The 68326-nt window shown below is 57.3% G+C and overlaps 3 protein-coding genes across 10 annotated transcripts in view; 1 reads left to right on the top strand and 2 right to left on the bottom strand.

The window, feature by feature from the left end:
- Window positions 1-9765: 9765 nt before the first annotated feature.
- LOC111152824 (ribosomal protein L13) lies at window positions 9766-11646 on the bottom strand. The gene is made up of 6 exons (XM_022511484.1): window positions 11591-11646; window positions 11301-11421; window positions 10971-11112; window positions 10594-10767; window positions 10431-10487; window positions 9766-9941 (listed from the first exon to the last, which is right to left on the bottom strand). Exons 2-6 carry the CDS (start codon window positions 11402-11404, stop codon window positions 9783-9785), a joined length of 636 nt encoding a protein of 211 aa, XP_022367192.1. The 5' UTR covers window positions 11405-11421; window positions 11591-11646; the 3' UTR covers window positions 9766-9782.
- Window positions 11647-16693: 5047 nt separating this feature from the next.
- On the bottom strand, window positions 16694-45758 carry LOC111152823 (SPG7, paraplegin matrix AAA peptidase subunit). 2 transcript variants are annotated; one of them, XM_022511482.1, is made up of 17 exons: window positions 45570-45758; window positions 44317-44419; window positions 43025-43114; window positions 36455-36696; window positions 34174-34313; window positions 32740-32842; window positions 31014-31139; window positions 30565-30727; window positions 30050-30223; window positions 24024-24148; window positions 23343-23445; window positions 22535-22645; window positions 20974-21089; window positions 19342-19498; window positions 18746-18912; window positions 18120-18197; window positions 16694-17014 (listed from the first exon to the last, which is right to left on the bottom strand). In XM_022511482.1, exons 1-17 carry the CDS (start codon window positions 45750-45752, stop codon window positions 16838-16840), a joined length of 2358 nt encoding a protein of 785 aa, XP_022367190.1. In that variant the 5' UTR covers window positions 45753-45758; the 3' UTR covers window positions 16694-16837. The 2 variants fall into 2 exon arrangements, with proteins under 2 accessions (XP_022367190.1, XP_022367191.1); XM_022511483.1 differs by lacking the exons at window positions 44317-44419; window positions 45570-45758 and adding an exon at window positions 42554-42596 and having other exon boundaries at window positions 43025-43065.
- Window positions 45759-59076: 13318 nt separating this feature from the next.
- The window catches only part of LOC111152974 (ankyrin repeat domain 11), a 185208-nt gene continuing 175958 nt past the window's right edge, over window positions 59077-68326 (top strand). For all 7 annotated transcript variants that reach the window (XM_022511753.1, XM_022511752.1, XM_022511749.1 and 4 more), the window contains exon 1: window positions 59077-59184. The gene's annotated coding sequence lies outside the window, so the exon portion shown is untranslated. The remainder of the gene's footprint in view (window positions 59185-68326) is intronic.

The raw sequence follows: 68326 nt of genomic DNA, 5'->3' as shown, positions 1-68326 counted from the left end.
CAGGGGTCAAGCAGCCAGAGGTCCCTCCGCTGCCTCTGCCAGGGAGTCCCTGTGCGTGGACAGCACCCCCGGTGGTGAGAGGCTGGGACTGCACCCCAGGCGCACCTGGAAGGCAAAGACCCTGAGCCCCTTTTGCAGAAACAGAAAATCCTTGCAGCCTGGCTGAGTCGGTTAGACTCCAGTGCACGGGCTTGCTTCCCAGGCATCTGGATAAAGAGGCAAGGGGCAATGAGACATACAGAGGGACATGAGGCCGCTCAATGCCCCCATACTCTGCCTCATCCAGCCTCCTCTGGGTCGCTCCTTCTCCGAAGCTGTGGAAACCAGCCGTTAGGGCTAGCTACTCTGTTGAGACCACCTGGAGCACCTCTGGGCCTCCTAGCCCTGCATTCTTCCAAGCCTCAGCTTCCCAGAACTGGGGAGTCAGAGTGTCCAGCCTACTGGCCATGCCTGTGGCTTGTGGACATGAGTCTTGGGCTTGCAGACCCCGGCCTCGCAGAGCCGGCTTCTCCAGGACTCCTGTCCTACTGGCGCCCTGGGAGAGACTCCTTGTCCTCTGTGAGCTTCCATGCGGGTAAGAGTGTAGCAGTAGGGGCAAGGGGCTGGGCGCGGCGGGCCACCCAGCCCCACATATGCCGGCCTCGCATCTCCAGCAAGACTCAGGGCGTCCGCTGCCTGGCTCCTTGATCAGCTAGGCCTCAGGGGCTTTCTGATGAGGGCTGGCCCCCCCGCCAAGCTCAGCTTCCGCTTACCTCTGCCATTGGTTTTCACAAACGCCTGCGAGACGTGGACAGCTGCGTCGCCTGCCCTCTGCCACACACGCTCCGTGCCGACCGCAGCAGTGTATGTCACACGGTGCCCACCACAGCCCCATGTCACACATGAGGAGAGGAACACCCCAAAGCACAGTCACCTGGCCCGGGACACTCAGCTCCCTGGGAGGGACGCAGTCACACTCACAGCACTGTGGTCAGTAATGGTGACATTTCCACGGATGGGGAGAGAGGAACGAGAATCCAGAGTTGGGGAGTTCAAGCATCTGAGGTCCAGAGATCGTAACAGACCCACTGGGTCTCCAACCACAGACTCCCAGGATGTGGCTGCCTCCCCAAGGTGACCCAGGGCCTTGGCTCCAGAAAACACCGATGGAAAGAAACCGCAGAAGAAAAAGCCAGATTGCCTGTAATGCTGGTCAGTGAGGCCTGGGCCAGTGTGGCCTCCCTGGGTCCTCAGAGTAGGCAGCCAGGTGGTAGGCCTCCCCGCTCACCTACCCGCCCCCAAGGGCCCCAGGGACAAGGGAGGTCCAGGAAGGTGGGGGAGGAGTCCCGCAGCCAGACGTGGAAATGAGACCCCGTTCATACATTTTGTTACTACTGCTGTCCAGCAAGTAAGAGCACGTGTTCCTTGTTGAAAACTGACGGAGTGTAGGAATGCGTAGAAAGGAAAATTCCAGCACCCAGGCATACACAGGACTAACATTTTGATGTGTGTCCCTCCAGGCTTCTCCCCAGGCAAATCTGTTTGTGTTACTTCTCAGATTCGCCTCCAGCGGCTGAGTCCTCGCCACGTGTGGTTGGTCAGACCCGTCCGGCCTGAGGGCCTCACCTGCCCCCGTCACGGCTAGGACCCCAGCGCCTCACAGGCTCCGTGCGGAGTGAGCTTGTTGGGCAAATGAGTTCTGCTGCGTAACTGGTTTCTTTCTTCTATTATTAACAACACCTCACAGCATTCTTCCGTGCCACAGACCGAACCTTTGTGTCTCCCTCCCAAATCCATGTGCTGAAACCCTAACCCCAACGCTCTGGAGGGAGGGGGTGGGCCTTTGGGAGGTGTTGGTGGGGGCTTATGAACGGAATTCATGCTCACAGAGTGCCCTTGCCCCTTCCATCCAAGGACGCGGCAAGTGGAGGCGGCGGAGTGTGCCGGCACCTTGACCCTGGGCTTCCAGCCTCCTGGACTGTGAGAGATTAGTGTCTGCTGGGTGACCAGCAGACCAAACAGACGGACGCTGTCCCTCAGTACAAGCAGGCCCACGGCAGGGCCCCAGGGAGCTTCAGTCCCCCAGGTCCCCCAGATCTGGCGGCCGCCTGCATGGCAAATACAGTTTAATTGGAACACAGTCAGGCCTGTCGGTTCCCATATTTTCTGTGGCCGATGCTGCTCCCAGACCAGAGCTCAGACGCTGTGACGAAGTCTGAAGTACTCACTCGCTCTTCCTTTAAGAAAAGGTTCGCCAAGCCCTGGTCGGGCCACATCAGTGTGAGGTCACCCAGCTCCCACTGCCTCACCCCTGCCGCTGGCTAACCCAGCTCCAGCCAGCCAGCCGTGGTCCCAGATGATCGAAACAACCATTCCTAATGGGTTTGACTCACTCCCATTTGGCTCTTGTGAGGCTTCCAAATCGTGAATTTTTTTTTTTTTAAAGATTTTATTTATTTATTTGACAGACAGAGATCACAAGTAGGCAGAGCAGCAGGCAGAGAGAAAGGAGGAAGCAGGCTCCCCGCTGAGCAGAGAGCCCGATGCGGGGCTCAATCCCAGGACCCTGAGATCATGACCTGAGCCGAAGGCAGAGGCTTAACCCACTGAGCCACCCAGGGGCCCTTCAAATTGTGAATTTTTAGAGCAACAAGGAAGCATCCTTGCTTTGGCTGACCAGCATTTCAAGCCCCAGTGGCCTCTTGCAGCCGGTTCCCACAGCCCTCCCTGAGCTCCGGGCCCTCGCCCCCACAGCTCTGGCCTCAAGCACATTCCAGAACCGCTCAGCGCTTCTGTCCCCCAACCTGGGAAGTGGAGACAAGAGCAGAGAGTCACCTCCCGGTGGTGTGTGTGGGACCGGGCGGTGGGAAGAGGCAGCCTGCCGCACCCCTCCACCGTGGTCCAGCTCCTCGTGGGGCAAAGCCGGGAGGTTGTTTGGGAAGGCCTGTGGACAATGTAGAAACTGTAGGAGAAGGGGTGTGGTGGGGGGAGCCAACAGGATTTTCAGAAAGGAAACGAGTCTCAGGCCTGACTGGTGCTTCTTTCTATAAGCTGGCGGCAAACCAACCCTCTTCCTTTATTTCTTTCCTCGCAAGAAATGCTGTTTTATCTCAGAACATCTGCAACCTTCTCGACTGGGTCGTTTTCCTACAGGATTTGCCATTTGCCTCACTTTAGAAATCTGACCGTCACTCCCAGGGCCACCCTGGCTGGAACGACCCATGCCTGTGGTCATGGCTGGGCCTCGGACCCGTGGCCACCTGTCATCACAGCGTCGGAGAGCTGGGACTGAGGCAGGGTGCTGGGACTTTCCTCCCTCACTCCACAGACCTGCCTGCGTCACACACAGGTCGCACACACACACACACACACACACACACACACACACACGACCACACGACATGGACGCACACACAGACCTCCCTGAACACAAACGCGGTCAGATACAAGGAGTGCTGATAGGACCCCTTCTCACTCCAAGGGATCTGTGTCCCCTACCTTGGAGCCTTCTCACATTCGGTCTCTGGCTGCCGTTCCCTCCAGCCCTTCGTTCCTTCCAGGCAGGTGATGTCATCTGTTTTATCAATGATAAGACCATGGCTCAGAGAGAGTGATGGCTTGGCTGAGGTCACACAGCAGGGACAGAGCTAGAATTTAACTTGAACCCTTCGACTCTGCTCAGAACACGGTACTCAAGCCTTCTTTGCCCATCCTGGCCCCCGAGTGTGACTCAGTAGCTTTGCTGTTCCCCCACCCCCGAAAAGTCACAGCCAACTGTTAGGACATGGAGCACTTGGCCACCTGAGCCCCTTTGCTATCAGCTGAGTCTGACAGAGCGGCCAGGACGTCTGCCTGGGGCCACAGTCCAGATGCCGTCCAGAACCAGCTGTCCCCCTCCTGGGTTTCCTAGACCCAGGAGACCTTCTGTGCTGCAGGCTGGCCCTGGGGACCCCAGCAGCCTGCCTTCTCAGGGCAGGTGATCTGGGGGGGCAGGAGGAGGTTGGGAGAGAGAGAGAAACCACAAGGAGCCACCTCAACTTCATATCTGTGTAATGTAACCTCAACCTGGTGTTCGCTTTTGTTCTCTTCAAGTAGAAGCCGCCGGGTCCAACGCACACCTAAGGGGCAGCGTGAAACCAGGGCCCGGCTGTCAGCTGGCAGGGACCGTGGGGCCGGAGCAGGAGCAGGAGACCATGAGGACACAGCTGCCCACAGGGTCCCGGTGGGGATGACAGCCGTGTGGGTCAGGGCGGCAGGCAGGGTCCACAGGGCTGGCGTCTCCAGCAGATGGACGTCCTGGTTTTCTTCCTGCCTGACTCATTGGGAGCTTTTGATGATATTCTCGGAGCAAGCCGCCTGGATGGCGCTTTTACACTGTCGCCATATCCTGTCCCTTTCATCACTGACCCAGTTTTGCCTCCTTCTCCCCAGCAAGCATCCCCCTTTCTGGGGAGATTTTCAGAAGGTGCCATTACGCTGCATTCCATCTGACCCCCCAGCATCTGGAATCGGGGGTCACTCTGCCACTGTGGAAACAGGTGTGAAAAGGAGGGGGCCCTGCGTGGAGCCAGGGTGAGCAACATGCTTTCCCTGCCCCTGTGCCACCCCCCACCCCCCGCCCAGCAACCGTGTGCCCCAGCCCTCGGCATTCTGGGGAAGCAGCCCTGAGGAGTTGGACGCGGTAGGGGGGGACCCACTCAGAGCCTTTCCCAGGAGCAGGGTCTGGAGAAGACTCTGGAAGGCCAAGTCCCCTCTTCTTATGCCGATGGCCCTTCCCCAGGCCCCGGCTCTCTGGACAGTCCTCCTGCAGCCCGGCCACAGCGGCTGGTCCTCGCTGGCAGCCCGGGGCCTGCTTTGGCTGCACTTCGGGTCAGCCCTTCCCCAAGCCCAGGCCCTCAGCTCCGCCGTGCTCTGGCTTCTCATTCAGCTGTGAGGAGTCACGCAGCTGCATCCCGAGGGCACCCCCAGGGCCTCACATGCAGTAGGTGCTGAGTATGTGCCCTGCACGTCGCCTGTCCCGTCCCGGGACCGTGTGGAGGAGACACGTCCGGGGAGAAAGAGGAGCTGCTGGCGCCTGCTGGCAGGGGCTCTGAGCCTGCCCCTTCTTTTCAGTTTTATTTGTTTGAGAGAGAGCGGAGCGACAGAGAGAAGCTGAGCTGGGAGCCCGATGTGGGCTTGATCCTGGGACCCTGGGAACAAACTGAGCCACCCAGGTGCCCCCTTATTTTCATTATTGATGTCCCCTCCCAGTGACCCGTGAGGAGACATGTGCCCGGGACACTGCAGTGAGGGGAGTGGGGGTCTGCCAGAGCCTGTGTCTGCAGACCCTCGAGACTGGAAACCCTGGGAAGGCAAGGGTGCGCACCATCGGTTTGGCTGTTTACAGCGGGCCCTGCAGCCTGGGACCATGCCTGGCACACAGTGCGTGCTGAAGAAATACTGAATTAATGTTCTCCCCTCATCTGTTGTCCTTACAGGACTCCGTCCACATCACTTTTTTTTTAAATGATTTTTATTTATTTATTTGACAGACAGAGATCACAAGTAGGCAGAGAGGCAGGCAGAGAGAGAGAGGGAGGAGCAGGCTCCCCACTGAGCAGAGAGCCCGATGCAGGGCTCGATCCCAGGACCCTGAGATCATGACCTGAGCCGAAGGCAGAGGCTTAACCCACTGAGCCACCCAGGCACCCCAGCATATCACTTTCTACTGTCCCTGGCCCACCCGCCCAGCACCCGCCCCATCTTCGGGCTCTGCTTGCTTTTGTGGCCCGGGACCGCCCGCTTACTGTGCTTCCTAGTGCTCAGTTGGCACTCAGTGCTTGTTGAAGGGAAGTGCGCGACGCCAGCGCCTGGCAGGCCCGGAGCCAGCCCGGGGTTAGCGAGCTCAGCTGAGGGCTGACTCTGGCCGAGGGAGCCACCAAGGACCGAACATTGGGAACTCCTACAATTGGTGGGAGTGACACCCCACACCCGCGGTAAGGATGCTGAGGCGCCTCACCAGGGATGGGACCCAGCTGGGGACAGGGGCCAGGCCCTGCAACGTGTGGAGCATGGCCACATGGGCCAGGGTACTGCAGTGACGGAGGCAGGGAGTAAGGGGCCCTAAGCTCCTACAGAAGACCAGAGTTCCACTTGCACAAGACCCAACAATGAAGTCCCAGGGAGCATTCTGATGCTGACGGGCCAAACAAGGATGCAGCGTCCACTATAGAGGCCAAGCTGTGGTCTTCCTACTACACCACACCGTCCCCTAAAAGACAGCACCCCAGGCCCTCAGGATATAAGCAAGACTCAGGGAGTCTCACTCGGTAGAGTATCTGACTCTTGATTGATCGCAAGGTCATGAATTTGAGCCCCAGTGGGTGAATTGGATTAAAAAAAAAAAAAAAAGATAGAAACAAGACTCAAAAGTAAAAGAATAAACTGGAAAAAACCTGTCCACATATGACAGAAGACATATTTCCTTAATATGCACAAAGCTGCTGCAATTCAAGAAAATGACAAATATTCACAATAGAAAAATGGAGGCGCCTGGGTGGCTCAGTCGGTTAAAGCTTCTGCCTTCGACTCAGGTCATGATCCCAGGGTCCTGGGATCGAGCCCCACATAGGGCTTTCTGCTCGGCGGGGAGCCTTCTTTCTCCTCTCTCTCTGCCTGCCTCTCTGCCTACTTGTAATCTTGTCTGTCAAATAAATAAATAAATAAAATTAAAAAAAAAAAAAAAAGTCTCCTCAAAAAACAAAAGGCCCAGAAGACTTATTTACTTATTTTAGAGAGAGACCAAGAGCACAAGAAGGGCAGGAGAGGGGGAGAATCCCAAGCCTGACGAGGGGCTCCATCTCATGCCCCTGAGATCATGACCTGAGCTGAAATGCTTCACGCAGGCGTCCCAAGGCCCAGGTGTTTGCACCAGAACATAACTTCACACAAACCACTGGGCAGGCGCACGAGTCATTCTAGGGGCTGGGAGGGCAGAGGTGGGAAAGGGATGCTTTTCTGTTGATGCTTTTTTCCTTTTAAACTAAGAGCACAACTTTTTTTTTATAACTCAAAGACACCATCACAGAAAACGTGGTGGGTACAACTACCTACAAACGCAAACCCAAGCATGTGGGACAGGAGAAGAGAAGAGCCCTCCGCACGCGTCCCCTTCTATTCTCTGGGTCCAGCTGAGCTGAGTCAAGGGGGGAAAAGACTACAGAACCGAAAACAACTGAAGTTTTCCTCCTAAATTACAAGTTTCAAGCAAGTGGAAATTAGTGTTAATTTTAATCCTTCTTTTTAAAAATAGCACAACTGTAGATATTTAACAAAGCAACTATATGGTACAGATTCAAAAGCAACTCGTCCTGGGAAGGGGGCACCATCCGTATACCTTCTCTCCAGATTGAAAAATACTGTACGGTAACTTTAAGATAATCAAAAAAGGAAAGACAGCTGGGGAAGATTACAGAAAAACCCCAATGTCACGTGAAAAAGAAGAAAAATAAACAATAAACTGAGAAAAAGTATTTGCAATTCCTATCAGAGCAAGTCGGATCTGAAAAGCGAAGAGGTGAACTGGCCTCTTGGGCCACGTGTGGGCGGCTCCTGCGCGAGCGCCCCTGTTGGCCACTGTGGGTATTGCTAGCAACACCTCAGCACCCACTTTGGGAATCTGACCCCCAAGTACACCTGCAACCCCCAGATGACTGCCTGAGCCCCCGCCCACTTCTCTGAGGGGCAATGGCCACACACAGAGCCCAGCCTGCCGATGGGATTCCACCCAGGGGCAGAAAGGGATAAAGGAAAATAGTGCCCGTCCTGGGGTTGGTTTTCCAATTAACCACACACACAGGTGAAGGCCAACCACAGCTGGGGTCCCCGCTCAGGGGCGTCTCAGTGGAGGCCTTGGTGGATGGACTCCAGTTCCTCACCCGGAGAGGACGGAGGCCTCGTTTTCTCGTTGCTCTGTGGCATCAGGGGCCACTCCCTTGAGGCGGGGTAGGGAGCCCCGTCTTGGGAGTTACGCCCACACTCGAGGGAAAATCCTCCGGGAGCTGGAATCCTAAGGCTGGCATTCCTACTGCTGTGGGCCAGGGGATGGGCTGTGGATGAAGGACCCCCTCATCCCTTGGAGCGGACAGACACACAGACCAAGAGGGAGCGGTCCTCCAGCCCCCGTAGAGAACCTGTGAGTTCACACTCTCTCCCCAGTTCCAAGGTCTGGGTTACAGCCCAGGGCTTCAGCGGGGCACCCGCAGGAATTCAGGGTCTGGACGCCAGCCAGCAGCCGCTCACGGGAGACTTCCTCAGCTCAGGGACAGGCTGGGCTGGCACTCTGCTTCCCAGGCTCAGAGGGGACGCCAGCTGAGCTCTCCATCTGGGCTCCTGCCCCACAGCAGACTCACGTAAGGGACCTAGGTCAGCTCCGGTGGACACAGACATCGAGGGACTTGCCACTGAGGGCACTGTGGGCCACAGCAGTCAGTCTTCACAGCCTCAGGTCAGGAGTACGGTGGACCCAGCGCTTGGGCTCTGGCACCTTCCAAAGCCCCACTGAGCCTCCTGTCGGCTTACGGGCCCAGCTACCCAAGGCTTCCCTCCTGCCTGGCTTCACCAGACAGCACGTCTCGCTGACCCGAGCACCCGCGGCTCTGAGCGGTGACGGGGAGAAGGTACTCAGGGAAGTGGCTTTGTCAAGATGACCCACTGCCACCCTGGACACACCCATGTGTTGAGAACCCACCAACAGGGCCCTAGAGCACAGGTCCCCTTCCCACCCTCCCCTTGCACCCGGAAAGGCCCTCCGCTCCGGTGGCACAATGCCAGAAGGGGAACAGGGCATGTAGGTGATGAAGGCGAAGTGATGTCTAAGGGTACACGGATGCTCCTTCCCCTCCTGCCCGAGGATGGAGCACAGGGGGCCCCCACGCTGCACGGACCCAGAGGCCTGGACTCCCTGACCCATCAAGACCACACCCAGGGCCTGGCTACACACCACTGCGCAGGCCGAGTCCAGCTCCTCGGCACAAGCCACAGGGAACCGAGGCCAAGTCACCCAGAGGCAGCCCCACCCCATTCCGTCTACGGGACTGCCAAGGACCAGGCTCCCAAACCGCATTTCGTGAGTGCAAAGTGACCAGCCTTCCAGGCCACGTTACGTGAAATCCCACTGCGATTTGGCTCTGGGCGCGGACACCAGTGGCCCAGCTGTGGGCACTCACGGTTGCTGGAGACCCACACCCGCGGAGCCGAGTATCCAAACCGAACAGCTCGCAGAGCGGCTCTTCCCAGCAGGCCCTGCCCGGGCCCCATCTCAGCACCCCACGTGGGCAGGAAGCAAGCTGTGGCTTCAGAGGAGCCTGGGTGCGCCACAAGGGATCTAGCTGAAGTCCTGCGTGCCCAGCCCCCAGCCTTCCTCCGGGGTGGGCCTGAAGCCACCCCGGCTCTGCCCAGCCGCCACGCAGGCACAGGAGCCTGAGGACGGGCTCGGGGCAGCCCAGCCCCAGCTGTGTGCCCCAGGTGCAGACAGGCCCAGGAAGACCTGGCCCCCGATCCCCAAACACTCCAGCGAGCGGGAACGGCTCTGTTTAACGGTTCCTCTCTGGGACACGCGCACGAGACAGGGGCGCGAGTGACCCGGTCAACAGTCCTAAAGCACAGAAGGTGCAATTCCGCCTTTGGGCTGCCACGCAAAGGTGCTATCGCTCCGGCAGGTCCCAGCCGGGAAGGACGCGTGTTACCAAGTTCCGGCCCCCGAGCCCTCCCAGAAGACCGCGGCCGCACGCAGACTGCAGGCGCCACGAGTTGCCAACGACACTTTATTTCTTCTTCTCAACATCCTGCTCTGCAGCTTCCTTGGCCCTTTTCGCCCGGATGCCGAAGAGCCGGGCATTGGCACGGGCCATGCGAAGGCTGGCAAACGCCTTGAAGTTCTTCTCCTCCTCCGTGATGACTCTGGCTTTCTCCTTCTTGTAGACCTGAACGGAACGCGGCGGGCGTCAAGGCCGTGTGTGGCATCTGAGGTCAGCAGAAACCCTGGAGGAGCTGGGTCTGCCTGCCCGCTGCTCAAAAGCCACACGGAAGCCACCAAGGAAGATTACAAGGAGCCTCCCTGGGGTCACCCCAAACACACGGCAGAAGCAACCACCTCGGGTATGTGCAGCTCTGGGCCCACTTCTCCTGCCAGAGGAACCTCAAGAGCCCAGTCGTCTGCAGGATCACATGTCCACGGAGTGACCTGAGGCCCGGCCTTCCCCAACACTGGGAGGTGTGTGTGTGACACGCAAGTCCCCAAAGGAGAGGGCAAGGCCCTCCGTCAAAGAGCCCAGCTGCTACGGATGCGGATGATCCTCCGGAGTTCGGGGGATCCTTTCCATATGCCATAAACCCACACGGGCCCAGCTGGCACCCTCGACCTGAGCCCCTCGGGCCAGTGTAGCGGCCGCCCCGCAGACACCCCCGCTTACGTTCCGGATGGGCATGACGGGGCCTGTCAGCTGCGTCGCCAGTTTGAGTTCTTCAGCCTGTTTGTAAGGAAACGAGAGTCCTGGGGCTCAGCGAGACGCCCAAGGGCTGCAAGCTCACAGCCCCCCTTCTCGCCCGTCCCGCCGCCCCCAACCCCGCACTCACCGAGCTGTCGCCCTTCCGCGGCGCGGCCGGCCGGCGCGGGAACAGCAGCAGCTTGGAGCGATACTCCTTCAGCCGCTGCACGTTGGCCTGCAGCGACTCCGTGGACTTGTTCCGCCGCCGCGGGTCCACCGAGATGCCGATGGTGCGCGCCACCCTCTTGTGGATGCCGGCCGCCTGCCGACCGGACGCGCGTGAAGCCCCCGCATGAAGCCCCCGCGGGCCCCGCGCCGCGCCCCCGCCGTCGCGCGCGCAGCCGTCAGACAGACAAGGGTTCGAGCGCGGTTTCATCACGGAGCGCAGCGATTCCGGAGACGGTCATCACGGGCTGCGCGCCCCCGCCCGCCCCCCGCCCCCGCCCCCCCCCGCCCCGCACTCACCCGCAGCTCCTCCAGGCTGAAGCCCCTGCCGGCGCGCACTCTGGTGTGGTACCGCACCGTGGGGCAGCGCACGATGGGCCGGATGGGCCCGGACGCGGGGCGCGGGGCGAGGCGGCGGGCCTTGGCCTGGCGGGCCTTGCGTCTGCGCACACAGAGCGGTCGGCTCGCCCACGGGGGGACTGGGAAGGCGCGGGCTGCCCCCCGCCCCGCCCCGCGGCCGGCCCCGCGCCCCCGCACCGGCCCCACCACCCCGCCCCGCGCCCCCGCACCGGCCCCACCACCCCGCCCCGCGCCCCCGCACCGGCCCCACCACCCCGCCCCGCGGCTCACCTGCGGATCTTCCGCGCCGGCTGGTTGAACCACGTGGCCACGCGCCGCTGCCAGTCCTTGTGGAAGTGCGGCTTCAGGATCATGCCGTTCCGGCTGGGCGCCATGGCTGCTGTCTACGGGCCTGGGGGCGCGGGGAACGAGTCAGGGCCCGGACCACGGCCCTCTCCTGTCTGCCGCGCGGGCCCGGAGCCCCTCTGCGGCGGCGCCCGGAGCAGCCCCACGCCGATGGCCGCGGATGGCAGCGGATGGGGCCCGAGGCCGCCAATGGCGCCGCGAGCGCGCGTACTCACCTCCTCCGAGGGAGAACAGCCGGCGGAAAAGAGCCGGCGCCGCAAAGCACCCCGGGATGGTGCCGGGCGCAGCCAATCAGAAGCGCCGAGGCGTCCCGGCCAGTCAGAGCCGGGGATCGCGGAAGTGACGTGCGCGCCCTCCCCGCCGCCCTTCGACCCCGGACGAGCGTGGCGCGTCCCGGCCCCGCCCGCGCGGCGGGTCCCCGCGGCACTGGGAGATGAACGCCCGGCCGGGCGGGACAGCGGCGCTTCGGGGGCCGAGTGCGGCGGGGAGGGCGCGCACGTCACGGGACTCGGTCCGCGCCCCTCACCCTCCGGCGCCGCCCCAGCGTCCCGGCCCCGGGGCTCGCCGCCCCGCCCGGACTCCCGAGGGGAGCGCGCGGGCCGGGCGGAGCGAGGAGCCGGCTCCCCGCCCAGCGGATGCCGACGCGGAGCGTCCCGAGGCCGTGGCCGGGGCGGAAGGCGGCCGCGCAGCCACCCCGGAGCCCCCCGGGCCGCTCCTCCCCTCGGGGCGGGCGCCTCGGGGTGGGAGCTCTGCGCACAGTCGGCGCGCCGGGTCGGGCGGCTGCGGCTGAGGGCGCGGGGCGGCCGCGCTCTGCCGCCCGCGCGAGGAGATGCCGAGGAGCCAGGCCGCCCGCCGTGACCCGTGCCCGCGCGTCGGCTCCTCTCCCGGCGCGTCGGAACCCGCGCGTCCCTCCCGGAGCCCTTCCTTCCCGCCCCGGTCCCCCGCCGAGCCTGCCCCCGGGACTACCGTCCGCCGGAGATCCCGGAGCGGAGCGCGGCAGGTGCAGGCCTCCGCGCCGCCGAGACACGCTCGGGTGTCGGCGAGATCGGGCTGCGAGGCACCGCGGGACCGCAGGGCTGGGCGGGGACACGGCTTGTGTCCTGCGCGGGCCCTTGCGGTCAGTTCGGCGCCCCGGGCCTGCGTGGACCGGTGCGGGGCGGCCCCGCCTCCGGAGGCCGCGCGCGCGCGGCGGGGACGGGGACGAGCTCAGCCCCGCTCTGGCTCAGGTGCCGGCGAATGCGGGGCCGGGGGGAGCCGCGCGCAGCGGCTGGGAAGTGGCAGCCGCCCGCGGAGCGCAGGTGAGGTCGAAAGTCTGCGTCTGCGGCCGCCTCGGGCTCGGCTGCGCTAGTGACAAGTCAGGAAGAAGTGACAAGCCAGGGAACGTGGCTGTGGAGGTGGCGTGGGTTCGAGGTCTGCGCTACTCTCCGAGGCGTAGGGCACCTTATTGGAACTTGCCTCTTCTGCGAAGTGGGAGGACTGATGGGCCCCAGGACCGGCTCTACTTCCGTGGGAGGTGGTAGGAACCCTGCCGGGGAGGAGGAGGGGACGGAGCGGGTGGTCCCTCACAAAACCTTGAGAGGGGTTCTCCGCGGTCTCCCGTCACTTTCTTCGTGTGGCCCTGGAGCTTGGACCCGCACTCTGTGACGGCATCGTCGCTGCGGCAGAGTGATGCTGGAGGAGACGTTCTTTGAAGGAACACTTGCCTTGGCCCATGCCGCGTTTCTTAGCATGTCATCTGTCCAGCGTCAGCCTGCACCTCCCAGGCCTTAGACCCCTTGCAGTGGATCATTGCTCTTACTAATCTCAGGCACATTACTATCCCGACCCCCAATTTCTCTTTCTGGATAGACCCCCACACTCATGCCGTTCCGTCTGCCCTGACCCACATCTCCACCTGAGCACCAGCCACTCACAGTGAAGATGTGGCCCTGGGTCGCTGGTTGGGGGACAGAGGTCTGAAAATAGAATCACTGCCCAGATGATGGTGGCAGTGAGAAAGTGAAGTTGGAGCTGAAGAGTCTTGGTCTGCAGTGCACACCATGCCCGACGCAGACTCCGGTGTCCCATTCTTTAATTATATCTGTTGTTTTGTTTTGTTTTTTTAATTTTGTTTATTTATTTGACAGAGATCACAAGTAGGCAGAGAGGCAGGCAGAGAGAGAGAGGAGGAAGCAGGCTCCCCGCTGAGCAGGGAGCCCGATGCGGGGCTCGATCCCAGGACCCTGGGATCATGACCTGAGCCGAAGGCAGAGGCTTTAACCCACTGAGCCACCCAGGGGCCCCCAGTGTCCCATTCTTGAATGCTCCACACGCTTACTGTCTTTTAAAAGGGTGCAGAATAGTGAGGGGAAACTGCTTCTGATGTGAAATCCTGTTGGGGACAGGCTCGGCGTTCTACATGGGAGACAGGAGAAGGAACATTGTCAACCACGGAGCAGGAGTCCTTCTGATACAAAGACTTAGCTGGCTCAAGTGTTTTAAAAATCAGTAGCTGTGGGGGCGCCCGGGCGGCTCAGTGGGTTAAGCCTCTGCCTTTGGCTCAGGTCATGATCTCAAGGTCTTGGGATCGAGCCCCGCATCGGGCTCTCTGCTCAGCGGGGAGCCTGCTTCCCTCTCTGCCTACTTGGGATCTCTCTGTCAAATAGATAAAATCTTAAACAAACAAACAACCAGTAGCTGTTGGGACAGACCATGTCCTGGGCACAGAAATCCACAGCCACAGGTCTGCTCCAGGCTTCTGTCCCAGACTTGGGCCTCCAAGGGCCACTGAGAGGCCCTCTCTTCCCCCAGGGAACTGCATTTAAGGTGGCTGGCGATTCCTGGATGGACACCTGCAAGGTGTGGGAGGATGCTGTGCACAGCCTCATAGAGTTTCCCTGCGAGACTCAGTCCGTTCCTCACAGCACAGCCTCCTCACTCAGTACTTGTCCCTGGCCGGTCCACCGGCTGGTGCCCTGGGTGTTCTTCAAGGAAATCCCAGCTACAACAGTCACCAGCAGTGTTGCGAGCCCTCTCAGACATACCGCCTCGATTTTTAAAATTAGTTTCATAGGGGCAAAGTGATTTTTTCGTGTTTGGGGGGTAAAAGTTCTATCCCAAAACACTTCGCAAAAATTAGCATGCTTTGTCCCATCAATGCAGGGTAATTATTGAATTGGGAAAAGCAATAACCCAATAACAGCTAGGCTAGGATAACATTTGCTGCTTAATCACAGAACTCGTTGACTACCCAGCATCTCAGCTTTCCAGAATCTTGGTCTACACAAAGATCAGCTGTAGGCTAATTCGAAGATTCCTATAACCTGAAGGAGCACTTGATGTCAATGAAAGGCGGCAGAAAGAATATTAGTGTTGTAATCATAAATGTTCTATTTAAAATATCTGCACGACAACAGGCATTAACTGGGCTCATTATGATCATTTTGCAATAGGGATGAACGGTGGCACGTTACACGGTACACCTGAAACTAAGTATCCCTTACACCAAAACAAAAAGTAAGCTTTGATTAAGCATAACAGAACATACGTGTTTGTTGGTGAGTGTGTATTACAGTAGAGAACTGTCTGTATTATTTAAGAGCACACGTTAATTTCTCTTGATACTTTTCAGTCTCCTGAAGATGATTGTGTTAAATATCCCTGTTGACGCCTGGGTGCTCAGTCGTTAAGCGTCTGCCTTCTGCCCAGATCACAATTCCAGGGTCCTGGGATTGAGCCCTGCATCGGGCTCCCTGTTCTGCAGGAAGCCTGCTTCTCCCTCTCACACTCCCCCGACCCTGCTTGTGTTTCCTCTCTCCTTTTCTGTCAAATAAATAAAATCTTAAAAAAAAAAAAAAAAAAAGGCATGTGTCTTCCAGCTGGCCCAGTCAGAACATGTGACTTTTGATGTCCAGGTCGCTGAGTTCAAGCCCCACGTTGCGTGTAGAGATTTCTACCAAACAAAAATGTTGTCTTTCTCAGTGCGTTCCAGAAGCTGTAGTCAGGCCGTGTTACATCAGCTGTGCTGGGGGGAGGGCAGAGGGTCAGGGCTGCCCTCCAGTGTTGGGTCTCACTGCTCCCGGGACGCACGTGCAGCTGGAGAAGGCTCCTTACGGGAGGTGAGCAGACTCGGCAGCCTGAGTCCGTGAGGAGGGAGTGGGGGAGGCCTGACCCTGGCGCTCTTGAGCACCCGTGTCTGGGCCTGGAGGTGGCGTCCCTGAGGACCAGTGGGAAGGTCAGCCAACAGCTGGCTTCTGGCAGTCAGCATCGGGGGACTCCCTCACACCCGTGAGTGCTGGGGGTGCAGGCTGCGCTGGTCTCCACCAGGGCAGGGGGCCGCTTTTCACGCTGTTCCAATTCCCAAGTGCCTTCCGGGTCACAGCTAAGGGTTTTCCAAAGGCCACTTCAATGGTCAAGTGCAGGGGATGCGCTTGGCCACAGCCACGTTAGGGTATGGAGGATGCCACCCTGGGCCGAGGAGACCAGAGCCTTCCTAACCACATGCCCATCTGGAGAAGGAGTTTGGGGAACTGGTGTCAAGGCAAGAGGGCCCGGTCAGAGCTGCCCTCCCTCAGGTGTGACTCGTACCCGCCCACATGCTGCTGTTTCCTCAGGGCCCCGATGTCGGGGTGATTCTGACAGGAAGTGCCTACCGCCCACGGCTCCCAGCGCCACTGCCGGGAAGGCAGAAGCAATGACAGCAGCAGGTGCGAACACCTGAGTGCGTGCTCACTCTGCTGGGGACAAGGACCAAGTGCACCCCACTTGTTGCCTCCCCATTTGTGAGGGGGTGTCCTAGGGCCTCTACCCCAAGATTCCTACAAAAGGGGCTCAACGAGTTATCATGTGGCTGAGATTATAAACTGAAACACATGACCTTTTGTCGGCTTATAGCTGGTCATGTGGTGCAAAGGCGGACTCTCCACCCACAGAACATACTAGAAAGTACCACAGCCGATTGCAGGGTGTCCTTCCCTGCACACCAGCACGCCGGTGGCCAGGCCAGCGAGCACAGCAGCAGGCGGCAGTGTTCTGAGGCGGCGGAGCCCAGTGCCTGACCCTGTGCGTGCGTGAGCACAAGGACGGGCCCGGTGAGGGAGCAGAGCAGCCGCCAGCTCCGAGGGGCCCTCGTCGCAGACCCTGTCAGCGTTCTGCTGAAGTCCGAGGAGCTGAAGACACAGGCCCTGCAGGAACCGCAGGCAGGAACAGGCTGCTGGGGGCCCCGGTGCTGGGCTGGGCCTGGGTCTAACGACAGCGTCACAAACCCGGAGCTTGAGATCCACGTGCGCACCTGTCCCCAGCACCTCCCATGGGGGAAATGACGGAGAAACAGAGCTAGATCGTCTGCAGAGACGTTTACTAGTCACGGGGAGGGACGTCAATAAATAGATCGCGGAGGCCATTCAGAGAGCAGTGAGGGCTGTGCAGAGGCGTCCGTCTCACCGGGTCTCAGGAAGGCGGGAAGGCCAGGTCCCCAGCGGCAGTCAAGGAGGTGGGGGCTGCTGAGGGGCCTCCTCCTCCCCTGGGTCTTGCTTCTCCGTCTCAGCCTCACTCCACCTCTGAGGCGCGATCATCTTCTTGGGCCCGTGAGGGGGTGGACCGATGAGGGCCTCGATATCCTCGTAGTTTATCACTTCCTTCTCTAGCAGGGCATTCGCCAGCTAAGGGAACAAACAGGGCAGTGTGTGAGTCCCAGACAAGGACACACAAGGGCCTTTTGAGAGCAGAGCACCCCGGAGGGAGGGCTGTCTGTGAGCAGGACACCCGGGCAGGCCACTTTCCCAGGGAAGCAGCGTCAGCAGGCAGCTCCGGCGAAGAATCCCTCCCTGTCTGCACCCTGGAGATGGTGTCCCAGCTGCCAGCCTCATTAATTTTTCCGCTTCCCTTCCAAATCTGTTTTCTGGGGCAACTTCAACTTCCTTTACCAAACACGGTGTGTGTATCTGCACGTGGGACAGCGAGTAGAGGCTGGACTGTGGGGGGCAGGTGCTGCTGTGGGCAGGCAGCCTCCACCTCTCCAGATGTGGTTGTGGAGAACACGTTGGAGGAGCTGGTGTGCCCCGCACCCGCACCCACACCCTGTCGCTGACGGCTCCGTCGCGGCCTTGAGGAACGACGCCCAGGGCCCTCAGACAGGCGCAGCCGCTTCCTCCGCCGGGCGGGTCTGGCGTGCTGCTCAGCCCTGGACCCCGCCGACGGGACAGAGGCAGGACATCCTGGGCCCCTGGGGCCTTGTCAGCAGCAGGTTCTGGCTCAGTCCCTGTACTGTTCACCCGCCCCCCGCACGCACCTGGGAGGCAGGTGCTGCTGGTCTGGGAGCAGCCGTCCAAGGACACAACATGCATGAGATCATGACCTGAGCCGAAATCGAGTCAGATGCTTAACCAACGGAGCCACTGCCAGGCGCACCTGAATACGCAGCCCCTGATCTCAGGGCTGAGAGTTCGAGCCTCCCGTTAGGCAGCAATTACTTAAAAAATAAAAAAATTAAAAGTTCCAGGAAGCACTTAAAAAGCTGGGAAGGAGTAAACAGGGCCGACTACACACTAACCGAGAACAGCACCTCGCCCTCTGCCTGCTGAGAAGGGTCGGGTGTCACGGGCTCACAGTGAGGGGCTAAGGAGGCAGCGCGAGAAATGGGAGAGTGCGGCTGGGCAGGGGCGGCTGCGCAGGGATCGGTACTCTGTGGCTCTGTGCGGGGAGGGTTCCCGTGAGGAGCAGGGAGTGAGGACGCTGCGGGGACAACCCCGGCGCCCAGAGCCTCACCGCCTGCAGCTTGTCCAGGTTGTCCTGCAGCACCTGCTCCGTGTGCCTGTAGGCCTTTGCCACCAGCAGCTTCGCTTCCTGCCAACGCAAGACGACAGCCATGTAACGCACGGGGTGGCCGACCTTGGTCCAGATGTCCCGCGTGGCCCATCCTGGCACTGGAGTTCACAAGAAGCCGCAGGGACAGGAACACAGCTTTTCTCTCGCCGTGGCCAGGAGAGCGTGGCTGCCCCCACCCCATCCCCTGGGACTGCTCCTGCAGAAGATGCTCATCCCCAGCCCTGTCCTCCAGGCCCGCAGCCACCTCCCACATGCACCAGGCCGCACGCTGCCCTGGCCCAGCCTCCCACAGAGCACACAGTGGGTCCACTGGGGCGTCTGTTCCTTCTCTCTCCCGGTCTCAGATCACCGACAGTTTTCAGCAGAAGCCACCCAAGTCCTCACCTGAGAACACTCGGCGAGCAAGCGGTCCAGGACTTCTGGACCGGTACGTCTTCCACGTGGGCCACACAACAGTGCGCTCTGCTCGGTGTGGCGGAGGGCGCAGCACCAGCCCCCGAGAGAGGCCCACCCCGAGCCCACCGCGGCGCGCCCCGACCGAAGCTGAGCTCGCCGCGCGGACTCACGTGGTCCATCATTTCTTGCAGGCCACGGCTGAACGGGCGCTGGCCAACGCCGGCGAGGCCCTCCTGCGCCTCCGGGAAGGACACAGGCCCGATGCTCGGCGCCATCCCAAACTGCCTCACCATGGAGTAGGCGATGCGCGTGACCTTCCTCAGGTCGTCCTGAGCCCCTGCAGCGGAGGGTCCGGACAGAGGTTCTCTCCAGGCACTGCCCAGTCAGGGCACACGGGGCCCCCTGGCACAGGCACAGGCCCCAGGAGAAGCGCGTATCTCGTCATGGCTCCTCAGAAGTCTTATACTTCTGAGTTCCTGCTGGGGTACACATGTGGGTGCACTTTCCTGGCAGTTCTCCAGCCCACGTCCTGCTCTGCGCTGGCCCGGCTGTCAACCCTGAGCCCCAGTGTCACAGCAACGAGTGAGGAACGGCTCTACCTCCTCTCTGGACGTCTCGGTGAAGCGGCAGCCTGCGAAGGCCGACTGAGCCTGTCCCACCGTTCCAGTCCCTCCCCCAGATTCACACCCCTCCCCCCGACACACGGAAGCGCTGCAGGTGTGAAAGCGCTTTGAGGACTCAGAACCCGCGCGGGCCAGCTTCTCACCGGAAGTGACCTTGTTGAAGGAGATGTTCTCGGACGCGCGGCCACCCAAGGCCATGCACATGCGCTCGAACAGCTGCTCCTTGGTGAAGAGGTGCTGGTCTCTCGGGAGCATCTGAGCGAAACCCAGCGCCGCGTTAGTCCGTGGTGCGATGGAGACCTGCGGAACGTCACGCAGCTGAGTGAGCGAGTGAGCGGGCAGGATCCGGACTTTAAAGACGAAGGTGTGGAAACGTAGGACAGATCTTTAATGGGAGGGTTTCAAAGCAGTTGAAGCAAATCTGTACTGGCCCCATTTTACAGCAAAGGAGGACCCTGTCCCCGAAGGAGGACGGCCCAACAGACGGATGGGCTGTGCCTTGCGTGCACCCCCGGACGTGCGCCCGAAGGAAAGCACACTGGCACGACGGGGCTGCCGTGGGTGCACGTCCTGCACCAGCCGTCGCAGGCACCGGCTTGGGAACGGACACCGAGGACGATGGAGACTAGCCCTGCTGCTCTGACTCCCAGCAGCCCGAGGGCAGGTGCACACACGGGGTGGGCCAGGGGGTCTCCCAGGGCCCGGGGCGTCCAAGGAGGAAATGGAAACCCGACACAGAAGCAAACTGCAGCGTCAACACCTGTAAGGGACGGCCCGACCGGGGGCTGGGCTTCATGACCTGCCCTGGAGGAGGAGCCGGCCTGCCTCCGGAGGGGTGTTTCTCATTGTGACAGACATACCCTTTAGACATCCCACAAAGTGAAAATTCTGAGAACAAGGAGTTTTAAATAACATTACTTCATTCGGGATTTTTCTGCATTAATTTTTATTTTCGTTTTTGAGATACTGCATTCAGACATTTGCCCTGAACCCTGCCTTCCTCACCCTTGGCCTGACCCGGGGCACCTTAGCGATGGCAGCATCCCCCATCTGTCACCAGACACTGGATCCCTCCCGCTGCTGACTGTGTAAGAGGAACTGGCCTGGTCGACAGGGCGTCATCAGACGCAACCAGACCGTCCACGTGGCTGCCGCGAACCCTTCTGCGAAGAAGCCCGGTAGCGATAATGTGCCGGGCTTGCGATGCCACGTCCCACTGCCGATGTTGGGAAGCTGTGGTGCCGCGGCTGCCTCCTGGCACCACGGGACCACAGCATGGGCGCGGCCCCCATCTGGGCTGCATCCCGCCAGTGCGGAGGGTGCCGAGCAACCCGCACGCAGATTCTGGGGAAGCTGTTTCTGCCGGTAGCAGCACATACAAATAAATTTTCATCAAGTTCACAAAATGCCTCCAAGAGTGGTGTTTTTTTTTAATGTGAACCAAACTCATTTATTTTTAAGGTGAGCAATCACTAGGTCAACACTTTTGGTAAACATGGCGATTCTTAATTCCAAGAGTAACTGTGTAGATGGCACAGCAAGACCCCAGCTGATCATGTGACTACAACGGTCACTTCCCAGACCAGAGCCCACTTTGGCTCTCCCGCCCTTTGCTTCTGGGGGTGACGGGTCCCACACCATCCATTCCTGCCCTGTGCCCACACCCAGCTCACAGTGCACTTTCTCTTCAAGCCACAATACGCAATGCTTCCACATCAGCTTTGTTCAAGGGCCCATTGGGCTCGCAGCCCCCAGCCCCGACGCAGACGCCCTACCTTCATGACGGCCTCGGTGTGCTCCAGCAGCCAGCCGACCAGGGCGTGGCCCGACTCGTGGAACGCGACCACCTTCTGTTCTTCCTTTGACAGGATCTGGCTCTTTTTGGCAGTCCCTGAAAGAGTGCGGGATCCGAGTCTGGGCACAGGGTCCCGGGCAGGTGTGCCAGGCACCCCCGTTGCCCTCATAGAGCTCCACCCCCTGCCATCAAAGCAGCGTCGTCCCGGATGTTCACCTCCTGCGCCTCTGCCCCGGGCCAGCAGCCAGACGTTGCTCATGGGGTCGGGGGAGATGCTAGAGGGTCCTGTTTGTTTCTACTTCTGTGAATGCCGGGTTGACATGTGCCCACCCTCAGGGGCCCACAGGGCACTGGGCCGCTGTGATTAGCGGGATCCCCACCGAGGTCCAGGCTTCGCAGCGGTTCTTCCCCCGCACCGGCTGGAAGCTGCTGCCCCTTGCTAGCTGGCTGCCTCCCATCTGCCTCGTCTCTGTAGTCCATGAACCCCAGAGCCCGTCACCTTAAGCACCCCGGGTTCTTCACACCTCCCCGCGTTCCCGATTTACACAGCCCGGGTCAGCTCTGGGTCTGTTTGTGTGCTCCTAGGGCCTTCCCCCTCCGCTTACGGCAAGGCTGGGTCTGAGCATCCGAACGGGAGGCAGAGCCCCCGATGGTGGCCACTGGAACCCACGTGCTGTAGCTTGGGCAGGCCACACCTGTGCGGTCAGTATGTCCTTCTGTCTCTCTCGCTTTGACACGGTTAGTGTGAGAGCCATTTCCACGGAAACTAAGTGTCTTGTGTGAGGGTGAAGCCAGGTCTGTAATGAGCAGCGGCCACGTGCGCACCTCTGTCCGCGCAGGCTCCTGAGCTGCGGCCTGGACACCTGGTGCATCTGTACCAGACTTCAGCTCAGCCAGAGTGACAGGGACAAGCCTGTTGTAGGGACAGCTCGTGCCGGAGCGCTCCCCACCCACGCGCAAGGCTGGTGCTTCTTATACTTCTCTGGTAATGAATGGACCGTTTCCCTCTTTAAAAAACTTTCAGTGTCTTGAACTGAACCCTCTCAAGGACAATACACATGGGGCCGTGGACACTTCAGGAGACTCTTGGTTTCAGTCCCGCTCTCCTGACAGAAGCCCAGGGACCCCACTTTGAGTAGCGACAGTTAAGGTCTCCCGGAAGGCCCCCCGCCCCACCCCGCTGCCAAGACCCCTCGTGTCGCTGCCCTGAGCAGAGACGGGCCAGGCAGCAGAGCACAGCTCTCGGGAGACCTGCGGCCCCGCAACACGGACGGGGCCCATGAGGTCCGCGCCGAGGCACCGTTGACAGCAGAGGGGCTGAGTGCCACTCACGCTTGGGTGTGTGAGACCCTGTGTCTCTGCTGGAAGAGGTTTCTGCTCTTTGGCGTATCCCTGGTATTTTAAACGAGAGAGCAACCGACTTAGGAACTTTCCCTACTGTTTTCTCGTCCAGCAGTTCTTGCTGATCCCTTCTGTCACGTGTCAGCCTGACCTGCGCCACACCCCCCTGCCCCCCGCCGCCCGGGTGCTTGCCCTCATACCAGCAATGACCCGCTCCACAGCGCACTCGAAGTTAAGGGTGTGGACAGATGCGTGCCCTTCCCGTGCGGCGTGCAACGCGGCCTCGTTACAGACGTTGGCAATGTCGGCGCCTGTCCACACAGCAGCGTGAGCAGAGGGCAGGGGAAGGGAGGGGAGCATGGGCAGGAGGCGGACAACAGGCAGGCGGTGCTTCCGTCCTCCGCTGAAGCCACGCGTGCCACTAGCAGACCAGGGCAGCTCTGCCCTGTGCTGTCCCCTTTCTGCCCCCGCCAGGCTCCTTCCTGCTCAAGTCCCACCAGCAGCTTCCCACCACCTGCTGTTTCATTCTCCCTGGGAATTCACACCCCAGTACCCATGAGATTCTAGTTAAGGGCCTTAAAGGAAAATCCAAAAGGAAGAAATTATAATAAAAGGGATCTTGTTGCTATGACCCTTTAAAACGAGAGTCCTAGAGAAAATATCCTGATTTGTGATGCGTCTCTGCTCAGTGAGAACAGACGGTGAGGCGGGCCATGGTGTGCTCGGGCAGCCACGAGGCCGTGAATGGCATCGCCTGCCAGGGAGCAGTAGGCACGCACAGCCCGAGCATGGAAAGGCCCTGAAGGGCCGGTGTGCAGAGGCCTGCGGGCAGAAGGGCCAGAGCGACCCAGGTGTAGGCACCGCTGGCGCAGGAAAAGCCGAGTGCCGTGCGGCACTTTTCTCCTCTGCCGACTCTGTGCATGACCTCACTCCCGCCCAGGCTGTGCCACCTGCGGGGCCCCGGGCAGGGGTGCGCACCCCCCGAACAGCAGGGAGCAGTGTCCATACCGCTGAACCCCGGCGTGAGCTCTGCCAGACGCCGCGAGTAGAAGCTGCTGGCCTGGGTCAGCTTCAGGCTCTTCAGGTGCTGCTCAAAAATCTCCCGCCTTTCCTGCAGAGAAAGGAGCCAAGCGCGGGCTCGCCCCTGCCCCGCAGACAGCAGCCACGGGCTGTGAGATCAGCGCTCTGGCCTACAGGCAGGAGACCGGCAGACCACAAGCAGCACTTCAAATGGAAGGTGGGGGGGGGGGGACGACGAAGCGCCTCACGCACGTGAGGGTCGTTCTGTAGAACATCTGGTTCCCACACACTCGGAACCTCCCAGACCCCCGAGTCACAACAGTGGGGAGCTGCCCCAGCGCAGCATCAGGGGGGCCCCGCTCGGTCCAAGCGTCAGACCCGGGACTGCCGGCTGCGGTGCGGAAATGCGCACCGGTGCACTCGCGCTCGGAACCCTCTCCCCACCCAGCACTGCTCGCTGGTCGCTGCTGCCCTGGGGCACCAAGGAGCTGGTGGGGACAGGACAAGGACTCAGAGGCTTCCCGAGGATTGTGCTACAAAACCCAGCCACAGTGTTGAGGGGTAAAGGGAAAAACTGGGGGTGCGCCGAATGAGCTGCAGAGCCACGGCAGAATTTAGGTAAGCCAAAGACAGTCGGACAGACAAGATCCAGCCCCCGGCCACACTGACCTGCAGTGTGGGAAGGTCGATGAAGATGTGTCGATCCAGCCGGCCAGGCCTCAGCAGAGCGTTGTCCAAAACGTCAGCCCGGTTGGTAGAGGCCAGGACAATGACATGGTCGGTGGTGCCCATTCCTGGAGGGACAGACAGCTGTTGGGGTACAGCTCCGCTTCCGGGACACAGGTGGGACGGACCTCCCACTGGGGCCCGTGAGAATGAGGAGATGTGGACCGACCCAGGATCAGGGTCCCCACGAGAGCAAGAATCTGCCTGTCTTCCCCAGGCTGCCAGCCCAGAGGCAGAGCCACAGATGGGGGCCTGCAAAGCCATCCAGACGGTGCCCTGGGGGGTCGTGTTTCCCCTCGGTAACCGCCCAGCAGACCCGGGGAACGAGGGGCACCGTGTCCACGCTCCTTTGGTGCAAAGCCATGGGCCAGAGCAGACATTTCTCAACACTGGTCTGTGGCCTGGGTTTGGAGGCTCCGGGTTTCTCAGAAGGTTTAAAAGCAAGGGCTGAGAGCACTACTGGTGGCCCAGGTCTTCATGAGAACGGACATGGGCCCTTGTCTGAGCAAGGCCGCACCGCAGAAACGCATCCAAGCAGAGGCCGGGTGATCTGGGCCTGAGCAGACGTCCAAGGGTCCTGCGTGTGGGCTCCACACACACGCTACAGCGCGAGGCTGGCCTTTCTGTTGTGCTCCACACACACGCTACAGCGCGAGGCTGGCCTTTCTGTTGTTGTAGATGATTATGCCCAGAGCACGTAAGACCGAGAGCACGTGAGATCCAGAACTTCGGACTGGCTTTAAAATCACCCGCCGGGTAAGAGACTGCAGCAGGGGGCGTGGATGGAAAGGGTCTGGCCTGCGACGTGGAGGTTCCCTGCACAGCTCTCCCTGTGCTTCTGTATGTGTGACAAGGTCCAGAATACAAAGTTTAAAAAATAAATACTTCAGGGGCACCTGACTGGCTCGGTGGATGGAATGTGAGACTCTTGATCTCAGGGTCTTGAGTTCAAAGCCCCACTTGGGTGTGGAGCCCACTTAATTAAACAAACAGACCTGCCCTGATCTTTTGCTAATGAAAAAAGTCCACAATAAGCAGACATACAAGTACAATCTGAAACTACCTGTGAAGCGCCGAGTGTAACTTAAAAGACATTTCAGAGAACTAGGCCCCGAGAGCGTGAGGCACCACCACCTCCCAGCAGACCGCCGCTAACTCCACCCCAGGACCCCACGACGGCATGAGGGGCCTGGCTGAGCGCACGGGCCAGGGGCTGGCCACCTCACAAGGATCTGACGCCTGAGTCACCGAGAAGCACCAGGACACACAAATCACAACCCACACCCTCGGAACGCTCCTGTGCGTGCGCATTCTTGCTGGAGTCCCCTAAGCTGGGACACCATGAGGGGTCCAGCCCACTCTTGTGTCGAGCAGAGAGTAGAGTGCATAACCCTAACGTCCCAAATAACCCAGAAGCAACAGCAGGCACCACCCAGCAGCTCCACTGGCCTGCCCTGTAGTTTCAGGACGTCGCTGTGACACAGGCAACAGGAGGCTGACTGGGCGGAGGGCCCCGGGACAGATAGGGCTTCGTTTCTCAGACAAGGAGGGAAGCCAGAGCTCTCCTCTGGGGACTTGCTGGGACTCCCTGCTCCGACTTCCGAAATGTCCTCCTTCCACAGGCCGAGGCCATGAATGTGGAATTCTGAGTCACAGATGCAAACACATGACCGGGAGAAGACTGGTGCGTGCTCGTCCCTGACGATCTCGCGTGAATGGCGCCGCCCAGCAGGGAGCCGTGATCCCGAGGCCCATCCAGACAGTTGTGTGTGGAGAGTTTCTGTCCTTCCCTTGCTTCACAGTAACCGTGACACCGAAACCCCGCGTTCCCAGACGCTCGCACTGGCGGACGTGTGGGCCGCTCGTCTTCGGCGCCCGCAAGCGCGGCACTGGTCCGCGTGCACACTGCTCGTGCTGGGTCGGATGGGGGCGGCGGCCTTGTCTCCCAGAGAGGCTGCCACACGGGACGCTCCCACGGGCAGTGTGTCTGCTCATATCTCCCTGGCTGCTTTATTTAAATCAGGGTCACGGAGGTTCCCGCGAGGACCTGGGTCTGACCTCTCCCCGCCCTCCCCAGCATCTGGTGCTGCTGCCACGCTTCCCCGGAGTCTCCTGTGAGGCGCGTGTTCCTAGGAAAAACTCAGCAAGATCTTTCGGGAGATGGGGACAAGCTTGTTCTAGAAATTCTAGGAGAGAGCAAAGCACACCCGCTCCCACAGCTACAGCCGAAGGAACAGACGTCAGGAGCCGGCCCGCCTTCCTCCCAGATCGTTGCAGGGGGAGGCGGCCGCCCACGGGAGGGGCGGACGCGTCGGGCTGGGGCCCCAGCTGCTGTCAGGTCCAGCCAAGCGCTGGCAGAGGCACAAAGGCCATTCAGTGGAGGATGCAACAGCCTCTTCAACAAATGCAGAACCGGACCCCCCCCCCAGGCAGAAAAAGGAGCCACGGCCAAACCCTCGCATCTGCACCAGCGTGACGTCAGACACATCGTGGATTAAGATGGAAAGGCCAGGTGGATGGGAGCGAGGGCCTCCTGCTGACCCCGAGGGAGGTCGGAGCTCATGCCCCACAGGCTCTCTCGAACGCAAAGGCTCAGGTGAGGGCACCCGTTGCAGAGCCCTCCTGCTGTTCAAGATGTAGCAAGGGGACTGTCCCCCTCTAAGGGACCTGGTGGGACCCCAGCACTCGGCACATGTGCCCTCGCCATGTGACCTGGCTGTCCCGTAGTGCAGCCTCATCCTGACACGGTGAGCTTTTCCCACGATGGGCACAGTGTCCGCTCCGTGCCCCGCACATCAATGAAGCGGTGCTGCCCTTCCCCGAGGACTAACAGAGACGCCTCAGACGCCGCTGAAGGGCTAAGACTGCCCGGCTGTGTCTGCACACAGAGACACCTGTTCACTGCCAGGCTGGCCCAACAAGGGCCTTCAGTCAGTGGGTCGGGGTTCTGGGCAGAAGCGCCCCATTCATGGTGGCACAGAGAGCCTGGGCTCGGGCAAAGATGCCATTTAGTAAACGCTTCCTGGGGAGCTCAGTCTTCAAGTGCCAACAGTCCGAGGAAGCAAGAGATCTGCTCGTCCCATGTGCTATGTGTTCAGGGCAGGAGCCTCCTTGAGTGCCTTCAGGTAACCTGGACTGTAGTCGCACACACAGAGGTGTAGGCGAGGTCACAAGCCAGGACGTCAAAGCTCCAGAGCCTGGAGGAACAAGGGCCAGCGGGAACCCCGCAGCACAGCACCTCCCAGTCCAGACGCGCGCCTGCAGGCCCGTGCGGAGCTGCCGTCTGCGGGAGCCCAAGGGCACACACGAGCTAGAGGAAGCGTGAAGACTTCCGACAGCCTGCTCTCGCCCGTCCCCTGGACAGCGTAGACGCTAGCCGTTCTTTCAAAGAGACAATCAGACGCCATCATTAACATCTGGTACTTCTGGGGCGACTAGGTGGCTCAGTCATTATGCATCTGCCTTCGGCTCAGGCCCTGATCCCGGGGTCCTGGGATCGAGCCCCGCGTCGGGCTCTCTGCTCAGCGGGGAGCCTGCTTCCTCCTCTCTGCCTCCCTCTCTGCCTACTTGTGATTTCTCTGTCAAATAAATAAATAAAATCTTAAAAAAAAAAAAATCCGGTACTTCTGAGAGCAGAGGCTCATCAAACACACGGTCCTGGGTCTCAGCAGACAGACAGACCTCAGGCTCAGGTGCCCGCAGGCGCAGGTATGAGACCTTGGGACCAGAACCCGAGGGGATCTTCCAGATCCCGGCAGGACTCCAGAACCATGTCCAGGACCACACTGAGTAGAGGTGGCTCAGCATGAAGGGGTCATGAAAACCCGTTCAATCGAAAAGCACCAAGTGTGGTCTCAGCCGTGGGAGACTGTGGGGCGTTAACTCCAAGACCACGAGCAGCACACAGCCTGCTCCCGGAAGGCGCTCTTGGAGGCCCCTCTGTGCTGGCATCCCGACAGCTGCATTCAGAACCGGGACCTCGCTCTGCTCACAGTCCCGAGGACGTGGAGTCCGTGGAAGCTTCCTTCCCCAGAAGCTGCTCTTGTGCACGGCCCCTGAGCAAACGGTGCCTGGCAGCTGGGTCTGAGGGGGCTCCAATGCACCCCGTTCTGCGGACCTGACCACACAGCCCCTTTGGCACACTGGCTACACAGGGCACTTGGCTTTTCTGCCCGTGGAGCTTGCCGAGTTCCCAACACGCGTGCGAGTGTCGGGCGGCCCCTGAGCGTGTGTGGAGAGGCCTCACCCTGCCACCGGCCAGCCTGGCACGGCAGCACCAGGGACAGCGCCCGCAGCGCGGTCTGGGGCAGCTCTGCAGGGCCTTTCCTAAGTTCGAAAGTATTTCAGCGTGAGAGGCTCAAAGAGAGTTTGTCTGCAGTTGCACACAGTCCAACACGACGTCCGCACGCTGGCCGGCACGCGCGCCGCCCCCAGGGTGGGCACTTCAAGAATGAAAACACACACATGTACTCGGTTCTCTTGGAGCCAGTGACGTGAGCACAGAGTGTCCCCCTCACCCGCAGTGCTGCAAACAGCGCGGGAATCCTGACGTTCTGGAGCCTGAGGGGGATACCCGTGGGCCCACGGTCACAGCCGCGATATTCCAAGAGCTGGAGCCGTCCGTCAGCAGAGGACTGGCCACGTGGGGGACCATTACTCAGCCTTAAGTGGAAGTCCCACCACATGCACTGCATGGAAAACATGACCCTGGGTGCTCACAGAGCTGCTGTGCCCTCAAGGGTCCTAGAAGACTCAGATCCGTGGAGACAGAGAGCAGGGCTGTGGCTGCTGGGGGCTGGGGAGTTAGTGTTTAATGGGGACAGAGTTCCAGTCGGTGAAGAGGAGAAGGTTCGAGAGCCAGACAGTGGTGGTGGGTGCACAGTGAGAACATACTTAACATCCCTGAAGGAAACACTCGTAAATGGTTAAAATGGTCAATGTTATTATATATATCACCACAGCAAAAATAAAGTGGGGCACATGGCCGGTCCTGTCAGTGAAGCATCTCACCCTTGCTCTCAGTTGTAAGTCTGAGCTCCATGTTGGGTGTAGACATTACTTAAAGATAAAATCTCTAGGGGCGCCTGGGTGGCTCAGTGGGTTAAGCCGCTGCCTTCGGCTCAGGTCATGATCCCAGAGTCCTGGGATCGAGCCCCGCATCGGGCTCTCTGCTCAGCGGGGAGCCTGCTTCCCTTCCTCTCTCTCTGCCTGCCTCTCTGCCTGCTTGTGATCTGTCAAATAAATAAATAAAATCTTTAAAAAAAAAAAAAGATAAAATCTCTAAAAACAGACAGGGGCACCTGGGTGGCTCAGTGGTTAAGTGTCCGCCTTCAGTTCAGGTCACGGTCCAGGGGTCCTGGGATCGAGCCCCGCATCGGGCTCTCTGCTCAGCGGGGAGCCTGCTTCCCTTCCTCTCCCTCTGCCTGCCTCTCTGCCTGCTTGTGCTCTCTGTCAAATATTTTAAAAAATAACAATAAAACAAAATGTTAAAAAGGAGCCATTCCACGTCACTCACAACCCTGAGATCAAGAGTCGCAGGCTCCCTGACCGAGGCAGCTGGGCGTCCCATGTCCCCTTTACCGCACTGAGCAGCACAGACACATGGCACAACCCGCTGGGTTCATCCAAGACTGGGAACAGGGTCATGACCTGCCCTGCCCTTGGGCTCCCAGGGTTTTCCCTTTCTTTCCCACTATCACCGTCAAACCTGAGTTTCTGGAGTGGAGCCGGGTGACAAACACTCTGACACCGGCCTCCTCTCGTGACTACCTGCCCGAGTGCTTGGCGCGCTCACACCCGGGGCAGGTGTGTGGTGGGGAAACAGACCAGTCGCTGCAGGAAAGTGAAATGCCTGTGAGCATGAGCGCGAGGTTCCGGAACAGGACACCAGCTGCGTGGTCCATCTAGAGAGTAGGTCTCGGGAAGAAAGCCTTCCACGCCCAGGAGCAGGCTGGGTGAGGGGCACCCACCGTCCATCTCCACCAGAAGTTGGTTGAGCGTCTGCTCTTCCTCCGTGTTGGAGAAACCGGACATGGTGGTAGACCGTTTCTTGCCCACGGCGTCAATCTCATCAATGTAGACGATGCAGGGCGCTCGAGCCCGGGCTTCCTTGAAGAGGCTCCGTACGCGGGCAGCGCCAAGGCCTGAGACGACACAAGGACCCAGAGTCAGACAGGTAATGGGAGATGAGCCCAACTCTCATGCAGGGGCCAGAGCTGCCCCTGAGGATGACGGGGTCTCCCAGAGCCCCCTGCTGGATGCTCACCCTCCTGGACTCCCCAGGCCACACACAGAAGCAGCTTCAACGAACATCACTGCCCAGTTCCCTCCATAAACATGTCCAGTAACCCAGGTTTCACGTGTCCTTCCCTGTCCCCCTGGGTCCCCGTCTACCCAGCCGCCTGAGGAAGGGCGCGTGATGGCAGAGAGCTCGCTGCACAGATGGTCGGGCAAACCTGTCCCCAGCCCCCCAGGCAATACCGACCTCCAATGACCTCCACGAACTCCGGGCCGGCCATCGCCAAAAAGGGCACCTGGGCCTCCGTCGCCACCGCCTTGGCCAGAAGGGTCTTCCCACAGCCGGGGGGCCCGAGCAACAGCGCACCTTTTGGGACTTTGGCACCCAGCTGAAGGAAGCGCTCTGGGCTCTGGAAAAGCAGACCACAGCACGCCGGTCATAGGTGTTTGAGAATTTCCAAACAGGACTCCCATGGAGCTCAGCTCCTGTACCATCTGGAATCAGCCATAGTTCACGTCGGGGGGGAAGCGGAGTGCTCTGGCTGTGGCCAGGCATCCTGGGGGGTCTGGGGTGCGGTCAGCCAGGGGTTCCCGGTCACCCACAGGGCCCCGGCCCTCCGATGGCCCCCAACTGTGCACCCGGCCTGTCCAGCTGGCTGAGCCCACGCGCCCGCACCCACCCCTGCTCAGCCGCACCTTCAGGTAATCCACAAACTCTCTGACTTCTAGCTTGGCTTCGTGCATCCCCGCCACATCTTTGAAGCTGACGCCTTTCCCCATCTTGCCGTCCACAATCGTGAAACGAGCCATTTTAAGCTGGTTCTGGGCACAAAGAACAAAGGGCAGGGTTCTGTGAAATGACAGGAGACGTGAGCCCCTCGGGCTGGGGCTGCCGGCATGAGGTGGCTGTGTGTCCCTGGGGCACCGGCTCCCGCAAGCCTGGCTCTCCTCACACCCTCTCTGCTCAGACAGAAGGGAGGTGAAGCCGTCTTCTGGGCATCCAAGGGAAAATGTTTACTATGCATTGTGAACAGTAAGAAAATTCTCTAGCATCTAGCAATTTGCCTTAAAAAAAAACAACCCATAAACCACCCCCATTCCAAACAAGGTAATTCAGTATCTGCTACAGATCGGCTGTAGTTTTCTATATGGCTTTTCCCACTATGGTGGAGTGCTCTGATTGTAAGAGAATGTGGTAACACACAGCTTGAGGAAGGTTCGGTAGAAACGTTAGCTGGTTAATCTCTGGAATGCAGTCCGGCAAGACAAAAGTCTCGGTGAGGGATGCAAACCTGAGCTAGTCGGCCTCCCAGGTATGCCAGGCGGACCAGCACACCCTCCAAAGAACGTGTGCCCCAGCTCCATCACAGTACTAGCTAGACACAGCAAGGGCGGTGAACAGCCCCAGGACGCCTAGGGGCTCGGTCCACAAAGCATCTGCCTTCAGCGCAGGTCACGATCCCGCAGTCCTGGGGTCGAGCCTCTCATCAGGTTCCCCTCTCAGCAGGGAACCTGCTTCTCCCTCTGCCTCTGCCTGCCGCCACTCCCCCTACCTGTGCTCGCTCTCTGTCAAACAATACAATATTTAAAAAGATTTTTTTTTTATAAATAAATAAACAGCCCCGAGTATGTAAGCCTGGTGAACCTGGCTGAGTGAAACCCAACAGCCCGACAGCGAGACACCATCAACTACAGACAGGAACATGCGCCTGGTCCCAGTGGAAACCTGCCTCAGTTCCCAGGTCGGTGACCAGAGGGTACCCTCTGCAGACCTGCTCCAAGCAGGCCTTGGGTGCCTCCCAGCGCCTCTGCTGATGGGACTACCTGGCCAGATGAGACCTGCCAGGGAGGGACAGTGCATGTTACCACAAAGGCCACCACACAATAGGAGGGCTTTGTTGTTTTGGCTTTTTTTACTTTGTATCCAACTTGGGGCCCGAACTCAAGCTTCCCATGCTCTACCGACTGAGCCAGCCAGGCACCCCGGGAAAATGCTTTTAAAGTGTACTGAGGTTTGGGGCACCTGGCTGGCTCAGTCGGTAGAGCATGTGATGCTTGACCTTGGGGTCTTGAGTTCGAGCCCTCCACTGGGTGTAGAAACTACTTAAAAAAAATAGATTAAAAAAAAAAAAGTAAAATAAGAACATAAAGACAACCTTTACCAATTTCTCAGTGTCTTAGCTAGTAGGAGAAACCAAAAACGAAGCCATGCCCAGCCCCAGAAAAACCGCTGAACAAAGTGTCCAGCACACCCATGGGGCTCGGCTGCTGGGCGAGTCAGAGAGGGAGGGGCCTGGGCGGCTCCAGGTTGGCCCCTGTGGCCGTGAACATGCGCTCACGGGAGTGTGCCAGGACCCTGCCCCCCAGCCCAAGCACAGATCCTAGGCCACAGGTGCGATGAGACGGGATCTCCATCACTTACGAAAGCACTGAGTCCTCCTTCCCTTCCAGTCATTCCAGCCAGACGGAACACGTACCACAGGATGGCCAGGCCCACCGCGGTCATCCCCAGGGCGTAGAGGGCACTAGCAGGGGAGAGGGACGGTTACGGGCAGGCAGTACACAGACCCGCTTCACGTCGGGCCGCGGACGCTTTGAAGAGGACGAGAGCAGCCCATACTCGGAGACCAGTGCACGGAGCAAACGGCTGTGGAAACGGGTTTCCTTGTCCAATTCTCGTCCTTTGTGACCTGCCCCTCAGCCGTCTCAGAACACATCACAGCCTGATACAGCGGCGCACCACGGCGTGAAGCCAAAACACGGACACGGCGCTGACCCTGTCCGCCAGGGCCTCCTGATAATGCCTAAAAGAACAGACTTTTCACACGTGATGTACTTTCCTTTTTTCCCACAGAGTGAGTGCACAAGCAGGGAGAGGGAGAAGCAGGCTCCCCGCTGAGCAGAGAGCCCGACAGAGGGCTCAGTCCCAGGATCCTGGGATCGTGACGTGAGGTGAAGGCAGACGCTTAACCGACTGAGCCACTCAGGTGCCCTATATTTTATTTTCAAAAGTGACCCATCCGGGCCACCTGGGAGGCTGAACCAGTCAAGCGTCCGCCTTCGGCTCAGGTCATGATCCTGGGGTCCTGGGGCTGAGCCCTGCATCAGGCTCCCTACTCAGCAGGGAGTCTACTTCTCCTTCTCCCACTCCCCCAGCTCATGTTCTCTCTCTCGAATAAGTAAGTAAAATCTAAAAAAAAAAAAAAAAAAAAAAGAAAGAAAATGTAGCCCACGAGTTTTGGCTGGTGAGGCAGAGTCCCAGAGCCACGGAGGAAGGCCGGGGCGCCAGGCATGCCCCGCCGCTCCCTACAGAACTGGCCATGAAGGCCTGCGCCCTCAGGGGAGAACGGCCATGGCTCAGGGGTGTCCGCCAGTCACTGGCACCCTGCGTCTTCTACAGACTGTGGTCACGTGGCCACGAGTGACCCTCTCTGCAGATGAGCTCCAGCCACCGGTGGTCCCTGTGTGCCGTTAAATCCCCCAGGACTATGGGAGCGAGTGTCCCCCAACCAAGGAGATGCAGGTTCTGCCGGCCCAACAGGGTCCCCGTTTCCACCTGGGCCTGGAAGCAAGAGTTTCTACGGGACATCCCTGCTTCTCCCCTTTCTGTTCCATCTTCCCGTTTGTACACAACAGCAACCCCGCCCCAGGCGGAAGCGACAACTAGAGCAGGTGCACGGCGCTCCAACAGCCCCTGGGGCCCCTCCTCAAGCGGGCTCACAGCTCACATACCCACTGGCCCTCCCCCACGGCGGCTGGCCTAGGGCAGGCAGGGCCCAGGAGACGTGCTGGTCCTTTCTCACATTACAAAGCCAAGTCAGCTTTAGTTCAGGAGCCCAAATAATGGCCAACATACTTTCCAAAGAATCCTGTCCGCTTGTAGGAAACCGGGATCCTGTCCTTGCCTTCGATATTCAGGGCATCCTCAGCGGCCCGGAGCTTCTCCTCAAACCTGTCGATGTTTGCCACCTGCATGCGGTACATCAGGGCCAGCCGCTGTGGGCAGAGAGCAGAGGGGTGTGGTGACACATGGGCCGCAGCCAGCCGTGAGACAGCCCCCACACGCCGGAGCCTCCCGGAGCTGAGCTTTCATCTGCCACCACAGACTCCGTCCACATCACAGTCACAATAGGCTTTTGGTACGTGCGCTCGCTCTAATTTCACCAACAGGAATGTTTGAAGACAATGGAGGGTGTGCTTTGTGCTTTAAACTCACTACCCAGCCTCAGCTGTGCGCGCAGAGCACCACGACACTCGACAGCCACGAGCTCCTTGCCAGCACGCAGGCAACTTGCTCAGGCAAGAGACAGGGGTCTGGTGCTTGACCTCGGGCGGAACTGGACTCAGCTATGTGGCTTTCTCCCTTCTCAGGAAGCCCCTCCTGGGGAGAGGAGCGGCTCAGGGAGACTGAGCAGGTGGCGCGCCCTCTGGGGTAGCAGCTTCCCTGAGAGAAGGCTCAGAGCAAGCCAGACGTCCACGCTGGGTCCCCAAATCCCTTCTCAGAGAGCTGACCTGAGCCACCCAGCAAGGGGCCATCCTGATGCTCTCCAGTGCCTTGGACGGCATCATGCCAGTCCTACATCATTCTTCTAAGGGTCCGGTTCAGATGCTTTCTAGAATGAACCTGTTCCAAGTGCAGCTTCTCAACACACTGTGGGATCTACACGGAGCAGCCCGCTTCTCCCCTGGCTCTGGAGAACCGCAGAAGGTTCCATGCGGAATGAGCGGCTGCCCGGGGTGCATGTCACCTGGGGTCAGCGGGCTGGAGGGGAGAGGCAGACAGGGGCACCCACCAGCCATGACACACTGATGCTCATCTGTGTTGGAATGCCCGGCGGCCTCAGGGTTCGATTGACCTAACAGACGTCAAACATCTGATCTGGACTTCACCCATGCCTCCGTCACGCAAACACCTGCCCAGCCAGGTGAACAGAATGGCAACACCTGGCAATGACCTTCTTTCTATGCCAGAAGCCAAGAGCGAAATGGGATTCCAGAGGCCAATTCGACTCCCGCGTCTCTGACCGCCTAGGCCTGGACCAACCACTCGCGTCTGCAGTCACCCAGTCACGCAGCACGCAGGGCCAGGGGAGCCTGTCACCCCAACTAAATGACAAGTGCTCATAAACTGGCAAGCAGCTATAACCACCATGGCAGGCCCTCAGCCCTCTCCAGACCCAGTCAGGGTCTACGGGTGCTGTTGTGATGGGCACAGCACTGTGTCCCGGACCACCTGGCCCCCTGGCCATCCTTACCAGACACCTGTCCTCCAGCACCTTACCTGGCCCACTGTCTCCACCACCCAAACTCCAACAACAAATGGAAAGGAGACTAAAGAAACGGGACAACTAAATACAATTCCTGGCCCCTGACAGGACCCTGGATTAAAAGTACTAATAAGGGGGGCACCTGCGTGGCTCAGTGGGTTAAGCAGCTGCCTTCTGCTCAGGCCATGGTTCCAGGGTCCTGGGATCAAGCCCCACATCGGGCTTCCTGCTCAGCAGAGAGCCTGCTTCTCCCTCTCCCTCTGCCTGCTGCTCTGCTTACTTGTGCTCTCTGTCTCTTTGTCAAATAAATGAATAAAATCTTAAAAAAACAAAAAGTACTAATAAGGGGCACCTGGGGTTCCCACTCTTGATCTCAGCTCAGGTCTTGATCTCAGGGTTGTGAGTTCATTCCCCGTGTTGGGCTCCGTGCTCATGGAGGCTACATAACAACATAATAATTAAACAGTAATAAACCAGCTCTTCATGCTGGTATGCAGACGACCGGAGAGCAGGTCAGGGACAGCGCTCTGGACAGTGCTCTCGCCCCACTACCTCTCCTGCGCCTGCCGGTGGTATGGTTCTGGGGTGAGGGACAGGGGTTCCATCCATGACATGGAGCCGGCTCCTGGGGCCCCTCCCCACCGATGCCCAGCCCTGCCCTGGGCCCAGGTCCCACCCTCTGCACCTGACGTGGGGAGGTGAGCAAGCCCCGGCCGACCCTGGCTCTCCGCCCCACTCATGGCGGGCGCCGGCTCCTGCCCCGGGCCCCCAGGGACCCCCTCGACATCTGCAGCTGCCCCACCCATGGGGGGAGGGGCCTCGGGGCCGCAGCCACAGGCCCCGCCCACTGTTCCAGCGCGGCCCACTCACCGGCCGCCCGAACACCACGGCTCCAGGGTGCAGGTAGACCTCCACCACGTCGCTCTCGGGCACCACCTGCACGCGCTGCACCTCGCCCTTGGCCAGCATCTCGTGCACAAAGTCGTTCCAGGAGATGTTGCCGCCGCTGGTGCTGAGTGCGTTCAGCAGGCTCATGATCACGGCAATGACGAACAAGGTGCGCAGCCGCTCCCGGTACATCTGGTCCTCCCGCTCCCTGCGCCTCCTCTCCTCTGCAAGCAGGGTGACCAGGGACAGCGTCAGACACGGGACAGACACCAACCACACGCCATTCACGGCCAGCGACACAGCACTCCCCGGGGTCCCGTCTACTCAGAGCACAAAGCCAGGTGTACAGTCAGAAGCTTCCTGGGCCCAGCATGGGCTGATCTCCACACGGAGCCCTCTGCCAGGGGCACATCTGGCCCCCGACCTCGTAGGATCACCCCCGATGCGTGCTGCACACGTGCAAGTTACTGCACCTTCTACCACGTCTGCCCTACCCCCCCAACAGCCACCTATCTGGGACATGTAAGGCGACCACTTAATTCAACAACACTTCCAGCGACCTACCCTTCATCCAAACCATCAGGTAAATAATCACATTAGGGTACACAGTGCATCGTGCCCAGTTCTTTGTGGGGGACAAAAAGACACAAAACTCAGCCCCTGGCCTTGGGGCACATGGACACCTGGGGAGGCTGACGAGGGAGGTGAGGAGCACACAGTGTAAGGAACCAGGAGAAGCAGCTCCCAGCACGGCTGTCGCCGGCAGCTCCAGGAGGAAGAGTAAGCAGACTGGAGGGCCAGGAGGACCGCAGAAGTCACCTCCCTCAGAGCACAGACAGTAGAGGGTCCTACGTAGACACCCAAGGCCAGGCCACGGTCTTCCTCCCAGACCAGCCGGTCAGCTGAGCCTGCTGGGGTGGAGGGCCGTCTGGGCACCTGGACGACGCTCTACATCTCCCCACAGGCCCATCTGCCAGTCCTCTGAAGTACTTGCACACCAAAGGCCTGAACTCTGGTGTGGCTCTCACCTCTGCCCCACGGCCCATTCTTCCGACACCCCACCCAGACTCCAATGGGCCCGTCACAAGCGACCTTGAGAAGCGCACGTGCTGTCTGGCAGCAGTCCTGCCCAGGGCCGCCCTGACCTGGCACAGCAAGACCATTTACTTCTCCTGCACAGACACAGCACCCACTCGGGGTAGGGGGGAGAACAGCGAGGGCCCTGCACACACCCGGGGATCAGACCATGCTGCCCGTGTGGTCACTTCTCCAGGGACAAGTGCACAGCTGGACCTCAGTGCCCACTCACTTCCCTCTGCTCTGCCTGCTGTCGAACTGTCCACAGACACACCGCCCTCCTCTCGACCCGGCCGTTCAGAGGAAACGAAAGGCATTTTAAATCAGCAGAAAAACAAAAATGGGGGGCGCCTGGGTGGGTCAGTGGGTTAAAGCCTCTACTTTTGGCTCAGGACATGATCCCGGGGTCCTGGGAAAGAGCCCCGCATTGGGCTCTCCGCTCAGCGTGGAGCCTGCTTCCCCCTCCCCCCGCGCCTGCTGCTCTGCCTACTTGTCATCTCTGTCAAATAAGTAAATAAAATCTTTAAAAAAAAAAAAAAAGAATGAATCTGACGGAGAAGCCTGGGTCAGCAATCATTCTGAAAACATGAAAGCACATTTCTGCTGTTACCTTACCTGAGAATGGTCGGTAATAGCAAATTTAATATCTAAAACTCAAAGTCACAACAGGCAAGGAAGTAAAGGTACCCCGTCTCGGAAAGCAGATCTTACGTTCTCAGGTGAGCAGGTACTTATTTAGAAACTATGCGTTTCGTTTAACTTGCTATTTAGCCCCCGTCTGTGCTCTTATGAACGATGCTGACAGTCAGCAAGCGTGGCGAGCTGGGATATGCCATCAGCAGAGGCTCTGTAACCGCGCAGGATCTTGATGCTGTGCGTACCGCGTGCTCCCGGCCGGTGCCTGTGGCACACAAGCTGCTGGCAGGACTTACAAACTTGGCCCAGGGCCCGTGGTGACACAGCCCTTCCTCACTGCTCTGCCTGCCACACGTCACACCCCTCCTGGAGAAGGGCTTGCAGTGACCATACAGCTCACACACACCTGTTTGCAGAGTGTGGAAGAGGTCTAGGAGGCAAAAGGTACAGCCTGGTCCCATTTATTTATTTATTTTTAAAAAGATTTCATTTCCTTTTTTTTTTTTTTTTTTTAAGATTTTATTTATTTATTTGACAGACAGATCACAAGTGGGCAGAGAGGCAGGCAGAGAGAGAGGAAGGGAAGCAGGCTCCCCTCTGAGCAGAGAGCCCGATGTAGGGCTCGATCCCAGGACCCTGAGATCATGACCTGAGCCAAAGGCAGAGGCTTTAACCCACTGAGCCACCCAGGAGCCCCTTCATTTCCTTTTTTAAGTCATCTCTATACACTACATGGGGCTCGAACCCACAACCCAAGGATCGAGAGTCACATGTTCCGGCGACAATCAGCTGGGTGCCCCAGATACGGCTTGGTTTTAAGTAACAGACAGCTTTGCACGTTTTCCTAAGTATTTCTAAACAATAAAAAGACAGCTTTGATTTAGGCTCCAATAAATACCTCTTCTTTCTTCACAAAAATCCAACCCTTTTCCAGTAAAAACCAGCCAGGTGTTCTGTCACACGTGGAACTGCCTCCGTCAGCCTGTCTCAGGGAGAAGGACCTCCTGGCCAGGCCTGGAGGCTGCATACCCCATTATCAGAGGACTCTAGGCTCCGGAGAGGGAGGTCCCAACCCAGAGTGGTCACTGCTCTGAAGGTCCAGGACGGAGCACGGAGGTCTGCAAGAATCGTCTGCTGTCTCAACAGAACTACCTGCTTCTGAGCCACAATCACCCTGAGTCCTCCTCCCTGGGCAGGAGAGGGATGTGGCATGCCCCACCCAGACAGGACCCGTCGGGTGACAAGGGTCTGCAAACACGTGTTCTGTCCATTCGCACCAACCCAGGCCCACAAGGTGCAGTGAGCCAAGCACACTGTCCAGGGGCACAAATGAGAAAGCCCTCGTGTCTTGGCTAGGGGTCTCAAAAGACACAGAAAACACCATGTTTCCTTAACTCACTAAATGTACTTCTTCTGAAACGCAGCCGAAGGACATCAACGTAAAACACACATTGCCGGGATGCCCCTCGGGCTCAGGCCGTGAAGCGTGCAACTCTGGATCCCGTGCTTGCAGCGGCTACTAAAAATAAAATCTCTTGAAAACAAACAAGCAAAAAGCCACGTATCTGCAGCACTGGCCAGGCAGGAAGCCCCGAGGGCCGGTCGGAGAAGGGCAGGAAGATGTGCGTGTGCAACAGCGCGCTCGCTCCATGACAGTAAGACGCGCGAGATCTGAGAGATACTAACTGGACGATGGCCTTCATCACCGTGTCCCTCAAGGATCCCCTCGTCCGCTGCCCCCACTGTGGCTGCACCCAACCGACGGCACCTGTGACAGCCGCCCTCGGGCCCTGCGGCGCACGTCGACTTCGGCTCCTGACACCAACGACAGGCTCGGAGAGAACCAAGGACCAAGCCCAGGAAACACTGCTGCCTCCTGGCCACCCGCCTGTCCACATGCTGGACAGACCCGCTGGAGACTCTGGTGCCACGGTCCCACTTCGGGGGCGGTGTCCCTCACTGCCAGGGCGCCCTACAGCAGCCACCCACCCACCGGCCACTGACCGCCACGGCTGAGTTTCAGGGCTGCCCCAGGCTTTCAGCCTGGAAACCCTTGTGGAAGAACTTACTCCCGCGTACCCTGAACGCGGGCGCTGTGGTGAGATGCTCAGGGGGGATCGCAGTGACAATCCAGTTCTTCCCAACACTAGCACGTGCCGGGCCCGCCCCAGACAGACATGGCGCTTCCAGAGAAGGCTCATGGAGTCTCCTCACTTCTCAGGGACCAGCACCACTAACGCCACAGTGGTCTGGAAATCCCAGCAACTGCTTTTTCAGCTACACTTTGTATCATGTGTCACCGCAGGGTCACAGGTAATCACAGGTGGTTACACAAGAGCAAGCAAGTTGTGACCGTCTCGTGATAAATGATGGCACAAGGCAGGCAGAGGAGATGCAGATGTGCTCCTGACGCAGGCCGCTGCAGGGGGAGCGTGGGACACAAGTGGGGAGACCCCCATGCGATGCTGGCTTCTGCTCTGGTGTCCCTTGTGCTGCAGCACTGGTTCCTGGCACTGTGACGTGGGCCACCCGTGGGGAGCTACAGTCCCGCATCTACAGTCTGCCCAGCAGCCGCAGCCATTTCTCGGGACATCACGGCTGTCCGCCGGACCGCACATGTGCGGGGGACCCAGACCCCAGCGCTCCACCCGCCTCCTCCTCCTCCTCCCTTGTCACCGCTGCTTTTGTTCCAGGCCTTTCCCATTCTGAGACAGGAAATATTCCCCGTGCTTGCTCCTAACTCTCCTAGAGTTTCGCTCTGTAGATTTAATGACTTAGTCCATGCCGAATTTATTCTGGTACGTGCGATACAGTCTCTCTCCAAGGAACAGCAGCTGATCCAAAGCACTTCGTACACGAGCCTCCCTTCTGCTACTGCGAGAAATGCCACTGCGGTCACATACGAATTCTTAGGCCGGACTCTGCCTCCAGATTCCCCCTCTGGTTCCCTCAAACTTCCATTACTAGACCGACACATTCATTTTTGGGGAGAACCGAATTTTAATGTCTGCCACCATCAGCCCCACTGGTATGTTTTCCAAAACCCTGTAGATTTTCTGATGACCCAAACCCTCATCTTCCACCCCTAAAAACCTTTTAACTCAGAAGCTTCTGAGAAGAGCCAAGTACCCCAGGAGCTTGCAGCCAAAGAAAGGAGTGATTGCCAGAGGGGGCGCCCCATGAAGCCAGAAACCAGGAATACCCACACTGAACCCACCCGACGGCCACAGGTTTCCACGAGTTAAGGCTGTTCCTAAAGAGCTCAAAGTTGGGGGGCACCGGGACGGCTCAGTTGCTGGAGCATGCAACTCGCAGGGTCATGAGTTCAAACCTCACATCGGACATACAGATTAGTTTAAAAATAATAATAAAAAATAGGGGCACCTGGGTGGCTCAGTTAGTGAAGCGTCTGCCTTCAGCTCAGGTCATGATCCCAGGGTCCTGGGATGGAGCCCCATGTTGTCAGGCTGCCTGCTGGGTGGGGAGCCTGCTTCTCCCTCTCCTGCTACCCCTCCTCCCTCCAAACTCCGTCCCCTCACTCTGGCTTGTGCTCTGTCTCTCTCTCTCTCTCTCAAATAAATAAATAAATAAATAGTAAATAAATAAAAATGAAGTAAGCAGAGCGCCTGGGTGGCTCAGTCGGTTAAGCATCTGCCTTCGGCTCGGGTCATGTGGGATCGAGCACCACATCGGGCTCCCAGCTCAGTGGGGAGCCAGCGTCTCCCTCTCCCCCTGCTGTGAGCGCGCGCGCTCTCTCTCTCTCTCTGTCAAATAAATAAATAAATAAAAATCTTAAAATAAAACAAGTACACCAAACAAAAGTACGAAGTACGCACCTAAGTACGAAGAAGTTCCTTGACAAGACAACCATTTCTCTCCCTGTGTCCCCTTTGGAGACTCCGACCAGAATGGGGGACAATAATGGGGTCGTTATGAGGCGAGAAGTAATGGGGAAGACAAACAAGTCACTCAGTACAGTGCTAAGCGCACTCCAGCCGTCGCCACGGGCTAGCCCTTTCCACTGTCGGGAGCGCCAAGCTGCCAGCTTTTACCTTAGAGCCCATTCAGTTTAAACTGACCTTTTATTCCCTCACCCCTTTGCCCAATCAGAGTCCTAATTCTACAGGGAAGGAGACTCCAGATTTGCAAGGTAGGCTGTTGTGAACTGGGGTACACCGTGGTCACGCACATGGTTCAGTGATGTCTCCCCCTACTTCCTCAAGGCCATGCACTGTACCAGCCTCTCTTCTGGGGGCTGCTTCTCAGGTCTTCCACATCATCTGGAATGTGTGTAGGGTCCAACCAAGGTGTCCCGCTGCCTTCCTCCCCACCCAACAACACTTGAGTTCAAGGCAGACAGAGACTCACCCTTTCCGCGCAGAGGACGGTAATTCTGCCTGCCTTCTGACGTCTGGAAAGGACAGGGGACACAGGTGCTGACGGAAACACCTCTAATGGACAAGCAGGAAAAGATCCAGTAACCACATTCAAGACCAGGGGCAGGTGTGCTCAGAGTCAGGGAGACACGGGGGCCTGGGTGCACCCTACATTTGTCATTAACCTTTCTTTTTTTTTTAGACTTATTTATTTTATTTGAGAGAGTGGGGACACAGAGGAAGAGAGAATCTCAAGCAGACTCCCCGCTGAGTGTGGGGTTTGATCTCACGACCCTGAGAACATGACCTGAGCTGCAACCAAGCGCTGGATGCTCAACCCACTGTGCCACCGCCCGCCCCGGGCCCATCCTACTTTTAAGACAGGTTTCCTGTTGCTGAGACCAGAACACACGTGGGATGACAACCAAGGTAGCCATTATTTAAGAAAGTCAGACAGATGTACCTTCATCATCTTCAGGGGTCCTCCCCTTAGATCTATCCTTGTCCTTAGTCTTCTGCTTTGGCGTGGAGGTGTTAAAATAGCGAGTGGCACCTACAGGGGACAGGGGACATGTTTAACGAGGTCTCTACCCCTACAGGGGGCACTCAGGAGAAGAGCACCTTCACCAGGAACCAGAACAGCAGCCACCTGAAGCCTACAGGCGTAAGATCCGGAAGGCCAGAATCCTCCTCAGTACAGCAGCTGCTACTCGGAGAGTAACAAATCACTCGAACTTACAGAGTGTCTCTGCAATTCAGATTAGCAATGCGAAGGGATAAAACTTACTCATGAATGTATCCTGGGGAAGCCTCATGAGTTTGTTGGAGAACAACCCTTCAATAATCACATTCACTCTAAACAAATTTAAATAAATGAGCAATACAGAGGCTCGACACAGGCGTCAACAGCAACCCAGTGGCCACCATCACCAAAACACGACACTCCTCCCACGAGAGGCTCGGTCTTGCCCACTGTCTAACTGAACTAATGTTTAAAAGGAGAGGAAGGAGAGTCTCACCAACCGTGACAGCTGTACCTTTCCTCACGAGGTTAAGAGAACCAGAAATGGGACTACCTTGATGGCCCCTGGACACAGGACCAGGCTGTCTAGAGAGTGAGGTGTGTGCCCTGGGCACATGCATACCCTTAAGTGGGGAAAAACACATAGGAGGCAAGCATGTGACTGACCACATGTGGGCACCAAGCCATGGAACGTCCTTTAGGAGTTGGGGGATTTCACTTTTCCCCATTCCAACTGGATATACGGTGTGGGGGGGGGGGGTAAGATCAACCTCGTCTACCCTAAAGGGCCTAGATCCTTGGACCTAAGATCTCTCTTGAAGATGTCATGGTGTCTCACTAAATGATAAAACTATTGTTAAAAATAAATTACTTGTGGCTGTTTGTAGTTCCCTTCTGGGTATAAAACATACAGAGTCACTCTGAAGATCCGGACTGGCGTTCTTGCAGCTGCCTGGAGAATATGGAAGACCTTGGAAGCCCAATTACTGCCATACACCAGAATTTCTTAAGAGTGGGGAGACGGCTCAGATAAGTACACTCGGCCGTTCAGACCTCGGTCAGTCAGTCTGACTGCAAACTGCACTTCACAGCATCTCAGGGCTCCCGAGAAACAGAAGCCAAAGTCCCCTGAGTGATTTCCTTTCTCTGTCAGCGTCAAACCAGCTGCTCCACTGATTCATTTACAACTGTCACAGCATGTACCCGTCACCTGTGTTTCAGAAGGTACACACCTAAGAGTCTCCAGAGTCTGACTGGATTCTGGAGGAGATGCTGTTCCAACAACAATCCACTGAACCCTCCGAAGGCTGGGGTTAGCCGGTGCAGCTGCAAAGTCTGAAAAGAAACAAAAAATCCAGAGGATGGGCTGTAATCTACAGCAGAATTATAATTCAAACTGGTCCTCGAGTTATGGTAAAACACAACAACAATAACAAATTAGGACCTAAAACGTGAGTTGAGCTCCTAAGAGAGAACTGAAGGGAATCACCAGCCAAAATGGCAGCAGGACAGGGGGTCTTTGTTTTCTGCATGAACAGCTGACCTGAGCAGAGCCCGGAGCGCACCTTCAGGAGAGTGCTCGGTTAACGCAGGTCCGGGACACCTGAAGCTGCAAGGCGCAGGTCAGATACATGACAGTGCTCTGCTCACACAAAACCGTCAGCCCCTGGGACCAACAGCCAAGGACCACGTGGAACTCCTCATGAGGTCGGACCCACCTGAGCCAACTATGAAACAGTTTTCCGTGACACTCTCACTGGGCTCAGTTTTTAAAACTTTTTGCCGGGGAGCCCCTGGGTGGCTCAGTCACTGAAGCATCTGCTTTGGGCTGGGGTCTTGATCCCGGGGTCCTGGGATGGAGCCCTGCCTCTGGCTCCCTGCTCGGCCACAGGTCGCCTTCTCCCTCTGCCTCTGCGATCTCGCTCCCTCGCTCTCCATAATTAGAGAAAGCACTAACGGGGAGCAGAGAGAGAGGGAGAAGCAGACTCCCCACGGGTCGAGGGCCTCCGGGATGATGACCTGAGCCGAAGGCAGATGCTTCATGGACTGAGCCACCCAAGCGCCCCTTAAAATAAGTATTTTTTAAGATTTTGTTTTCAAGTACTGTCTATAGCCCACGTGGGTGGGGCTCGAACTCACCACCCAAGGATCCAGTCGGAGTCTCCACCGACTGGGCCAGGCACCCCTGGATTCGATTTTCAGACGCCAGGACAACGAACAACAGGCAAAAAATATCAATACACCAAAGGGGCTGGGAAGATGCAGGCCGGGCCTGTGCGGAGTCTCTTCCGGGCTGCGGGCGGCCTCCCCCCACCCGAAGGCGCCGCTCTCGTTCGGGGTCGGTCCCGGCTGGGGGCCGGGGGTCAGGGGAGGAATCGGGGCGGAATCGGGGCGGGGGGGACGGGAGGGCAGGGGGTAGGCGGAGGGGGGCCGGCCGGAGGTCAGGGGCTGGAAGGCGCAAGCCCGGCCCGGCGTCCGCAGGTACCTGCTTGGCGTGGCCTCGGGCCCCCACGAGTCGGGTCGGAGGCCTGTGGACGAAGTGCCAGCACCTCCTCCCGGTCCCGGCGGCGAGGCCCAGGCTCCAGCGCAAGCAGCGGCCCCGCACTGGCGCGGACCCCGCTGCCCGGCCCCGGCAGAGGGCTCGCAGCAGCAGCAGCGCGGACGCCATGTTGGCCCTGGAGCGGCGCCTGCGCGGTGGGCGAGCCCTGGAGCGGCGCCTGCGCGGTGGCGGCTGTTCGGGGCGGGTTCCCCGCGCCCCGCGGCGCCCCGCAGCTGCCCTGGCCGCCCTGGCGTTCCCTAGCGGTGGCTTAGGTGCCGCCGGGTGCGGAGCGCCGCGAGTACGGCCCGGGAGGTAGGGTGTCGGGACTCCGCGCCGGGCTGCGTGCCGCGGCCACGCCGTCCCCGGGCGCCGCTGCTGGGGGGGACCGCCGGGTCCCGGGGTTACGGGCGAAGCGAGGGAGCCCGAGGGAACCGCGCCCAGAGAGCGGCTCTCGGACCCCGACTTCGGACCCGGCCTCGAACCCCGACTCGCTCCTGGGACCCGGACTCGGACCCCGACCCGCAGCCGGGACCCTGTCTCTGAGCTGTAGGGCCTTGCACTTGGTTCGCGGTTCAGCGGAGGGAGGCGGCCGGGCGCCCTCGCGCAGGCAGACCCTCGTCCTGCGGGGTGTCTCCTCTCTGCCGGGGGCGCAGCGGCGTTAGAAGTCGTCCCAGCGCCGGTCATCGGATCAGGGCCCGGAGACGGATTGTCCCTGCCCGCAGGCAGCCCCCTGCCCCGGCCGCCTCTGCTCCCAGCGCCTGAGTGGTCAGCTTGGAGGCCACTGACTGCTGAGCTTTCCGTCTGGAGACAAATGGAGGACTAGGGGGACGGCTTATGGCTTACGGAAACGTGCGCCTTCGTGCCTTCCACACAGTCCTACAGCGGATCTATTTTTTTTTTTTAAGAATTTGTTCATTTATTAGAGCACGAGCAGGTGGAGGGCCAGAGGGGGAGGGAGAAGCAGGCTTCCTGCAGAGCAGGGAGGACGTCCTGGGACTGACTCCAGGACCCCAAAATCATGACCTGAGCCCCCCCCCCCCCCCCCCCCCCCCCCCCCCCCCCCCCGCAAGAGATAATGTTAACTGGTGCTTGGTCCATTCCAGACACTCCCTTTGTTTCAAGATTTTATTTGGGGGGGGGGGGGGCGGGGAGGGAGAAGCAGACTCCGGTTGGCGCAGGGAGCCTGACAGGCTGGATCCCAGGACCCTGAGATCTGACCGGAGCCGAAGGAAGGCCCACGGTGAGCAGACTGAGCCCCCGGTGTCCCCATACCAGACACAATTCCTTTTTTTTTTTAAGATTTCATTTATTCGACAGACAGAGATCACAAGTAGGCAGGGGGGGGGGGGGGGGGGGAAGCAGGCTCCCCGCCAAGCACAGAGCCCTGTGGGGAGCTCGATCCCAGGACCCCAGGATCATGACCTGAGCCAAAGGCGGAGGCTTAACCCACTGAGCCACCCAGGCGCCCCTAGACACTCTTCTATTCTCAACTCTGGTCCACAACTTTACAGATGAGGAAACAGAGTCAAAAATGAACCGGTCTGACTTGGCTGCTGAGAAGCGACACCACAGAGTCTCAGAGCTGGTCTGACTGGTTTCTGGGCCTGCACTCCCCACCATTACTCCTTAGGTGTGAGAACAGTAGTGTGGCTTGTGTAGGCTTCCCTCCCTCCCTGCTGGAGAGTGTGGGGACATCTTTCACCTTGAGTGTTCCGATGGTGGGTGCTCCGATCTCCAGCACCGGGTGCTTCTTCAGGGCTCTCTCAGAGAGCAGCCCCTGGGCCCAGGGCTGTGTGAGGGGCTGCCCAGAGTTAACACAGCTGAGCTCACGGCCCCTCTTTGCCTCTCCTGTCCTTTCACCAGCAGGCCTTCCTCTCAGCTGCCCCACCCACTCACTGCCTCCAGAGGGTTGGGTCCTGCCTGTGCTCTGCCTGGACCAGTCCCGGGACTGCAACTCCGGAGGCAGTGCTTCCTCGTACCTTAACGAGGCTTGTGCAATGTGCCCTGATGGGAAGTGACCGAGCCCCACGCCCTCACCCCTGTTCCCTAATCACCCAGTCCAGAGGGTTTGTGACTCAAAGCCTGCAAGAAATTTGAAGGTGTTCGGGAGGAGGGTAAGGTACACTCCGACGGACACTGCCTGACGTGAAGTTGTTACTGTGGTCCCACTTCTTTGCCTGGCCACTCCGTGGGAAGCAGTGCAGGGGGACGGCAAGAGGCCAGCCTCCTGCGGAACAACACTGGCTTCCGTCCTCAGCCTATGACCTTGAGCAAGTTGCTGCCTTCTCCAAGCCTCAATTTTCACATCATTAAAATGGGGATAATAATTATCTGCAAAGTGAAGCTAATAGCAGCCCTGGGTTTCCCACGGGGTTGTCGTAAGGATAAAATACAGTCGAAGTACAGGAAAACAGCCCATGACCGGAAGTCCCTTATACCCAGGAGTGTATTCCTGGGATGTGGAGGCGAAGGAGACTGTGGGAGAACACAGTGTGGATGTGTTGATTCAAATGCACGTCAACAGCTGCTCAGGAGGCTGGGTGTGTCCACGACCCCAGGTGACTCTGTGCCCGAGGGCTTCAGTCCTGCCCGGGCACTGGGGCTCTTGTTTAAGCCTCCAGGTGCCCATGCCCTGGACCCTGGAAAGATAAGGCCTCCGAAAGCGGGCTCACTGGAGCTTCCTGGGCTCTCAGGCCTTCCCTCACAGGCTAACTTTGTTCTTTCTGTACTTCCTAACACCGTTGACAAGTTTGTCCTTCCCCGGCCCTCTGAACTTGGCACGCACCCGGACGGCTCAGCGTGGATCCCCTTAGACACCTGAGGCAACCCCCGTGTGAACTCCAGGTGTGAGTCCGGCACGTCCTAGGTCTGTCTGCATTCACACCCTGACAGCAGGTGTGTGGGGGCTGTGGGAAGGAGGGGAGCAGAGAGGACAGCCGCCCACTCCCACCGCGGGAACTCCTCCCTGTTCCTTGGCTCATGGGGGTCCCGGGTGCTGGAGTTCCTGGTGTAGGCACGCTGCTCCTGCTAAGTTCTCCTTGTCTGTGGATTTGAGACAGGAGTTAACCTTTCGGGCCGTTTTTGGTTTTCATATTTAGGCTTCCTACTAATATAATTAATAATTATTTGCTTCTTCCCAAAGTAGCAGGTTGGCAGCAACTGAACTTTCGAACTTTTTTTCTTTCTTGGAGCGTGGCTGCTTCCACACTTCGCCTGGCCTCTGAGGCCCTTGGGTGGTTGGTCACTGTAACTGCTGCTCAGCTCATCCAGAGGCTAGGGCACAGAGCCTGGAATGGCTTGTTCCGCAGCATCCTATGGCTGATGTTAGGGTATCTTCTGTAAGATACTCCCCCTTGTAGAACGTCTGAATAAACTCATTTCTTTGAGTTTTGGTAAATTTTGTTTCTGAACTAGAGACCTTCCTCCAGCAATGGTTTCTTCTTCGCTGATTGATTAGCTGGGCTTTAGTCATATGCATGGGATTTGGTAGTCATAGATTTTGCTTTTGGAAGGATAAAAAGTCCATTTCTACTAGCAAATGACCAGTACAGAGATGTGTGTGTATGTGACTCTCTGTAACCTCCCTGTTTCTCAAGACCGCTGGGTGTGAGATTTTGGACTGATGTCCGGGGGGCACCCCAGAAGTGCGGGGTTGCTTCCTCTCCACCTTAACTCTCCTCCATTAACTCCCAGAGCTCTGGAGAGCACATACCAGGTTATTCATCTAATCTGTTCTGTTGACCGTACGCACTACCGGTTCATAGGGCACAAAGACCCCAACACTTGGCAAGTTAAAACAATGTTCCTTGTGTCACACAGTTTTCTGAGGATCGGGAAGCCAGGTGTGGTTGACCAGGTGGCTCAGGCTCAGTCTTCCACAAGGGTGCGGTCCGGTTGATGGCCAGGGCGGCAGCTGTCTGAAGCTCTCCTGGTGCTAGAGGTGCTAGAGGCTGGGTTTCCAAGCTAATGCCTTGGCCTGGCTGTTGGCAGAAGGCCTCAGCTCCTCACCACCGGGCATCTCTGTGGGGCTGCTCACATGACATGGCCCCATTTGTCAGGGAGAGCCTGAGAGTGTGGGGGCACTCTCCCGGGGGCAGGGGGCATCAAGGGTCTCCTTGGAGGCTGCTGACCACAGTTGGGCCAAGCTGGGGTTTGCCTGTCCAGGTTCAGTAGCTACCGGGGAGTCGTCACAGGTGAGAGCTCTGGGGTCCCTCCTTAACCCCTCAGTGTGGGTCCAGAAGCCTTGCCTGGCTTCAGCTACCAGAAAAGAGGGACCATGTCTGGATGTCACAGTTTATAGCCTATTCCTGGAAGTTACGAGCTTGCCATCTCCCTGGCCTCAGGGGTTACTTGTTAGGTGAATGGTAAGGTATGTGGAGATGGAAGGTGCTCACTTTTTGTGTCCGGTCCAGCAGACAACTTTCAGCTGAACATGCGGCAGAGCCGACAGGAACTGCTGCTTGCTCACCTCTGGGATCTGGACAGTGATCAGACCCACCATCTCCACTCTGGATCTCCGCTCTGTAACCCATCATCAGCATGTAACCCATGGCAGCCATCATCAGCAGAGCAGGTCCATTTCTTGGGGTTGGATGGGGCACGCAGTCCCCACGAAGTCCTCTGAGCCCTTCCGTGAAGGCGCTGAGTATTCAGCAGCCCGCTGGGCCTAGATCCTAGAGGTCTATGGCTATTACAGGCTTTCAGCGAATCAATGGTGGACGTACCTCTGTAGAAACTGTGTGAACCATGTTGAATTTGGACAGCCACAGCAGAATAGGAATGAGACACAGTGGCAAGCAACGTTCCCAGACATCTCTGCGTTTCCTGCCAGCCTGCAAAAGAACACCTTGCATTCGTTCACTCAGAACTTCAGCTCCCTGTTCTGAGAGACTGCTAGCTCATTCCTGGGTGTTTTGTAATGAAGAACAAAGAAAGAAAGGACAAAAAGAGGTCAAAAGAAAGGAGGAGAGATTCAGAAGGATGGGGAAAGACCCCCAGAGCTGTTACTGGTCCCAAAGTAAAGATGATGGAAAGAGGGGAGGAAAGGTAAAAGGACTAGTGGGGGGGTGCCTGGGTGGCTCAGGGGGTTAAAGCCTCTGCCTTCGGCTCAGGTCATGATCCCAGCGTCCTGGGATCAAGCCCTGCGTCCTGGGAGCCTGCTTCCCCCTCTCTCTCTGTCTGCCTTTCTGCCTACTTGTGATCTCTGTCTGTGAAATAAATAAATAACATCTTTAAAAAAAAAAAAGGAGCAAGTGGGGATAGTTTCTGAGGGTGTTTTCGGGGGGATTGGTGAAAGGCCCTCAAACAGTTGCAGAAAATGAAAGAACTGGAGAAGAAAGTAGATTTTTATGGGATAAAACGGCACTTTCCTTAACAGACACTTACTCTGTGGCCATGCCCTAGGTGCTGGGGACACAGCAGTGAGCAGACATTTGTCCTCAATGAGCTTCCATTCCAATGAGAAACAAGAGAACCAAAGCAGCAGGGCACGTGGTGTGGTATGTGAGGGGCTCGAAATAGCTACAGAGGCAAGGGGAGCCCAGGCTGGGGTGGGGCGGGCAAGAGTGTGCGGGCTGGACCCCACCTCCTGCCTCTGTGCTCCAGGTGGAGGAGCCTGTGGAGGATTTTGAGCTCAAGACTGATTGGTCTGTGTTCTAAGTATCCTTTTTGCTAGAGGTGGGGCGGGGGAGGGTGGGCCCTGCAACCGCCCGACGGTGGGCTTGGCTTGGTGGGACTGGCTGAGGGAACTGGTTACCCAGAGGCATGGGGCAGCCTGGGCTGGCTTCAGGTTTACCTTGGTGGCCAGCTGATCCCGGGATGGGCAACACATGACTGCCCCTGGTCAGATGATGGCTGAGACTGGGACAGGCCCCGCCAGGAGCAGGTGTGAGAGGAACAGTTTCGGGAGCTGGTCCTTCTCACTGTAATTGACAGGTTGATTTGACAGAGGACAAGGTGACCGCTTCTACAAAGGGTTTGAACCAGAGCTCCCTTAAGCACCCCCTCCCCCGAGACAATGCACTAGATACACAGACACTAACCAGCAGGTCGAGGCCAGGCGCCAGGACCTCCCTGGGGTGCACTTAGCCGTTTCCCCGCAGAGGGTCCTGTGTTGCTGGAAGTCACGGCCAGCCCTGGCTGATCAGCCGAGTGGGAGATTATCTGGAGAGAGAAGGGGGCTTTGGCCTTATACTGGCCTGAAATCCAAGCACGCAGTTTGGGTTTGACCACATCTCTGCCCTGCTGTTTTGTGTTTATTTTGTTTGACAGTTTATTTGTGACTTGGGCCCTAAGTCACTCCGACATGAGGTTACAGTTTCATAAACAGAATAAACAAAATGAAACAGAGCCCATAGACGATGTTTACAATCCATCTCTGGGCAGAGGAGAGGGACTGAAGTGTTAGTCTGGGAGGTCTGGGGGACGTAGGCATGGGAAGCCAGCCTCTCTGGACCATGTGGGTGCTCTGCCCAAGGTCACTGGAAGGTGACTCGCAACATTCAGCATGAAACCCGGGAGCAGCCCCATAGCATTCCTTTATTTAACTCAGATGACATCTATCCTTTTGTTTTCTGAATACCTTTAAAGTTGGAAAGCTAAGCAATTTACTAACTCCTATAATACTGAACATCTCTGTTCTGTCCCCAGTACTGCGTAACCGTGTTCTGAAAGGTTTGTGTGCCCATAAAACACGGTGTCTGCCTGGAGGTGGCGAGGCAGGGAGCTGGAGTGCACATTCCCAGCCTGCCCACTCCAGGAAAGTGCTGAGTCACTGACATCGGGGATCCTGGGGTTCTTGCGGCCTGGACCTGGGCCAGGGCATCCCCCACAGCAAACCCATCTCCGAAGGTCTCTGCTTTGCAACCAGGCAGGTGCGTAAATGGCCATTCCGGTGGCCATCCATGAGCTCTCACGCTGCTCAGGCCTGGTGCACGTGTGTGTCGGGCCACTGCTTCTACCACTTCCCCACACTCTGTGCAGTCCTACAAAAACGGGACCACTTCTCTCTCTCTTGCTAACTGGTCGAACACCTTCCAACCAGTCTAGGGACATCTAACTCAACCTTCCAGCCCTCAGGGCCCTGTATCACCCTCTTGAGAACAGTTACCTTTGTCAACAGCCTACAGTTGTAGCCTCCAAACTGCCAGACCTTTGCTGACCCCTACAAAGGGTCTTGGGGGACCCTGGGGTTCCTGGACCACACTTGGTGAAACCATGGTCTCAATCATGGCAATTCTAGTGTCACTAGATAGGACACTGTCATAGAGTCAAAGATATGTGAGTTTGGGGCACCTGGGTGGCTCAGTTGGTTAAGCATCCGAGTCTTGGTTTTGATTTGGACTCAGGTTGTGATCCTGAGTGCTGGGATTGAGCCCCGAGGGCGTAAGGCTCCCAACTCAGCGGGGGTCTGCTTCCAGATTCTCTTTTTCTCTCTCTGTCCCTCCTCCTGCTGGTACACTCCCTCTCTTTTCGAAATAAATAAATAGGTCTTAAAAAAGAAAAAAGCTATGTGAGTTCTATTAATCTAAAAAGGGAACATAAGGGCACCCGGCTGGCTCATGTGGAAGAGCGTGTGACTCTTGATGTTGGGGTTGTAAGTTTGAGCCCCACCTTGGGTGTAGAAATTACTTAAACAAACGAAACAACAACAACCAAAAAACCCCACACTTAAAAAAAAAATGGGAATTCAGATCAGATTCGAGATTATTCCTGTGCACGCCTCTTTGGCTTGATGTCTTGCAGTCTGGGGTGCCTGGGTGGCTCAGGTGTTAAGTGTCTGCTTTAGCTCAGGTCATGGTCTCAGGGTCCTGGGATCGAGCCCCGCATTGGGCTCCAGACCTGCATTGGGCTCCCTGCTCAGCGGGAAGCCTGCTTCCCCCTCTCCCACTCCCCCTGCTTGTGTTCCCTCTCTCGCTGTGTCTCTCTCTGTCAAATAAATAAATAAGTAAAATCTAAAAAAAAAAAAAAAAAAAAAAAAGACATCTTGAAGTCTCTGGGGACAATTTGGGGAATTCATTATTCAATCTTCACAGGATTCAGTATTCAAAAGGTTCTGAATTGACCGTCCTGGGTAATAAGCACTGTGGGTATTCCCAGGGCCAGCCCGGGCCAAAAGCCTGCTGTCCCAGGAGAGCTCGGCTGTGTCCCCAGTGGCTCCTTGACGGAGACTGCGTAGGGCAGAGCCTCTGTGGCGGTAAATCTGTGACTCCTTCCCAGATCCAGGAGAGGGACTGCAGGTGGGTATCTCTCACAGTCAGACCATGGCCACCCACCGAAGCTTCTAGAATGTCAGGCCGGCTACACAACCGCAGGACGGCCTTTTCCACCTGGTCTGGGCCAGAAGCGTGTGCGAGAGTCGTGTTGTGCCCCTGCTGTGACACCGTCCGGCACCCGGCAGGCACCCTAGCATCTGTTGAGAACACAGTCCTTCTCCCAGCTGAGTAAGCTCCTTGCTTTCCGCAAGCTGACATTCATTACATAAAACACATTATGCAATATTATGACACCCTCACTAGGGAAGAAGTCCTTGGAAGACTTATTTTTTTACTCTCAACTCTCCTAGCTGGATTTGTGAGAAATTGATTGAAGAAAAGAATAGTTCATATATTTAGATTTTAAAATTACATAGAACTGATAGGCTAGGGGTGCCTGGGTGGCTCAGCTGGGTGAGCGAGGGACTCTTGGTTTCTGCTCTGCTCAGGTCGTGAACTCATGGGTGGTGGGATCTGCCCAGGTGGGCTCTGCACTTAGTAGGGAGTCCTCCTGGGGATTCTCTCCCCCTGCCCCTCCCCCCACTCGCATGAGTGCACGCATGATTTATTAAAAAAATAGATAAAATTTTTAAGAAACAAAATAAAACAACCTGGTAGGCTACAGAAAAAAAGTACAGAGTTTAAAAATTATGGGGTGGTTTTGGTGGTCCTGGGGTGAGGGGTCCCAGGAACATCTGAATTATATGCTTTACACCAGTGCCTCCTCCCCTTGAGGGTGAGAAGGGCAAACCTCACAGAGCTCTGGTTACTGGACAGCCACACATGTAATAATCTACTGTGAAGCCAGCTTGGGTTCCAAATTCTAATGCAAAGGATGCTGGTGACCTGGGGTTGACCACAGGGCTGAGGGCGGGCTGGCTTGGCCCAAACCCGGAGGCGGTTCTTACCCCATGGTCATGGGGAAACAGGCAGAAGGGAGGTGTCTGAATGTGGGCCTGCTCTGGCCACTTCTGCCACTTGTAGAGAAAAGGAAGTAGGAGGCAAGCAAGGTGGCTGATCCACCTCCCTTTCAGCAGTGACCTCCCACCCATGTCCCATCACTCTCTCAGGCCACAACAGTGCGGGGGGGGGGTGTCCAGGGGAGCATGGAGAGTCCCTTTGAGGACCTTGGCTTAGGAGCAAAACAAAGTAGCACACATCGAGTGTCTGGGAGGGCACCCAGCAGCAGCCGGAACTGGAGTTTTCTGCAGCCACAAACGGCTTGTGTTTAATCAACAATTAGCTCCTCTTGGTTCTGGGGGAACACAGACATGCTGCAACATAACTGCTTTTGGCAGGAACTTGGTTTCCTGAATCAGAAACTCCCAGTGGGTCTAGGTAACTGCGTTAAGGAAAACAGGCTTCCCCGGAAAGCCCTGGAGAACTACCATGTGGGGATCAGGATGAGGCACTGGGAGACTTGAGCTGTTTTCTTCGGCCATGTGTTTGCCATATTGCTTCTCTTGGAACGTCCCATAAAAATTTCTAGTTTCCCGTAAGGTGTGGCACCATGAGCTGTCTGGCACCTTCCTTCAGGCCCCCCAGGTTCCTAGATGCTGTTTGATGCCTGCCCCTGCTCTCCCACTCTGCTGTCTTCACCACCACCCCAGCCCTCTTCCTGTCTCTTTCCTCTGCAAAGACTGCAGCCGCTCTCCGCCAGGCCTCTCATCATGGGCTCACCCTCATGCTGTTTGAGAACAGGATTTTGGGGGCACCTGGGGGACTCCATCGGTGGGGCATCTGCCTTCGGCTCAGGTCATGATCAGGGTCCTAGGATCAAGCCCGGTGTAGGACCCCCTGCTCAGCGGAGAATCTGCTCCCCTCCCCCTGCTCCTGTGCTCTCTCACTCACTCTGTCTCTCAAATAAAGACATAAAGTCTTCTATTATTTTTATTTTTTAATTTTTTAAAGGATTTTATTTATTCATTTGACAGATAGACATCACAAGTAGGCGGAGAGAAACAGAGGAGGAAGCAGGCTCCCCGCTGGGCAGAGAGCCCGATGCGGGGGCTCAATCCCGGGACCCCAGGATTATGACCCGAGCTGAAGGCAAAGGCTTTAACCCACTGAGCCACCCAGGCGCCCCTAAAATCTTCTATTAAAAGACAGAGAGAGAGAGAGAGAGAGGAAGCACAAGCAGGAGGCTCTGCAGGCAGAAGGAGAAGCATTCAGGTGTCCCAGATACATACAATCTTTTTTTTTTTTTTTAAGATTTTATTTATTTATTTGACAGAGATCACAAGTAGGCAGAGAGGCAGGCAGAGAGAGAGGAAGGGAAGCAGGCTCCCTGCTGAGCAGAGCGTCCGATGTGGGGCTCGATCCCAGGACCCTGGGATCATGACCTGAGCCGAAGGCAGAGGCTTTAACCCACTGAGCCACCCAGGCGCCCCAGATACATACAATCTTAAAAACAAAACAAAACAAAACAAAACTCTGCTCCTGAGCCTGATTAAAGCCCTTTACTGGCAGGTGCCGCTTGCAGGATGAATTTATCATGTGCCCTCGAGGCCTCGCCTGCCCCTAGCTACCTCTTAGCTCTCTGTTGTTGTCCCCCTCTTCCCCATCTGCCTGTCATCCACATGGAGGCCCAAGTATCTAGCACTTAACTGTACAAAACTAAACTCCCAGCTTCTCAGCCCAAACCTCTGCCTCTGCTAGAGTCCTCCCAGCCAGTGTTGACTTCATCCTGGGCCTTTGTTTCTCCTACAGCCCACAGACTCTTGCCAATTCCATCTTCAAAACACATCCCAGATCCAACGGTCTCAGGAGTCTGCATGGCATTGCTACCCCACACCCCCTTCTCTGTGCTCTGGCCATCTCTAGAGAGGTCCTAGAATGGTAGGTCAGGTCGTGCATGATTCGTGGCCCTGCAACCTACAGAGGCTGACCTTTGCACTCAGGGTGAAATCCCGACTCCAAGTCAGGACCCTTGGCCAGCCACCTCCTTCATCTTCTTTGCTTGGACTTTGTTTGCTGCTTGTGGGGCACCTTCTTACCCCGTCTGGGGTCCTCTTCCCCAAATCATGCCTTGCTTCTCTACTCTGCGGTTCTCCTCAAAGGTCATCGTATCTGAGTTCTTCACCAACTAACTTGCCTAAAACAGCACCCCTCTTCTGCCCCCATCACCCCGTACTTAGTACAGGTCTTCAGACGGTGCTGAAACACAGCGGGCACTTAAAAGCCTTCACGATGTATTGAATGCTGCTCTCTCCACCTGAAGCACATCAGTTAGGTCGCCCCTTTGCCCAGGGCTGTCGAAGAGAAGCTGCAAAGCAGCCAGGGTGTCCTTTAAAATTTCCTAGTATTGGGGGGGTGCCTGGGTGGCTCAGGTCATGATCTCAGGGTCCTGGGATCGAGCCCCGCGTCGGGCTCTCTGCTCAGCGGGGAGCCTGCTTCCCCCTCTCTCTGCCTGCCTGTGATCTCTGTCAAATAAATAAAATCTTAAAAAAAAAATTTCCTAGTAGTGGGGCGCCGGGGTGGTCCGTTAGGTAAGCCTCTGCCTTCAGCGCCGGTCGCGATCTCAGGGTCCTGGGAGGGAGCCCCGCACCGGGCTTCCCCCTCCGCCTGCCCCGCGCGCGCTCTCTCCCTCTCAGGCACGTAAGTAAATGGTGTAAAAAGCTCCCTGGGAGCGACAGCCAGAAACTGAGGCAGAACGAGCTCTCACGGTGATTTTACTTGACGCCGTTGCCCACAGCGCGGTCCGTGTGAGGCGGACGCGGACGCGGGAGAGTCCACGCTTCCGCCCTCACGCAGGCTCCAACTCGGCGCATCTCACGCTCACGGCACACGGGGCTCTGACTCGGGCCGTCTCCCGCACCACAGTCCTCCGCGGCTGGCGGCGACCGGGCGGCAGACCCAGCGCCCTCCCCGCACCCTCCCGCGGAGAGCCGTCGCGAGCCGCTCGGCAGCCGGCCCGGTCTTCACCGCACGCGTCTCCTGACGCCCGAAGTGCGCGCCCGCCCCTGCGGCTCCCCGTGCGGGGACAAGCGCGCGCGTCCGGCCCGGCGCCAGCTCCGCGCCGCTCCGCCCGCTTGGCTCCCCGGGCTCGAGCCCAGGGTGCGGTCGGTCGCAGCGACCGCAGCTTCGGGGCCGCGCGTGAAGCGGCCGAACGCCCCCGCCTCCGCACGTTCTCGACCCGCGCTCACGTACACGCCCCGCCGGCTGCGCACCTCCGCCTGCACCGGGCCGGACCGCGTCCGCGGAAAGTCCCCGCCCAGCTGCCGGCCTGGCCGGGGCCCGGGTCATCAACCGTCCCCGGGACGGCACCATCAGGGACCCGGACGGGGAGCGCCGATTCCTCCCTCGCGCGCAGGCACAGCGGGGCTCCGGGGTCCCTCGAGTCATCGCCGCGCGGGAGGGCTGCCCCGCCGCGTGCCCGGCCCACCCGGGGAGGGGACCGGCCGAGGAAGGAGGAGCCGCGTCCGGCTGCCCGGCGGGGTGCGGGAGGCCGCCCGCTGCGGTCCAGGCCGCCGCACGCCTCCCGCACTCCCCGCACGCATCCGAGGGTGCGCGAGCGCGAAGACGCTCCGCCCGCCGAGGCCGCCTCCAGGCGGGACCGGGCTCGACCCCGGCGCGGGCGACACAGCCCTACCGCCGCCACCTCGCCCTGCAGCTCAGGGGACCCCAGACCCCGGCTTTCGATCGTCTCCCTCGTCGCTTCCGGGATCTGCAGAGACCAATCGTCACGTCTGAGGGCGAAAGACCCGCCCCCTCCGCGACGCAAGCAGCCAATCCGGCTACTCGTTACCCCCGCGTGCCGTGCGCCCGGACGCACGACCTTGACCAATCCGTCCCTGGACGTCCTTCTGGTCCCGCCCCAGGCCTGTAACCGCAGCTGTCCCTCTCGCCACCGCCCCTTCGCCCCCGCCGGCGCACTTCCTCCCCGACGCCGTGACGTGCGCAGCCCTGTGCCCGGCCGCAGCGGGCCAATGGCGGAGGCGGATACGGCGGGCCAATGGGCGGCGTCGTCTCATGCGGCCGGCGCCCGCCGCAGCCGCCGCCGGGTCCCGGAGCCAGAGGCCGCCGAGCCGGAGCGCGATGGAGCGAGGGCCCCAGGCGGGGAGGCGCCGCCGCCGAGCGCGCGGCCCGACGTCCCCTCAGTGAGCGCCCGCGCCGTCGCGGCGCCGCCCGAGCCTGGCCGCGCCCGAGGGGCGGGCTCGCCTCCCGCCGGCCTCGCTGCTTCGCCGGCGCTCGGAGCCCGCCGCCACCGCCGCCGCCGCCTTCCCGCTCGGGCCGGGAGACGGGCCGGGGCTGCATGGCCTCGCCCGCGCGCCGCCGCTGAGCCCGCGGAGCCGTGCCGCCGGGAACCGGTGAGAGCCGCCGCGGGCCGGGGCGGGGGGTCGGGCGGGCGCCGGGGCATGGGGGCCGCCGTGCGGCCTGCAGGCCTCCCCTCCGGGCGGAGCGGCGCGACGGGCGCCGGTGGGCCCGGGCGCCTCAGGGGCCGACCCGGGGCTCCGGGGGGCCCAGGCAGCCGTGAGCGGCCGACGCGAGCTCTTGGGGGGTCGTGCGGGGCCTCCGGGGGACCCGGGACCGCCGCGAAGGCCTCCGGGTGGGCCTGGGGGGGCCCGGGGCGGCCGCGCGGGGCTGCGGGTGGGGCTCCGGGTGGGCCTCGGGGCCCGGACAGCCGTGGAGGGACGGACTGGGGGCTCTGGGTGGGCGTCGGGGCCCGGACAGCCGTGAGGGGCTCGGGGGCTCCGGCTGGGCCTACCTGGCTCCTCGGCATCGGTGAGGGGCCGGCGGGGGCTCCGGGAGGGCCGGGGGGGCCCGGGGCAGCCGCGAGGGGTTGAGGGTGGGCCTGGGGGCGTTGGGGGGCTCGGGGCAGCCGCGAGGGCCGGGCGGGGCCCCGGGCGGCTGGGGAGCGGGCGCGCCGACCTCTGACCCGAGGGAGGGGTGCCGCCGCGGTGTCGGTTGTAGTTGTTATTCCCGGCGTCCCTATTATTATCGCTGTTTGGGAACGGGAGCAGGCGGCTCCCGGGCTGCGAGCCGGAGGGGGCGGGCGAAGCGGAGTCGTGGAGGCAGAGTGGGGGCGCCGGGGGCGCGCGTAGGCCCGCCGGGGGGCAGGAATGCGGGACAGCGGCGCGGGGGTGTCGTCTCGCGGGGCGGGTAGGCGGGCCTGGGGGGCGGGGGGGAGGGAGCGGCGGCGGCGGCTGCAACAGCAGTCCTTGGCCTCCAGGAACAATGTGAGACGTTGCCTGAAATGTTAATTTCCGTTCCTCATTTCATCATCCGCTGGCAGGGCGGTAGCTGCGAGTGAGTGTGTGAGAGCGCGTGTGTGTGCGTGTGTGCGCGCGTGTGGGGTTGGCCTCGCCGCATGGATTCAGTCCCCTCAAAGAGGGATTGTGCTGCTCGGTCTTGTGTCTTTGCTGTTTGGGGCTGGAGGAGGCTCGGTCCTTCTGGAGGTCTGCTCCTGTCCGGGGCCCCAGCGAGGTCTTCTGCCTGCGGTTCCTCTGGAGAGCCCGGCTCGCGTCCCAGCTTCCTGGGATTTTTGGAAGAGGCTTTGGAAGGTTGAGCTGGCCCGAGGGGGCCTGTGTTTGAAAACCACTTTGTCTCCAGCCGTTGAGATGCAGCGCGCGTCGGCTTCGCGATTTCTACAGGTTATGGGGAGTTTCACGTGCCTTTGCGAGAACAGGCTGGTTTTGCACATTTCCCAGTAGAAAATTCAAATTTCAGTCTTTTTTGTAAGGTGAGAGTTCTTAAAGTGATCTGAGCAGTATCCTTAACGTTCCATTTCAACCGAGGAGTGAAAAGGGTGCGCAGTTGTTGAATCGCAAAACTTAGAATATTTTGGTCGTGTGGGGGATTGATGAGCGGCATTCAGCAAAAACGGTGTAACGCGATATTGCTGGTGGAAAAAGCGCCATTGACACGGTGGCTATTTTTGGTGTGTGCAGACCCAGTCAATGGCATAACTTGAATAGTTCTAAATCAGAGACCCTGAGACTGTTGATTTGATGCCTTTGGGACCTTGATTTCTCGTACTAAATGTTGCTGTCCTGGAAGGCTTGCTGTGTTTTGTGTCTTTTGAGACTGATTGCACAAGTACTGTGATATTTCTTTGAAACTGGAGTTAAAAAAAGAAAAAGGAGAAACATCTTGCTCAACTCTGATTGTGGTCCTTGAGTTGGATCCCTATTTTGGTGCTTCCTCCCCGCACCCTCCATTCAGCTGTTGTCCTCTCTTGCTGTAGTTTTATGCTGGGGAGCAGGATCTCATCGGATAGGCCGGACCTCCTAATTGGGTGGGAGGAAACAAAGACCACGTAACTATGACATGTTTTTGTGTTTTGTGCCAGCTTCTTGAGTTAGTTAAAAAGCTGCCCCAAAATATTGCTAAATTTGATCTGAATGTGAAACTTTCACAGGTTTTCAAATTCTAAGTATATATATTTTTTTAACTGTGGAAAAACCATAAAATTTACCAGAAATTTGTGTTGAGAGGCACCCACAGCCTTGAGTTCGGCATTTGCAGTTCTGACTCGGGGTCCGCTTGCTTACTGGCACGGCTCTGTCGTGCGTGGACCAGCTGTGCCAATCCCACTGCCCCGCAGCGCTGCTTAGGACCGGTGACTGTCACGTCAGCTGTAATTACAGTGTTGGTACGGTGACAAGTAGAGCTCCGCACAGAGTTAAACCATGCTGTTTGTATTTGAGAAGATTTTTCAAGGAGCTTTGTGTGCCTCTGTTTTTAAGTACACTTAACATAATATGGTAAGGTTACGTTTTATCTACTGTAACGAGAGAGTTGTTTTGCATATGGGCAGTGAGCCCATTATCAATTAAATACCGTAATTAGACAGTGTCAGTAAATGCTGGTTCAGAGCATAATCTGTATTTGTTGCCAACATAAGTGTTTTGATCTGTCCATTACCCTGTGTAAGTTCCTTCATCCCTCGCATGGTAAGCTTAATGGATGTGCTTTCTTTAATAGCAAGATACCTGCTTGTTAGTAGGTGAGAATGAGGATGCACCCTGTGTCAGTCTGTTGCTGCTCTGTAGTCGTTGCTCTGTGGGGGTTGAGCTTGGCCTGCTCCGTAAACTTTTTTGTGCAGTTGGACTTCTCCAGTTTTATCTTCAAGCGGTAAGAGAGGGTGTCAGCCCTCAGCTCCTGGGGCTCTGGCAGTTAGAGCGTAGAAAGCCTAAAAGCCTTAGGAAATGACCCACTTTAACAACTACTCTGTTAATTCTGATGAAGACATTTTTATTACGAAGTGGCTCTTCTTCTGTTTGATGATCTTAGTCATGGTATCTTTTAAGCTAAGTCAGACTGAGCTATGTGTTCCCATGTCTGTTTTTGTTATTCTGTGCTTAACTCTGCTTCTCCTACATGTTTAATACTCTATTTAAGTAGTGTTTTATATATACAGTAGAACTACGGATGTTATTTTTATGGTAAGGTCCCGAGGGATTATTAACTACCTAACCCTGATTGTATAATTCCCCCCCTCCCCGCCAAGTCCCCTCTGTGATTCCCTATCACTCTGGCCTTACCTCCTGATGCACGGGCTACATTGGCCCTCCATTTCCTAGACTGGGACATGTGCCTTATTCTCTCATGGCCTCGACGCATGATGGTCCTCTGTCTGGGCCAGGGTCCTGCTGCTTGTCCATCATTGCCTCCCCTCCAGATCGACAAGGTAATTCGCTCTCAGCTTTGGGACTTCGTTAAAAGCTTCCTCTTAGCCTTCTTAATCATCATTCCCAAGCAGTGAGCCACACAGCTTAACTGATCAAATGTGTAACAACTGGTTTTCATCTGTCCCTGTGAAAGAGGGCTGGATGCTTAATGACAATAGGAGTGGTTTCTGATCACTCAGGGCCCAGTCTGGGGTATGACATTAGTCATGGAATTGGTTCAAGAGATAGTTGTTGAATTGTTTAAAGACTTTATATAGAAGTGTTTGAGTAATTTTGGAAAGAGAAATTTGAGATCATGAACTTTCATTTATTTGATTGACTGGGAATAATGCTTATGTGATTTCAGCCATTTTCCCATTTGTTCTCATTATAAATTTTCCTTTACAATTTAGGTAAAGGTGTGGGACATGGCTTTTACACTTGGTACAGGACAGGAGATAAAGGAAAATAATTAATGGGAAAGTTGTCTTTGTGAAGTAAAAAGCCTCTGGAAGCAATTTTAGTAGGACTGCTGCTTTTGGGGGCCAAGGTGAAGGCTTCCTGAGTGTAGTTTGCCGCTGCTGTATTTCATTTAGAACTTTAAGCCCCTTCTGGCCCCTTGTAACATAAGCAGTGGTTTAGTATGATAGTGGAGTACTGGGAAAGTTTGAACATTTTATCTTTTTTTTTTTTTTTTTAAACCCTCCCAAGCTATTGTAATAAAAAAGTTCCTGAGCTTCGAGACCATAGCGTTAGTACAAATATAAATTCTCTGGAATACACGTGGCCCCTTACTATCCCTCTGACCCCAGTTTTAGCATTTTTATTTATTTTATTTTTAGTTTTAGCATTTTTTAAAAAAGATTTTTATTTATTTATTTGACAGACAGAGATCACAAGTAGGCAGAGCAGCAGGCAGAGAGAGAGGAGGAAGCAGGCTCCCAGCTGAGCAGAGAGCCCGATGCGGGGCTCGATCCCAGGACCCTGAGACCATCACCTGAGCCAAAGGCAGAGGCTTAACCCACTGAGCCACCCAGGCACCCCATAGTTTTAGCATTTTTATTTTTTTAAAGATTTTTATTTATTTAACAGAGATCACAAGCAGGCAGAGAGAGCCAGGGTGGGGGGGGGCAGGCTCCCCGCTGAGCAGAGAGCCCGATGTGGGGCTCGATCCCAGGACCCTGAGATCATGACCTGAGCTGAAGGCAGAGGCTTTAACCCACTGAGCCACCCAGGCGTCCAGTTTTAGCTTTTTTAAGAAGAGATTTTATTTATTTTGAGAGAGAGAGACCCTGACCTCAAGCGTGGGGAGGGGCGGAGGGAAAAAATCTCAAGCAGACTTCCCCCTGAGCAGGGAGCCGGAGGAGGGCTGGATCCTACCACCTGAGCAGGTATCAAGAGTTGACTGCTTAACCAGCTGAGCCACCCAGGTGCCCCTAGTTTTAGTTTTTTTTTTTTTTTTTTAATTTTATTTATTTGACAGAGAGATCACAAGCAGGCAGAGAGACAGGCAGAGAGAGAGGAGGAAGCAGGCTCCCCGCCGAGCAGAGAGCCCGATGCGGGGATCCCAGGACCCCAAGATCATGACCCGAGCCGAAGGCAGAGGCTTTAACCCACTGAGCCACCCAGGTGCCCCTAGTTTTAGTATTTTAATGAAGAAAAAAGTAATCTCTTTGGAGGGAAATACACCCAAATGGAATTGTGTGTTACCCCCCTTCCTTTGTGTTCTGTGATGTTATGTAATTGACAAAAAGGTTGCTTTTGAAAAGACTAAGTATGGGTATAATTTGGGTGATAGAGACTTGAGATTTTGGTTTGAATAACTGTGTTGAATGTGTGGTTTTAACGTTTTAGGTAGTAAGGGGTGACGGCAGTTGGTTGTGGTTGAAAATATCTAGACACCGTTCTAAAACTTAAGAAATCCCACAGTTTTGAAGCTGGTTCAGTGACTGAAGAGTTAAGTGCATTTTCAGTGTGAAAGTAAAAGGAGTCTGTCCCATTACTCCAGCTGAGGTTTTCAGGGGATGAAAGGACTGGAAATACTGTCAGCTGGGCCGAGGCTTGTGGAGTGCCCCACCCCCAGCCTGGGTTGAGGTGCTAGTGGGAGTTCCAGTGTCCTCGCTGGCTGGGGGCAAGACCCAGGTTGCCAGCTCTGCCCTTGGCATCTGGGCAGTGAATTATTTATTATCCTGAAAATGTGTAGGCACTCTTTTTCCACTTGCAAAGAAACGAGTGTGCGTCGTTTCACTTTATAAAAATGTTGGCCTCTTCTCAACATAAACATTTTTTGATCACTTAGATCAAAATTTTTTGTCAAGATTACATCAAATTCATGAAATCCCTCTGTCTTCCAATTAGTTGTTTAACGCTGTAAAATGGGACCTTTTAGAATGGCTGGAATTGAAATTTAACTTGTAAATGCTTAATAACTTTGTGATATCAGAGGTTAGTTTTCATCTAAAATGTAGCAGATAGAGTTCTTTTCTCAAGGCATTAAGTGACCCCTACCTCCCGTTCTTCTGCTGGCTGGCGCCAGAACTGGAATGCTAATGTCCAGGAAGAGTGACTATTTCTAAGTAATGAGAAGGTGCATAGGGTGCTTGATTCTTAAGGTTTTGGCCAGAGTTGTGATTGTTTTATTTTCCACTGCATTCATAGATAGGTAGCAAAATGAGAAGACTTTCACTTAATTCTGCATGATGATGTCAGCTTGAAATCATTATGGCTCTACTGTGTAAACTTAGCTAAAATAGAGAAGGTGAGAGAAGCGTGAAGAACCCTAATACTCTTGAGAGGAGAAGCCTTGCTGGCATGTACCATGTTTCTAAATGTGGTTTTACATCCTGTAAAACAGGAAGTTAAAAATAAAAAAACAACAACAACAAAAAAAACCCCAAAGCAACACTCTTGATGGAATTTTCTTTTTTAATTACAAAAATGGCTGGCTAATTAGAATATGTGGAGAATGCTTTAAAAACAAACAAACTCACTCACTCACTCACTCACCTTTTGGGTGATAAAAAAGAAAGCCCAGCCTCACGGGGTCTAAAACTGCTGAGAACCTGCAGTGTCCTGCGCGCTCCGCAGCCCCTCGGGTGGTTCTGACTTCAAGGAGTGTGTAGACTTTGTGCATTTTTTCTTTGCTAGACGGAGAGGATTTGGATTACCGTTATAGGTATTTCCATTACTTTGAGAATAGTTCATCTGAGATTTGAAGTTTTTTAGTGTAGAGATTTATATATTAAATATGCTAACACTCAAAAGTTTTTCTTGTAGGAAAAATTTTCTCCAACACTTGAGAAAGGAAATCTTTGAATTGTGTCCTGTGTCTTTTAGTGTGAAGCTTAGAGAAGTAATAGTCACTTTCACTGAGAGTTTGGTTGTCAGCAGACGCAACCTTAATGGGATTTCTGTGGGAACTTTGTTTCTCTTCAGTGAAGCGCTTCTGTCTGATTCTGCTACACTTGGCTTCTCATCTGACGGCTGACTTGTAAAAGATGACTGTGCTGAAGCTGTTTGAATGTTCTGCAAAAGGACCTTGAAGTAAAGACTGATGGCACAGTGAAGTGTTAGAAAGTTGGGGAGGACATCTTTGTCCTAGAATTTAACTTCTAGTCTCCCCTTTTCCTTTTCTTGATAGTTTTCTTTGAAGCCCCCAACTGTGTTGTCTCCAGGGGGTGGGGGCCGAAGGCGCTGGAGGGTGTGCTGTGTTGGGGTGTGCCATGTAGGAGAGGTGACAGGAGGCTGTGCAGGGTCTGACGACTCGTGCGCTCAGAGTGGGGAGAAGCGCGTGTGTGTTCGTTGGTGCTGCCGCTCACTTTCTGTAGCTGTAGCGCGTGACCACGGGCTTGGTGGTGTCAGAGCAGCGCGCTCATTAACGGTTCTGTTGATGAGAAGACATGAATCTCCCCGGACGAAAGCCAGGGTGTCGGTAGGGCGGGTTCCTCCTGACGGCTCCGGGGGAGACTTGCTTTCCTTGCCTCTTTTGTCTTTTAGGGGCTCTTCACATTCCTTGGCCTGTGTCCCCTTTCTCCATCCTTAAAGCCAGCGGTGTTGGATCTCTGGCCCTCCAGCATGGCGTCCCCTTTCCGCCCTGCCTTCTGCCTCCCTCTTCCACTTTGGAGGAGCCTCGTGATTACTTGGGGCCCCCGGATAACCCCGGCTCTGCTCCCTGTCTGCTGCTGAGACCTCAGCTCCGTCTGCAGCCTTAATTCCCCTCTGCCGTGCGACCTGAGATGCCCACAGGCCCAGGGATTAGACTAGGGACTCCTTGGGAGCCGTGTTCGGCCGGCCACACTGGGCGTCCGTGGACGCGGTCACAGTGGGTGAGCTTGGGTCAGGTTGTTGTGCCTCTGGCTTTGGTGCTTTGCCTCGGTTCCCCAGAACTGATTTGTCCAGCCAGTGTAGTCTGGCGTCGATGGGCAGTTAGTAAGTGTGGTAAGAATACACGTCCTGCACGAGGTTTTGCCCTTTTTTTTTTTTTTTGGTGAATAATGTTATCGCTACAGAAGTGGTAGAAGTAGCAGTGGGAGGCATTGCCTTCTGTCCTTTCTTTAGGCTTCTGGATGGTGACGTCTCACGTCCGATTGCTGAGGTGGTCAAAGCTAAGAAGTCCACATTGGTACATTCCTGTGTTTGTTTTGAAGATTTTACTTACTTAATTTATTAGAATGGGGAGCGGCAGAGGGAGAAGCAGACTCTCCGCTGAGCAAGCAGCCCGATGACTCGAGGTTCGATCCCGGGACCCTGAGACTGTGACCCGAGCTGAAGGCAGACGCCCAGCTGACGGAGCCACCCAGGCGCCCCTGGACGGCACTCTTAACCAAAGCCCTGACTTTGTTTGGATTTCACTCACTTTTGCTCTGAGGCCCAGGATCCCACATTATATAGTTAGGTCTGTTTAGTCGCTTCCTGTCTGTGATAGTTTCTCAGGTCTTTCCTTGTTTTTCACAACCTTGGCAGTTTTGAAAAGTACAGTCTTTGTTTCTGTGTCTTTGTGACCATTTACCCATTTGGCACAGTTACACAGCAGTGTACAGCTGACTTCTGGTTTCTCAGACTGCTCTTCCAAATGTGGACTCCTGTGTAGTAGAATAGTCTTGGGTCTTCTCGCAGCTGGAGCGAATTACCTGGCTTATGGAGGGGTCCCCCAAGACTAGATGAATGTAGCTTTTCCCACATTACTCCGGTTTAGTCACTGTTAGCCCTTGCCCACCCTGCCCGGGTGTGGTGGGATGCATGAGGAGGCCCGAGACATGGCCCTGCCCGAGGCTGGGGAGGAAGAGAGGCGCTGGGGACTGTGACACGAGATAGGAGTTCAGGGGGGAGAAGGCATGTCTGGGTCTGAGGTCCAGGAGATGTCCTGGAGGAAGTGTTTTGAAGAAGCGGTGCGATACCAGTGTGCGGGAAGCAGGGCGAGGCCGTCACAGACTGTGGGAAGCAGTGGCAGATCGGCTGTAATGCAGGAATGTCAGTAGACCTGTTGGAACACGCAGTCCTTGAAGAAAACAGTAGCAGATAAAGCTGGGAAAACGGACAGGACTCCAGTTGTGTAAGACAGGGCTTGCTGAGGAGGCGGCGTCCCATGACCTGTGGCAGGAGGCGGTGTGGTGTGTCTGAGTGTGAAGGTGGTGGACGGCCTGATGGAGGTCACAGTGGCTCTGGGAGAGGGTTTTGTCATGCTCGTGGGGCTAAACCCAGGCAGTCAGGACACAAGGAAGGATGGTGTCTCGGAGCAGGCTGCTCCTGGAGGCAGGTGAATGCCAGGTCACCCTTGTGTCTTCTCGTTTGTCCTTCACCCCACCACCCTCTGCTTCTGGACAAATGATCAGTTTTGAAA

Source organism: Enhydra lutris, unplaced genomic scaffold, assembly GCF_002288905.1.
Source record: "Enhydra lutris kenyoni isolate GAN:26980312 unplaced genomic scaffold, ASM228890v2 scaffoldscaffold30, whole genome shotgun sequence".
In the NCBI taxonomy this organism is placed as follows: Eukaryota; Metazoa; Chordata; class Mammalia; order Carnivora; family Mustelidae; genus Enhydra; species Enhydra lutris.
The sequence above is the reverse complement of the archived record's forward strand: the minus strand, read 5'-3'. Positions and strand labels throughout refer to the sequence as shown.

Coding starts and splice junctions, on each gene's coding strand:
- LOC111152824 (XM_022511484.1), bottom strand. CDS start 11,404: ATGGCGCCCAGCCGGAACGGCATGATCCTGAAGCCGCACTTCCACAAG. Junction 10,768..10,970: donor TCAGCCTGGAGGAGCTGCGG/GTGAGTGCGGGG, acceptor TCCGGTCGGCAG/GCGGCCGGCATCCACAAGAG. Junction 10,488..10,593: donor CGCGGAAGGGCGACAGCTCG/GTGAGTGCGGGG, acceptor CCTTACAAACAG/GCTGAAGAACTCAAACTGGC.
- LOC111152823 (XM_022511482.1), bottom strand. CDS start 45,752: ATGGCGTCCGCGCTGCTGCTGCTGCGAGCCCTCTGCCGGGGCCGGGCA. Junction 21,090..22,534: donor TGTGGAGCGGGTCATTGCTG/GTATGAGGGCAA, acceptor GCACTCTTTCAG/GGACTGCCAAAAAGAGCCAG. Junction 18,198..18,745: donor TGCAAGAAATGATGGACCAC/GTGAGTCCGCGC, acceptor TTGCGTTGGCAG/GAAGCGAAGCTGCTGGTGGC.